This window comes from Dromiciops gliroides, chromosome 1 (assembly GCF_019393635.1).
Source record: "Dromiciops gliroides isolate mDroGli1 chromosome 1, mDroGli1.pri, whole genome shotgun sequence".
Lineage (NCBI taxonomy): Eukaryota > Metazoa > Chordata > Mammalia > Microbiotheria > Microbiotheriidae > Dromiciops > Dromiciops gliroides.
Window position 1 is genome coordinate 110,302,503 of NC_057861.1, and position 72,089 is coordinate 110,374,591.

The 72,089-nt window shown below is 41.4% G+C and overlaps 1 protein-coding gene across 1 annotated transcript; it reads left to right on the top strand.

The window, feature by feature from the left end:
- Nucleotides 1-11,247: 11,247 nt before the first annotated feature.
- Nucleotides 11,248-50,491, top strand: FBXO32 (F-box protein 32). The gene is made up of 9 exons (XM_043974107.1): nucleotides 11,248-11,956; nucleotides 23,244-23,356; nucleotides 24,777-24,826; nucleotides 25,326-25,418; nucleotides 40,210-40,303; nucleotides 41,105-41,289; nucleotides 46,388-46,570; nucleotides 47,604-47,747; nucleotides 49,178-50,491. The coding sequence occupies exons 1-9, from the start codon at nucleotides 11,841-11,843 to the stop codon at nucleotides 49,265-49,267; spliced, it is 1,068 nt and encodes a 355-aa protein (XP_043830042.1). The 5' UTR covers nucleotides 11,248-11,840; the 3' UTR covers nucleotides 49,268-50,491.
- The last annotated feature ends 21,598 nt before the right edge of the window (nucleotides 50,492-72,089 follow it).

Below are 72,089 nucleotides of genomic sequence, written 5' to 3' on the forward strand. Positions count from 1 at the left end.
AGAGTTAAAACAATTGCTGCCATAGACCATAATAAGGTAGTTTTTATACATAGAAAGGGCCTTCCTCCACCTCAGTTTCCAAATGAGGAAGCTGAAGCCCAGAAAGGTTAAGTGGTTTGTCCAAAGTCACACAGGAAGATCCTGGCAGAGCTATGATTTGAACCCAGATTTTGTGACACCAAAGCCTGCCCTCTTTCCATAACACACCTATGAATAAAGCAACTTTCACCTCCAAAGGACTCCTTTTATTTTGGCCCAGGCAATTTTTGAATCCTGGGACACAACATGTGAAAATGCTCAAATCTATAATTAGCCCATCCCAAGTGCAGAGGGTAGCCACCAGGTCTGTCTTAAAGACCCGCACACAAAGTTTTAAACCAAACCCATAAGCTTTAGCCACACAAAAAATGTAATAGACTTAAATTTTGAAATCTTTGGTAAAAGGACCAGAGGTGGGCTTTTGTGTTTTCTCTGCTTTTCTCCTTTATGTGAAAGTTTGCAAAGTTGTGTCAGCTGAACGCCTTCCACTCAGCACATGCAAAGTCGGGAGGGAAGAATTTTCTTGCAAACTGAGTGATTCCCTCTAGAAATAAGGAGGATTATAGCAAAATGCCCTTGGCCCTCTCCAGAGAACAGATCAGGCCCCCACGTCAGGAATGCCAAATGATTCTCATTAAAAGAATGAGCATATTTTCAGTGACATGTGTCTGACCAACTTTAATTTAGTTTGGCGGGACTTGGAGCCAAAGGTCCAAAAATAACACTCAGCTGGCAGGCTCTGCTCACCCACACCTAGCAAACACCCAGGGCCCTAGTTCCAAGATGCCCCGCCCCGGACAGGGGATAAGGTCAGATGCAAATTGCTGTGACATTAAACATACATTCCCTGTAAGTGTTCTGAAGTGACTGGATGCAATCTATTTACTCACTTCAGTTCCTCCTTTCTCAAATGCAGCCTGTTTGAACTGAGAGAGAGAGGATGGATTTGGTCCACTGCCCCTCCCCCCACCCCCCACCCCCACACAAACACTCATGGTAAAGCTATTTTTAACCTACTACTACCACCATTAAATATTTTCATCATAAAACACCCTCTGGGGGAAAAAAAGAAATCAAGTAAAGTAACATAACATTGTCTTTCAATGAAGGATGTCTGTTCTTCAGCCTGGCTATACATATAAACCCCCCCAAAAGTTACTCCAGCAGAATCAAATATAAAATGCTCCTTTTGACATTTAAAGCCCTTCATAACCTAGTCCCTTGCTACCTTTCTAGTCTTTTTTACAACTTACTTCCCTCCATGTGTTCTGTGATTCAGCTACACAGGACTATTTGCTGTTCCTCAAATGCAACATGTCATCTCCATACTCCAAGCCTTTGCACTGGCTGTCCCCCATACTTAGCATGCTCCCTCCTCACCTCTGCCTTCTGGCTTCCTTCAAGGCCCAGCTCAAATCATGCCTACTATAGGCCTTTCCCAGTTCCCATCCCCCTACCCACTACTGCTGGTACTTCTAGATCGTGAAGGGATCAAATGAGATAATCACTGTAAAATGTACCTGACACATAGTAAGCACTATGGAAATGGTCATGGTGCTGGTGGTGGTGGTGGTGGTAGTAGTAGTAGTAGTAGTAGTAGTAGTAGTAGTAGTAGTAGTAGTAGCAGCAGCCGTAGTAGTAGTAGTAGTAGTAGTAGTAGTAGTAGTAGTAGTAGTAGAAGTAGTCGTAGTCGTAGTAGTAGTAGTAGTAGTAGTAGAAGTAGTCACACCTAGCACAGTACCTGACACATAGTAAGCACTATAGAAATGGTGGTGGTCGTGGTGGTCGTGGTAGTAGTAGTAGTAGTAGTGGTGGTGGTGGTGGTAATAGTGGTAGTAGTAGCAGCAGCAGCAGCAGTAGTAGCAGAAGCAATAGTTACTGCTATTACACTTAGTACAGTGCCTGACACAAAGTAAGCTCTATAGAAATGGTGGTGGTAGCAACAGCAGTAACAGTAGCAGTTGCTGTTGTTGTTATTGTTGCTGCTGCTGCTGCTGCTGCTGCTGCTGTTACACTTAGCACAGTGCCTGGCACTTAGTATGCATTATATAAATGTTAACCATGATTATCTACATTGGCATGTACATGATTAATACATTGGCATATAAATGACAGCTTTTAAAATTATTATAGTACTTTGCACAGTACCTAGTTCATAGTAAGCATTATATAAATATTGTTGGTATTATTATTATTATCATCACACTTAGTACAGTGCCTAGCACACAGTAAGTACTCAATAAATGCTTATTATTATTGCTGTTGATGACGATGTTGTTGTTACTATACACAATACATTTTGTATCTATCTGTTGTCTCTTCCATTAAAATATGAGCTCCTGTAGTTCAGGAACTATGTTCTTGCTTTCTTTGTATCTCCAGAACATGGTACAGTGTCCAGCAGGTATGTAAATACCTAATAAATACTTTTTTGGACTGACTGATAGGGCCCTTCATACTTACCAAGTATAGCATGAATAGGGGAAATTAGAGAACTCCCTGATTTACTGGACCGGAACAGGGGCTATGGTTCCTCACTAAAGGGCATAGACCCAGCATTCATCCTGATACATACATTTTTCACCATTCAATCCAGCAAATATTTATGAAGCAGCTACAAAATGCAAGGCAGTCTGGTATAGTGGATAAAAGGCCATCCTTGGCATCAAGAAGACGTGGGCTAAAGTCCCATCTGTGAAACATACTATCTGGGTGACCATAGCAAATCACTCAATTTCCCAGTGCCCCCAAGCACTTTATAAGTTAAATTACGTTATATTATTAGTTATTATATTGTACAATTAAAATTAATATTATATGATATAGAATTAACATTGTATGTTGAACATTATATAATTTGTGTTACATATTATCACATAAGTTAAATTATAAGTTTCAGATAAATTGTACTTCTGTTTTTGTCATATTAGGAATTCCCTAAGTCAGCAAAATTATAGATCTGGACACTCACCCCCTCAAAAAGTGTACAGGATACTGGAGGTACAAAAACAAAACTGGCCTTGCCCTCCAAGACCTTACATTCTACTGGGGGACATCACAGTCTGTGAGTAATCTGAGAAAGACTGCCTCACCCAGATTTCCAGTGGGGTGATTAAATTTGTGCCATGTCTGCCTTTTTACATTTAGACTTGAAGTCCCCTGGGAAGGGTAATGTCCATTTCCACCGTTGATATTCGATAAATAACAAATAGCAACATGCAAACCGCCCAAGGTCAGGCATCAGAAAATATGGCAATGAGAGTGAAGACTCAAAGCAACTTCTAATATGCAGCTGTTGTTTGAACATTTAGATCACATAAGACCCTAAGCAGAATACTGGACAATTTTATTTTACCCTTGGGATTTTACTGAGGGTTTGGTCTAGTAGATAATGTTTAGAGTAGGGGCAGGAAGACCTTGATGCAAATCTGGTCTTTGACATTCACTAGCTCCAAGCCCAATGGCAATTAACAACCTCTCCAGGCTCAGGCTAACTCTCTCATGGGTTCTAATCTGCCTTGTGAAGTCTATTTTGGCTTCCTGCCTCTGTATCTTTACCCTGAAACATATTTCACTGGTCTATTGCCTTCAGAGTGATCCACAAATACTTTGTGTCTCACCTCAGACACTTACTAGCTGCGTGACCCTGAGCAAGTCACTTAGCCCCAGTTGCCTTAAACATCCAGGGCCATCTCCAGTCATCCTGATGTATATCTTGCCACTGGACCCAGATGGCTCTGGAAGAAAGAGTGAGGCTGGTGACCTTGTACAGCCCTTCCTCACTTAAGTACAATTCCTTGCAACTCATGACATCTATCCTCTTCAATAATGAAGGAAAAACAACAACATATAAGATCAGCCCCTAATGGCGGCCCTCTCCTCCCAAGAGAAACTCTGCAAAACTGCTCATTTTTGACCTAAGAGTCATTGTCCATAAACAATGTTAATCCTTTTGAAGGCATAGACATTCCTAGGTCTCCTGATAGAAGGGGAAAGAGAACAACCATTTCTTAGACATCTATTATGGGGCAGCTAGGTGGTGCAGTGGATAAAGCAAGGGCTCTGGATTCAGGAGGACCTGAGTTCAAATTGCCCCGCAAAAAGGAAAAAAAAACCATCTATTATGTGCCAATATTATTATTTCTGTGGGGGGCTGTAGGGTTAAGTGACATGCCCAGGGTCACACAGCTAGTAAGTGTCAAGTGTCTGAAGCTAGATTTGAACTCAGATCCTCCTGAATTCAGGGCCAGTGCTTTATCCACTGCAATAACTAGCTGCCCACTATGTACCAATATTATCTCATTTGATCTTCACAATAACCCAGGGAAGTAGATACTATTTTGATCCCCACTTTACAGCTGAGGAAACTGAGGCAAACAAAGGTTAAGTGACTTACCCAGGGTAATATATCTAGTAAATTAATCTGAGGCCAGATTTGAACTCAGGTCTTCCTGACTCTAAGCCCAGAGCTCTATTTACTGTGTCACCTGGCTGTTACAGATAGTAGGAGCTTGAGGCAACCCTATAAAAACTTAGGAAAGAAAAGTGCTTAAAGATGAGTTAGATTTGAATAATCAAAAGTGAATTATGAAGTGGTGTTTTAAGGAAGAAGTCACAGATTTAGAGCTGGAAAGAATCTACCTCAGAAGCTACCTAGCCCAACCCCCTTATTTTACAAATAAGGGAACTCAGACCCAGAAAAGGAAAGTGACTTGTCTAAGGTGAGATGGATAGTCAATGACAGGCAGGATTTGAACTAAGGTCCTTTGACTCTGAATCCCACACTCTTTCCACTGTACCAGGCTGCCTTAAAGGTGAGGTAAAGGAAGCATGAACAGGGATTCACCTCATTCTCGAAAAAACACAGCTCCCACTTATCCTTTCTCAAAGATTAAAAACTTATCTCCCACAAAGGCTAACCTAGCAGGGTCTCATTTGTTATCTTGTCTAGAGCATTTAGAACTTTTTTATCTTTGCAAATTGCTTTCACGAGCTATTTTTACTCTCCCTACACAATTATATTATTTATGGTGGGAAAGCTGAGTCAGAAAACTGTGGCTATTTGCAAACAGTCTTCATCCAAAAGGCTGCCTTAAGAGAATCAAAATTGCCTGGAATAAGGAGGTGAGGGGGCAGCTGTACCTTGCCCAGCTCAGGACACATCTGGAGGACTGGGTTCAGCCTTAGTCATCAGAGTTTAGGGACATTGAAAGCAGGGAAGGGAAAGCAGGAGGGAGGGTCCCAAAATTTCAGCTATAGGAAGACCACTTGAAGAAATTAGGCATATTTAGCTTAGAGGAATGCCTTGGGGGAAGGGGTAGACATGTATTGATCCCAGTCTTCCTTCTTGAAAGGTTGTCATGCCAAGTGATGCCACTGCTGGGTCTGTATTCCGAAGAGATCATAGAGGAGGGAAAAGGACTCACATGTACAAAGATATTTATGGTAGCTCTCTTTGTTATGGCAGAGAATTGGAGATTGAGGGAGTGCCCATCAATTGGGGAATGGCTAAATGGGTTGTGGTATACGAATGTAATGGAATACTATTGTGCTGTGAGAAACGATGAGCCCGAGGATTTCAGAGAAACCTGGAAGGACTTACATGAACTGATGCTGACTGAGAGGAGCAGAACCAGGAGAGCATTGTGCACAGTAACAGCAACATTGTGTGATGATAAACTGTGATAGACTTGGCTCTTCTCAGCAGTGCAACGATCCAGGACAGTTTCAGGGAACTCATGGTAGAGGATGTTCCCAACACCCAGAAAAGGGGAACTGTAGATTCTGAATGCAGATTGGGCCATACTGTTTCTACTTTGAGGATGGTTTTTTCCCCTTCTTTTTTTGAGGTTTTTCCCTTGTGCTTTGATTCTTCTTTCACAATGTGACTAGTTCAGAGATAGGTTTGGTGTGATTGTACATATATAAACTATATCAGATTTCTTTTCATCTTGGGGAGGACAAAGGGAAGGGAGGGGAGGGTGGAAGAAAAATTTGGAACTAAAAATCCTATGAAAACAAATGTTGAAAACTATCCTTACATGTAACTGAAAAATAATAAAATACTTTTATTTTTAAAAAAAAAGAAAGAAAGAAAGGTTGTCATTTACAAGAGGAATTAAGGGCAACTAGGTGTCACAGTGGATAAAGCACCGGCCCTGGATTCAGGAGGGCCTGAGTCCAGATCGACCTCAGACACTAGACACTTAATAGCTGTATGACCTTGGGCAAGTCACTTAACCCTCATTGCCCCGCCAAAATAAACAAATAAATAAGGGCATTAGACATAGTTTAATTCTATTCAAAGACCTAGAATAAGAAGCAATGTGTGGAAAAGGAAAATCTAATCTTTATGGGAGGAAAAACTCCCTAATGGTTACAAGTACCCCAAAACGGATTGGGCTGCCTCTGAGAGGTGATGGGTTATCCCTTTCATTGGAGGACTTCATGTAAAGGCTAGACTGTTGTATTAGTTGTGGTGCAGTGTTTGCTGCCTCAAGCAGTCAGCAAAACCCCCAGTGCTGCAGGACCCAGGTTAAAATATAATTGGGGGGCAGCTAGTGGCACAGTGGATAAAGCACTGGCCTTAGATTCAGGAGGACCTGAGTTCAAATCCAGCCTCAGACATTTCACACTTACTAGCTGTGTGACCCTGGGCAAGTCACTTAACCCTCATTGTCCTGCAATCAATCAATCAATCACTCAATCAATAGATTTTTAAATGTAATTGGGAAATGTGTGCCAAAAAGAAATTAAAATACAATGAGACATAGATGATTTTGTTTGGTGGTTTTCTCAGGTGGCTCACAGGCATCTGTTTCTATTTGGGTTTGACAACAGTGATACAGAGGAAATTCTTGTTCAGGTATAGGTTGGACAAGAATAGGTCTAGCCACATCATTCTCCTGCTCTAGAATCTTAAATGGCTCCCTTTTTGCCTGTTGGTTAAAATTGGCTTCAGTTAGCTTTTCTAGACTGTCTGCATAACTCCCTTTTACATATATTCTGCTCCAGAGAAACTAGCCCTGAAATTAGAGTTTCATCTTCTGCATCCCAGGTCTTTGTACTGGCTCTCTCCCCTCTGCCTAGAATATACTCCATTCACAATCTTTGAACTCCAGAATCCATAGCTTTCCTTCAAGACTCAGCTCTGATGCTACTGCCTACCAGAAGCCTTTCCAGATCACATTGCTTGCAAGTGCCTTTTCTTCTCAGATTGTCTTGTATTTCCTTATCTGTTTACTTGTTTGTATGCCCTAATAGAATACAAACTCCAGGATGATGGGGCTGTTTTTCATTTCTGTCTTTGAATCCCTAACACCCAGCACAATGCCAAGGACATTCTTTCCTTGTTTTTGTCTATACTTATTTATTATTTTGTTGGCATAGGGAATGCCTGGTATGGAGACTCCCTCTACCAGAGCAGATCAGCACCCTGATTGGAACTAATATTCTTTCTTTTTTTTTTTGCTGGGCAATGGGGGTTAAGTGACTTGCCCAGGGTCACACAGCTAGTAAGTCAAGTGTCTGAGGCCGGATTTGAACTCAGGTACTCCTGAATCCAAGGCCGGTGCTTTATCCACTGCGCCACCTAGCTGCCCCAGAACTAATATTCTTAAAGAGTTACACAGTGCAAAGGATGTTGGTTTCAAAGTCAAATGATTGAGTCCTGCCTCTGTCACTCAATCTCACTAAATTTCAGTTTCTTTGTGGGTAGAAAAAGAGTGTTGGACTAGCTGGCTCCTTCCTGTTCTAAATATCCAATACTAGGGGATTACCTGGGCCACCGAGAAACTAAGTGCCTGGTCACACAGGTGACCCTAGGAATAATTTCATTTGGGGCAAGGATACTGTGGTGAGTCAGGGAGCAGTCACTCCAACTACCTATGTAGTAGTATTAGGGGAAGGGGCACTCAGGCCTTCTCCTGGGTGACTTTACTGTAGAAGATGCAGGAAGGATGTTTGAGCTCTGGAAGAGTGAGTAATTGCCCCTCCAATAATAGAGCCCTGGAACAAATTGCCTGTTGCCCCATGCTAGTGAAAACTATGGTGAGAAGCACTCAGATCCATGGCTTTTGTATTCCCAGGTGCATCGTACAAATAATATCATATTAGTAAATGCTGGTTGAGGGGCAGCTAGGTGGTAGAATGGATATAGCACCAACCCTGGATTCAGGAGGACCTGAGTTCAATTTGACTTCAGACACTTGACACTTACTAGCTGTGTCACCCTGGGCAAGTCACTGAACCCTCATTGCCCCACATAGATGATAGATAGATAGATAGATAGATAGATAGATAGATAGATAGATAGATAGATAGATAGATAGATAGATAGATAGATAGATAGATAGATAGATAGATGGATGGATGGATGGATGGATGGATGGATGGATGGATGGATGGATGGATGGATGGATGGATGGATGGATGGATGGATGATAGATAAATGATAGATAGATAAATGCTTGTTGAATTGAATTAACCTCAAGTTCCTCTGCCTTGATGTTTCCTTTTAGGAGCACAGGTTAGCAACTGGCAATCCAGAGAAATGGTCAGTTACCTCTCAAGCAGAGGTTTTCCAAGTTGAGCAACAGCTGCCCAGAAGAATGTTCCTTTGTCAGCATGCTTTTGAGAGAACACCACCAGCATCAGCTTGTTGCTAATTTGAACCACCACCACCAAAAGAGTCATGCCCTGGCTGGCTGAGAAAGCTGGACCTTGTGAGTTGCTCCAGACAGGCTGAGGTGAACATGGAAGATCTGTTCAGCAGTGACACAAAGTTGCATTTACTTCTGGAAGAGTATGAGTGCCAGGTATGACTTAAGTATTGTATGTTTTCTATATTTGTTCTTGAGGGTTCTGAGTCCTTTGGGTGTTAAGCAGCTTCTGTGGTAGAGGAAATAAAAATCCTGTCCCATGCACAGAAAGAAAAAAAAATTAGGGGCAGCTAGGTGGTACAGTGGATAAAGCACCAGCCCTGGATTCAGGAGGACCTGAGTTCAAATCCAGCCTCAGATACTTAACACTTACTAGCTGTGTGACCCTGGGCAAGTCACTTAACCCTCATTGCCCCATGAAAAAAAAGAAAGAAAGAAAGAAAAATTAGAGTGAAAAGTGAAACCCACAAGTGCCCTGGAAAGGGGGGTGGGGTTCCATACACCTGAAATAGATAACAAGTCTCTGGCTGTGTTGCTTCCTCAAGAGACATAGTTTCACAAATTAGCAAATCGAATAAGTCCCCACCACCACCACTTAAAGGGGCTTGAAGACGTGTAGCTCTTGTGGGGAGCTACTGTGGCAGCCCCAATTTCTCCTTCTTCTCCTCTTCCTCTTCTTCTTCCTCCTCCTCCTCTTTTGTTTCATTTTTCCAGTACTGTTTCCCATCTACCAGAGAGGCAGGGGAAGTAAGAGGTAGGGGAGAGACAAAATAATCAGGTGTCCTCTGAGGTCCCTTCCAACTCTGGGAAGCTCTGTATAAAAAGGATGGATGAAGATCAAGATAATCCTCTGATTAAATTGAGGACTTCTCCAATCAACCTAAGACTATAGAATACCTATACCTATAAATTATGAGAGGATACCTATTAATTAGGGAATGGTTTAATATAATTACAATTTAATCGTATTGTTCTGTAAGAAATGATGAGGGTGGGGCAGCTAGGTGGCGCAGTGGATAGAGCACCGGCCCTGGATTCAGGAGGACCTGAGTTCAAATCCGACTTCAGACACTTAACAAGTACTAGCTGTGTGACCCTGGGCAAGTCACTTAACCCCAATTGCCTCACCAAAAAAAGAAAAAAGAAAAAAGAAATGATGAGGGTGGAGGCAGCTAGGTGGCAGTGGATAGAGCAACACCCTGGAGTCAGGAGTATCTGAGTTCAAATCTGATCTCAGATACTTAACACTTACTAGCTGTGTGACCCTGGGCAAGTCACTTAACCCCAACTGCCTCACTAAAAAAGAAAGAAAGAAAGAAATGATGAGGGGGTGGTTTCAGAAAAACCTGGAAGGACTTATATGAATCCATGCAAAGTGGACTGAGCAAAACCAAAAGAACACTATACATAGTAACAGCAATACTGTAACAGTTATCAACTGTGAAAGACTTAGCTACTCTGATCAATATATAGATCCAAGATAATTCCAAAGAAGTCATAATGAAAAATGCCATCCACCCTCCAGAGAGAGAACTGATGAACTCTGAGTACAGATTGAAGCATATTGGGTTTTTTCTTTTTTTCTGGTCTTTTTTTGTAACATGGTTAATATATAAATATGTTTTGCATGACTTCACATGTTTAATGAATATCATATTGCTAGCCTTCTCAATGCGTGGGGGAAGGAGAGAGAGAGAGAGAGAGAGAGAGAGAGAGAGAGAGAGAGAGAGAGAGAGAGAGAGAGAGAAAGTGGGAACTCAAAATTTTTTTAAAAGACTATAGGGCATTAGTTTCTTTTTGTGTGTGTGAGGCAATTGGGGTTAAGTGACTTGCCCAGGGTCACACAGCTACTAAGTGTTAAGTGTCTGAGATTGGATTTGAACTCAGGTCCTCCTAAATCCAGGGCCCGTGCTCGATCCACTGCACCACGTAGCTGCCCCAGAGCATTACTTTCTTTTTTTTTTTAAGTGAGGCAATTGGGGTTAAGTGACTTGCCCAGGGTCACACAGCTAGTAAGTGTTAAGTGTCTGAAGCCGGATCTGAACTCAGGTACTCATGACTCCAGGGCTGGTGCTCTATCCACTGTGCCACCTAGCCGCCCCAGAGCATTACTTTCTAATCAAATTGAAGAATTCTTCCTAGTTAAAGGAAAACACTGAGAGCAGAGAGACTCTAGAGTGGGGAAACTTGATGTTGAATGCAGGCCATGAGTAGGGGTGGCTGAACTGGAGTGCGTCAGTCACTAGGCACTCCCTGTGTCCTAACTGTTCACTTCAACGATGTCCCCCCTCTGCTTTCCCCCTCCAAAATAAATCAATCAATCAATCTGGGCAATTGGGAAAATTTCTTTAATTTAATCTTTTGATTGGGAAAAGAAGGGAGGAAAGGGGAGAGGGAGGAGGAGGGGGGAAGAAGGAGAGGAGGAAGGGGGAGAGGGAAGGAGAGGGAGAAAGGGGGAGGGGTGGGGAGCAAGCTTCTTAGTGACCGTAGGCTCAGCTGCCTCTGTCTTAGCAGCTGCTCCTTAAAGGGCCGAAGAAGAGGAGGAGAAGGAACCTGGGGGTGGAAAAGGGGAGAGAGGAGAAGAGATCTTCCTTAGTGGTTTAAAGTTTCCACTGGTGCGTGGTTGTGCAACTGCGAAGGGTGCTCTAGCAGTGGCAGCCACCAAAACAAGCCTAGCCCATAAACAAAGCCACGTGTCCTCCCAGGCCGGGAGGCAGGGCTAAAGGCAGGCAGCTCTTCCGGCAACAAAGAGCAGCCGCCAGCGGGCCCAGGATAAATACTGCGGCCCTGGCGTCGGAGCCAGACTCCCTGGAAGGAGCAGCAGGCACCAAAGCGCCCTACGTCCTTCTTCGCCCCTTGCCGTCCCCGGTCTTCCGAAAGCCCACCAGACCGAGAGCAGACAGCTTTCCCTGGACCCCACCCCCGGGACACACGGCATCTTCCTCCTTCTGCGACCCCCTTCATCCCCAATCCAGTCCGACCCAGCGCATCCCCTAGCTCCCAGGTCTGCAGTAGCCTCCGGGAGCCCCCCGGCCCGAGGAGTCTACGAGCGCCGAGCCGCCGGGCAAGTCCAGGTGCATCTCGTCGCGTCTAGTAGCGTCTAGTCCCGTCCCGTCCTCCCAGCAGCCGCTCACTGGCGCGATGCCATTCCTCGGGCAGGACTGGCGGTCCCCGGGACAGAACTGGGTGAAGACAGCGGATGGCTGGAAGCGGTTCCTGGATGAGAAAAGTAGTGGCTTCGTGAGCGACATCAACAGGTATGGGGAATTCCTCTTCTCCAGCCCCCTACCTTCTTCCTCGTATCCTAACCCATCTTGTCCTTTCCCGTTCCTCCCCGGCCAACCCCATGTTATCCAGACAGTGCTCAGAACCTTGCTGTGCAAGCTCCCTTGTCTTCCTTGGGATGTCCACCCTCTGGGATCCTGGTCCCAGATTGGGGCTGGGGGGAGGAAGGTGCGACCTGATGCGAGAAAGCTTGGGGTGGAAGTGGGACGACGAGGATGCCAGGGCGCGACAAGTGTTTGCAAAGAACTTGTAAGGTTGGAGGGGGAGAAGGGGGCTTGAGAGTCATCTGTGCCCCGTGGAAGACGCGAGATTGGAACCCTAAAAACGGCATTTCTGCTTTCTGAGGCTTGGCTCTCAGGGTCTGCGGAGCTGCCTTAGATGAAGCGCAGGTTTTGTCTGTTTGCAAGGCGCAGAGAGCAGCCTCGGGAGGCTCGGCTGTGCTCTGCGTTCTAATGTTCTCCGGGCTCAGTCCCCAGAGAGGCTGTGACACCGCAGGCAGGTACCCGGGGCTGGCCTTGGCGGAGCGCGGCCATCCTGTCTCTTCTTCAGCCCTTTCTGCTCTTTGGTGCACGGGCGGGGGTGGGGTGGGGGGTAGAGAAGCTAGAGGGAGCCAGGAAGCAGCCTCCGGCCTCGAGGATGGGATCTGGGAGAGCCAGCTGGTCCCACGGGAAGGGGTGCTCTTAATGGCTTAGCTTGTAAAGCAGGGAAGGAGGGGGCAGCATTTGCACCTGCTTCTTCAGTTACCGCCTTGTATTTGTTTAATGTCTCTATTGTGATTTTTAAAAAATTATTCAAAGTGAGCCCGTCTGAAGGGGGAGGGGGGGAAGCCCACTAACCTTCTGTGAACCTTCTCATTCTAAGTCCACACCTCATTTGTTCTGGGGAGAAAAATCAGCCATCTGTCATCTGCTGAAGAGACTGACCTTGTTATACTAATAACCAGAAATCATATTCAAATAGCTCATTTTCCTCACCACATGTGGAGTGTAGGTAGTGAGGGCCCCCATCTTACAGATGAGGAAACTGGCCCACAGCGCAGTGAAGTGATTTTTCTCAGGGTCACACTGAGTGCAGCTAGACTGCAGCTAGTGAGTGCAGAAACTAGGACTGAATCCCAGATATTCAGAGTCCAGGGGCTCCTCTGCTGTTTTAGTTAATAAAAAGGATCATAAGATCATCTATTTCCAATTGGAAAGGATTTTAGAGACCGTGTAGTTTTATCCTATCTCTTTGGAGAAGGGAGTGGGAGACTGGAGCTATGATTTCACCAGGTGGGAAATTCCCAGTGTGCATACTCCCAACATTAATGAATATCTGCCACTCAGTTATTTTATAGTCTTGGAGAGTTCCTGGGTCACTAAAAGGTAAAGTGACTTGTCCACAATCACACAGCCAGCATACATCACTGGGCAGGTCTTCCTGACTTCAAGGCTGGTTCACTCTCCAACTAAACTATGCCATGCTGAGGAAACTTAAGTCCCAGAGAAAGAATGACTTGCCTTAGGTCATGCAGGTAGTAATAGCAGAGGTACAGGGGTTCAGTGTGGTCTGGAATACCTTGGGCACCCTGAGCCTCAGTAGAATTTTCTTACAAACCATCCCGCTGAACTGAAGGAAAAGAGGGTTGGGTCTGTTGCCTATGAAGAAGTGTGGACATAAACATGGTAATGCCACAATGTGGTCCCAAGTTTAATTATGGTTATAGTATATGGTCTCCAAGGAACTCTGCAGCTCTTAAATTCTTTCACCTACCTTTCTGGGTGATTGTGAGGATAAAATGAGATTCTCGCAAATACTCCACAAACCTTAAAGGGCTCTGTCAATGCTAGCTATTATTGTTATTTCCTTTTGCCTTTCTGTTCAGTTAAACCCTGCATCTTCGGTCCCTAGCATCGGTGGAGATGGGGAGTTCTGTCCCTGAGCCAGGTTTCTAATTATTCAAGCCTTTGAAATGGTTGTTTTGGATGAGTGCTTGGCACCCAATCCTAAGAAAACTATCAGGAAAATGTGGTTATTTTGAAGGCTTAACCTCCAGAGCCCCCCATCTGTTTGTTGTTTGTAACAGATCAACCTCTCTTTGTCTTGCAATAAAGGACAAGTTATTTAATCTCAGGGGTTAGTGAGAGAGATCGAGAGGCACAAGCTATATTGATTTTTTTTTTTAATTTTGTGAAAATACATGGGGGCAATCATGAAGGAGGGCTGCTTGGGAACACTATAAAAGAAATCTCTTGTTTATGAAAGATCCAATAACAATTTAATTACAAGGAAAACTATCCTAGCCAATGTCCTCTTTCTCTGATGCCAAAGTCCATTGTATAGGAACTCAAGTTACAAAATGTGTTCGGTCTCAGTTTTGGTTTTTTGTTGTTTTGTTTTGTTTTTTTTTCTAATTGAACGCTTCCCTCCAGCCCAGGGAACTTTCTCTTCGACCATTATTTTAGCACTTGCTCGATTTCTGAACAGGATGTAAATCAGCTATTTCTAAAGCAGTAAAACGTTCTTCAAGTGGTACCCATGGGGTTCCTCATCTCTCTAACTAGAGCCCTCTGCATATACCTCCCCTTCAATGGGGAGAAGGGTATTAGGTTCACCTGTACTTGCTTTAGTGTGCTAGGTTTCTAGCCTCCGATTGAATTGCCCCCGAGTGAAACCTCTCCGGTTTTCCTCCACCTCCACCCCCTGGGGTTCTGGTGAATACTCTTACTGTGCCCCATCTGGAAGATAAGTTGGTATCAGTCTCCCTTAGAAAACAGTGGGTGCCTCTCTCCTATTGGTGTGGAAGAGCCTGAAGGGAGTTTCAGTTTACCAGAAAAGCTCAGATTCAGGCCAGGATCAAATGGCTGCCTCTTCTTTGGTCTCCTTAAGCCCACTTTGTTCCTCCCCATCCCTTTCTCCCATCTTCCCCATCCCTAACTGGCACCTTTCACGTTTGGCCTGTCTGAGCCTGAGTAGGGCAGCAGAAGGTGATCCTTCCACCCTGCTGATGACCCCTGAGTGAGTCAGAGCCCCGGGATCCTTTTGGTAGCCCTAAAGCAGTTGGCTGTTAGCACTTTGCTATTTGTTTTTACTTCTTTCTTTTTTCTTATCTGTAAACAACTCCAGTCCTCCCTGCTCAGAATGCAGAGACTACCAGCCTCTTAGAGGCATATTTGGCCGTCAGGGGCCAGGCTTTGGAATCTCAAATGTCCCCACTGTTTTCAGGGCCCTACTGACTGAGTTATCTGTGATGTCAGGTTTGGGCTGGGTGCCTAGGCAGGTGATGGCTGCCTCCAGCTCCTGGAGAGAGGAAACAGAAGGCAATCCCTTTAAAAAAAAAAAAAAAGACCTATAAGTAGGGTGACACAAAAGCTTCGCATACTTCCTTACTTCCACTTAAATTTTCGATGAGCAGCTGAAGTAAGAGGCCATGCACGGTTGATGTGGTAACAATTCAGATTTTCTGGACTCTGGTCAAACATTCTGACAGTGTTCCAAGGGCCCAGTCTCACTCCAACAGCCAAATGCCAGTCAGTCAACTTACAAGCAGTTTGGTGTGATGGAAAGAACACTGAATTTGGAGTCTGAGGACTTGGCTCCTGGTACAGCCCTTTAAAGACTGAGTCTGTCTCCTTATCACTTAAAATGGGACCTAAATGGTTGTGCTGACTCTTAGGGTGGTCATGAGGATTAGATGAGTCAGTGGATGGGGAGAGCCCCCGTACCTAGAGTAAGAAGTGGTAGCTCTGACCCTTTTCTAGACATATGACATGATTTGAGCATTGGGAAGGAACCAACCATCTCAATATACAGATGAGGAAATTGAGTCCCAGAGACAGGCATGAAGTCACATGCCCTAGGTGTCCCACAAGTAGAAAAGGGCAAAGCTCATTTTCAAACCTAACTCCCCTGACTCCACTTAGAGTGTTTTTTCCACATTACTACACTGTTTCACATCACTAAACAAATCTGTGCCTCAGTTTCCTCATCTGTGATATAGGGATGACAATATTGGCATGACCTACCTCATAGAATCGTTGAGAGAAACCCATTTTATAAATTTTGTTACTATAATGAAGTCATGCCAGGTATGTGCCCAACACTGTGTTGGGTCTTGGTGAGACATATATAAGAAAAATAAGTAACCTGGTTCCTTGCCTAGACTGCCCATGCCAGGGATACTGTGAATAATCAAGTGACCTTCTCTCTCTTTCCATTTCTTCAATTGAATAAATATGAATTGAATTGATGTAATTGGATTTTGGTGTGATCTTTGCCTCATTTTCTGGCATTGAAGAGTCAACTGGGCCACATGGTGGTATTTGGATAAATTTGTTGGTAGGGTTTTAGACTATTTCATGGAGTTGGGCCTCATAGTTTATGGCCTAACCTAGACAATTACTTATCTAAGTACATTTTATTTATTTTGTTTGCTTGTTTATTTATTTTGGGCAGGGCAATGAGGGTTAAGTGACTTTCCCAGGGTCACACCTCTAAGTACATTTTAAAATCACACCAGAGGTTTCTAAAATGGCAGAGCAAATAAACAAAGGAGAAATGGGACGTTCTTAGGGTTTTTTCCCCTTTACTAATCCCCCTTTTACCTCTGCCACCATAATAGATTCATCTTGATGTCTTTCCACACTTTTTTCCAAAGTTCCCTTTAAGTATCCCATCATGTTAAAAAAAAAAGCCAGTTGCTCTTATTCTGGGCCACTGCCCTCAAAGGTTGGGATTAACTGGTGCCAACTGCTAGGAGTAAAACAGCCACTGTGTCTGCCATGCCTTCATTTACAGTGCATGGAGGGAAAAGCCTTCGACATTGGTTCTGCTGATTTCAGATTTTGGAAAAATAAATAAAATACTGTGGTTCTTAAAGTAGGGTAGCTTTTCTTGGGGGGGAGGGAAATCCTTTTGTAATTTTCCATTGGCTTTCAATTTGCCTGAAACGGACATAATTGAACTCTTAAAATAGCATTGAGCTGAATATATTATTGCTTAAAATATAAGCAGGCAAGACAAATAAACCTCATCACTTTTCCCATCCTGTCCCTACCCCCTGGAGTCCGAAAGCTAATACTGAGTGAAAATTGCAGGGTTGGTTCAATCTTCTCTATGCCCTGCAAAGGAAGATCATAATCGATTGTATTCTTAAACTTGCTTTGATAATGAGTCACTCTGTCTTACAGCAGGTTATTGTATTTTCTGTGAGGGAGAGGACTCAGATTCCTTTGGGGGCTGTTTTAAATTAGGAAAGAATAAAATGAAATATAAATATTTAAAATTTCCAAAGAATAGTAACAAGCTATGTCCTAAGCTTATGAAAATGCTTTGTTAGGCTTTGCCTGGGTGTTTCTGTGATGGAGAAGATGACAGCTTAGTTTTATGGTGCTCTTCATGGGGGTGGAATGTGCACTGTGGGTTTGTTATCAAATAATAGGACTTAGTGTAGTATCCTTGCATACATGGCGTTCTTACTTGGTTTTCAAAAGCAACCCATGGTCCATGCCCAGGACAGTATGGATAGCCAAGTGACCTCCTATCTCTTTCCATTTTCTTATGGGGTGCCCCAGGTTACTGCCTAGGACTAAGAGTTCTAATGCACCCCCATCCTCCACCGCTGCCTCCCTCACTCTCCTAGTCTCTCCTCCCTTATTTTCTATTTATTTATTCACTTGTTTATTGATCTGAATGGAGGGTTTTGCTGAAGTCAGGAAGACCTGGGTTCAAATCCTGTTTGAGACACTATTGATCTAAGCCACATACCAGTCACTAAAACTCTCCAAGCCTCAGTTTTCTCATCTGTCAAGTGGGGATAAAAGCACCTAACTTACTCAGGTGTTTGTAGGAATCAAGTGAGATAATGCTATATAAAGCACTAGATTAATGTGCTATTATGGAAATTCACTCTCCACTGGTTGTCTGTAACTCTAGTGCTATAGAGCTTATAGTCCTATGAAGTTGCCTCAGGTACTGAAAGGTTAAGGAATTTTGCTTGGTCACACAGCTAGTATATATATATATGAGAGAGAGAGGACTTGAACCCCAGCTCTTCTCGACTTCAAGTCTAGTCCTCTAGCCACTGTGCCATATTGGCTGGCTATCAAAAACAATAGAGGCAAGATGGTACAGTGGAAAGAACACTGAATTTGGAATCAGAAGCCCTGGGATCGAATCCCAGTTCTTTCATTACCTGTGTGACTTTGGGCAAGTCATTTCCATGTCTCTAGGCTCACCTCAGTTTCCTCAATAAAAAGAGAGGGATTGGACTAGATAATCTCCAACGTCCCTTTCCACTCTAAATCTGTGAGATATTTAGCTCCATCTCTGAGCTTACTCTTGTTCCTGTGAGAATGAATTCAACAGGAGTGCAGGAAACAAAATTCATACCCTGTTCGCTTGACTGATAGGCCTATAAGAGAGCAGCTGTCCACCTGGAACCTAAAAATAACTTCTCCATCCTGCATGAAAGGGAAAGGGCTGTAAAGATTAGGAGGCTTGACAGTATATTTGAGTGGCCTCACAAAAAGATGATAGTCAAACCTACCTCTGCTTGTACAAAAAAAAATTGTATCAGCTGATCAGTAGCAAAATGCTTATTATGTTAACTGATATGGTTGAAAACCATGGAAAGGACTGGGTACAAGAATCATTTGTTTTGAAATATATATATTTGTATTTCTTCCTCTGTATTATATATATGGTATATAGAGGCCAAGGCAGGGGTGTGCTGAAGCCAGCTTGTATTGAGAGAGCCAATTGTTAAATTATCAATGTGATCACGTACACCTCAGAAATCAGTAATTATGACAAATCAGGGCTTAATTTATTGATTTTTAGACTCAAGAAAGTGGTGGAAAATGTTAATTCATACTGAACTTTTTTAAAAGTGTCACATATACACTCCCCTGCCCCCAAGAGCTGGCTGTTAAACATTTACCAGCACACCCCTGATATAAAGGGTCTTTCACAGGACAGGTATACCACATATAACTCAGTGAATGAACTGACAAGTTATCTGTGAATCATATCATATTTTAAATTATTCCACTAAAGTCACAGACTCACATAATTTTGGAAATGTAAAGGGCTTTACTGGATGTCTGGTGTTACTCATATTAACCAAAGAAAAGAAATCTATGTTCAATGTGTCCAGCCAGTGGTCATCCACATTTAACTTGCAGACCTCCAATGGAGGAGGACCCCTTACCTCCCAAGGGACACCTCCCCCCTTCCTCTTTTGGCTGGGCAATGAGGGTTAAGTGGCTTGCCCAGGGTTACACAGCTAGTAAGTGTCAAGTGTCTGAGACCAAATTTGAACTCGGATCCTCCTGAATCCAGGGGCTGGTGCTTTGTCCACTGTGCCACCTAGGTGCCTCCCCACTTCCACTTTTGAATAGCTATGATCGTTAGCATTTAACTGAGCTGGCCTCAAAGGCAGGAAGACTTGAGTTTGAGCCTACCTTGGATACATACTGGTACTGTGACCCTGGACAAATCCCTTGACTTCTCAATCCCCCAGGCATATCTCTGAGACTCTAAGGTGCAGAGAAGATGCCAACCTGCATTGATGGAGAAAGTTTCCTTACCCAGGAGTTCCCTAGACCCATAAAATCACAGGTCCAGTCCTTATCCTGTTCCTACATCAAGGCTAATTTTCAAGCCTTTAGTTTTTGGGGGGTTTTTTAGTTCTGCATTCTCAGAACAGAAGGAAAAATGTGAATTCCTTTTCTTCAAGACTTCACTTTAAATACTTGATGATGGCTAATTGTGTGGCCCCTGAGGCTATTTTTCTCTGTACTGAACATTCCCAGGTTCTTAGAGGGATCCTCCGATGGGACAAGTGGGAGCCTTCCATCCAGGCTGACCTCTTCTCCAGCTTATCTATGCCTTCCTTATATTGTCACACCCAGAGCTAAACTCAGTACCTGAAATGTGCTCTGACCAGGGCAGAGTACAAGTAGAACTAGTCTCCTTATTTCTAGAATTTAGGGTTCTCTGAATTGGAGCCATATTACATTGTTAACTCTAATTGAGCTGAAGGGTCACTGGAATCCTCAGATCTTTTTCATTGTCTCACTTTGCCTCTTCTATCTTGCACTTCAAAAAAGTGTCTTTTTTGAACCACATCCTATTTCAATGACCCAAGAGCCCAAGTTCTATCAGGACCTAAAGTTAGACGGTCTCTGAAAACATGACTGATGATGGCTTGTTTTGGCCATCCAAAACCAGCCTCATTAATAAATTCAGGGAGGCTCCTTGCCAGAAGACCAGCCAGCCACCAGGTGAAAATTTGGGGGAGAGCAGGTGGAGAGGGGCTGGAGCTATAACAAATCTTGAATATTTTTTAAAACTCTATATAGTACTTTAAGGTTTGCAAAGATTTTTTTCTCCAAACAACCCTATGAGATAAGCAGCATGAATATAATTGTCCCTCTTGTATAGATGAAGAGAGTGAAGCTCTGTGAGTATGTGACTTACTCATACTCATCTGTCTAGTAATAGAGTGAAGACACAATCTACTGCATTACTTTCCCCCTCTCAAGACTTGAGGCCAAATGATGGAGGGAGTAACTACACAGACAAATCCACGAATCCTTTTAAATATTGGAAGTATTTTCATTTGGGGAACTTGAACATCAAGGAACTCTATGTAGAAACCTTTTGTAACATGACCAGTCACAATTTCTTTTTTGCAAGTTTGAATTTCCATATATCCTTGTTATTTTGTTGTGGAGCATATTGACAGCAGTAAATCATTGTGCCTTCATCTGCCTTTAGGGAAGCAATGTTGGAGAGTGGAATGAGTGCTGGACTTGCACTCAGGAAAACCTGGGTTCAAATCCTGCTGCTACCAGCTCTAGAAACTTCCCTGAGCCTCAGTTTCTTCATCTATAAAATGGGGATTATAATACCTACAGGGAACAATTTATATAAATGAACACTATAAAAACAATTTTGAAAAATGTAAGAACTCTGAAACATCCAAAGACCAACCATGATTCCAGAGGATGTGATGGACCCAGAATGCAGAATAAGGATAGACTGAATTTCAGGAATTTGATTTGCTTGACCATGCATATCTGTTACAAGGGTTTTGGTTTTTGTGTTGTTTTTTAAATGGTAGGGCAGAGGAAGGTTCAAGGAAGAAAACAGATTTCTGTTAAATACATTTAAACTTTTAAAAAGTAACCGTTCTTATAGTACCTACATCGTAGCACTATGTGGATCAAATGAGATAACGTGCACAAAATGCAGCAAAGCTTGAAGCGTTGTGTAAATGCCATCTACTACTATTTTGTCTCATTTGTTAGAGCTGCCCTGTGACTGACTTACTGTATGGTAAATCTGTCGTCTCTGGAAATAGAACATTAATATCTAGTCACCAGATGATGGCTAAAACGACTGAAAGAAATCCTCACACGGGCTGAGCTAAACCTGTTGTCACTGAATGATATGTACGATAGTGTAGAATGTTCTTTCTCTTCCCAGTCCTTGTTGGAATTATCTTGTCAACATGCATCAAGGTCCCAGATCCTGAACTGGCACCTGCTCCTCATGGTTAATAATGGAATGCCCCTTCCCCTTTGGAGACCTTGCTCCCTTACTGCATTCTATAGCTTTGTTACTCAAAGGTTATGAACAATTCCAGATTTTGCAAATTAAGTCATACTTTGATGAATGCCAGGAGAGCTATTTAAGGAACCCCGTGATGAAGCCATTTTTACATTGTCTTGAGAGGGGGAATAACATTGTGGATACAGGGCTAATCTTGGTTAGGTTCAGGTTTTGCCTCTGACGTGTAGCTATGTAACCATAGGTATATCACTTAACCTCTCAGTACTGTTGGCAGCTCCCTAAAACTATGGATTATAAATGAGTTGTAGATCTCCACAGGTGAATGGAGTTCCTCATATAGATGAAATCACAGGTCCAGGGTGTCCCTCCTTCCTCCCCTTTCCCCCACCTCCTTTCAAATGTTAGAGGAACAAAGAGTAGAGGATGCTATGCTGGCCTTTAACTTAGTAAGATCTGGGTTCAAATCTTGATTCCAAAACTTATTAGCCAAGTAACTCTGGGCAAGAAATATACCCTAAGGGGGCATCTAGGTGGTGCAGTGGATAAAGCACTGGCCCTGGATTCAGGAGGACCTGAGTTCAAATCTGGCCTCAGACACTTGACACTTACTAGATGTGTGACCCTGGGCAAGTCACTTAACCCTCATTACCCTGCAAAAATGAAAAGAAAAGAAATATACCCTAAGATTTGTTTTGACCAAGATGGAGGCTGCATGGTTGAAGGGAGAAGAGATCCTTCACCATTATGAGCAAATCATCCCTCAGATTCAGTGAAGAGTGCAGGGTTTAGTGTTAACAGGAGTTCAAATCCAAATCCAAATTCTATCACTTGCAACCTGCGTGACTTTAAGCAAGTCAATTTATCTTGCCAAGCTTTGATTTCTTCATCTGGAAAAGATCATTGGGTTGGATGATCTCTAAGATCCCTTCCAGCTCTAAATCCATAATCCTATGATCTTTTTTTGAATCAAGTAACAATGTCACAGTCTGCCATTTTTTCATTAAAGGAGCATTTGCTGAGTACAGAACAAAGGGGAACTGTGGGCTAGGGAAATTTTTAAAAAATAATTTATAACCAATCTTGATCCCAGAGAAGAGATGAGGAAGTCCACCCCTCCTTCTTTTGGGGGGAGGTACAATGAGGGTTATGTGACTTGCCCAGGATCAAACAGTAAGTGTCAAATATCTGAGACTGGATTTGAACTTAGGTCCTCCTGAATCCAAGGCTAGTGCTTTATCCACTGCACTACCTAGATGCCCACCGCCTCCTTCCATTGGAAATGGAAGCACTATGAGGTATAAACTTTTTGCATCCATTGTCAGATGTGGCAACCACTGCTGGTCTTACTTCACAATGTTTCTTTATTCACAAGGTCAGAGATGAAGAAATCCTAAAAGGCTTCTGATTTAAAAACAAAATGCATCATTGCATTTTATTTTAATTCAAGTCAAAACTTTGAATAAAGAGGGAGAAACTCAACTCTGCATTCTGCATAGATATAAATATTCTAAAAAGAGATTAGTCTATGAATGTATGGAATTTGAGGGTAGAGGGAGGAGGGACAATTTGCCTTTTTTTCTTCTGTTCCATGCGTATGCTTTATACCAGAGCCAGTCATTTCTAAGAACAGCTTACCTTGAAAAAAGATAATTGTTTACACTGTCCCTGAAATCATACTTTCTCTTCTTCCATTATTCATAGTTACTGCCCAAAAGACGTGCACAACAAGGAGAACCTTTTCAACAGTCTGAACTATGATGTTGCGGCCAAGAAAAGAAAGAAGGACCAGATGAACAGCAAAACCAAAATTCAGTGTAAGGCATTATCTTTGGGCTTGGGGAACGGGTTTGAACAATTAGGAAAAGGTTTTGAGAACTCGTAGCAAAGAGACCATAGTGGCCCTCATCATATTCATTAATTATTGGTTTACTAACATTCATTATCCCCACAATTTGTTTTAATTTACTTATCTTTATACATTTCTTGGGGCAGCTTGGTGGCACAGTGGATAAAGTGCCAGGCCTGGAGTCAAGAAGACTCATCTTCCAGAGTTCAAATCTGGCCTCCCACATTTACTAGTTGTGTGATCCTGGGTCAGTCATTTAACCCTCTTAGCCTCTGTTCCTCATCTGTAAAATGAACTGGGGAAAGAAATGGCAAAAATACTCCATTATCTTTACCAAGAAAACCCCCACCTGGGATCATGAAGAGTCAACTGAAATTATAGAGCAATAACAACATACATTTTTTTTCCTTCTCCCTCCCCTAAAAAATAAAATGTTAAGTTCCTTGAGGGCAGGGACTATTTTGTTATTTGCCTTTGTATACGGGTCACCAAACACAGGGCTCAGAACACAGCTGGCACTTAATGTTTGCTTATTGAAATGAATTTAGTTGCACCTTTCTTCATGTTTATTTGGGTGCTCTTCAGAGGTTATTTGTGTCTTTGCATTCAGGCTTAACTTAAGTGAGGAAACTGTTTGAAAAGGAGCTGTGGGCCCATTTTTGTTACTCATTTCTTTCAGTCTTCCTATACTCCCTGTGTTGTCTTTGTCTTTTCTTTTCTTTTTCTCTTTTTGTCCTCTGTGTCATTTGTAGTTGGCAGGACTCAAATCGTTTTTCCTAGGGCACATTCAATAAAGAGCACTCCAATGTTTTTGTTTTGAGTTGTGGTTTGAAAGTTTTGAAAAAATTATATTCTGTTCTTTCTTCTTACTTGTGAAATTGCTATTTACATTCCTAAATGCTATATGTGAATACGAGAAAGAGTTTTGAGTCTCTGATCCTCCTAAACACAAAATATAAGATCTCTGGTTTAATCTGTACTGTGAGGTTTTGTACTTCATAATCTCATCTGTTTTATATCTTCTTTCTTGTGGCCCTTGGAAAAGCTTCACATTTTGGCATTTAATACAAACACCCTACCTAGTGTAAGAGGTGTTTCGTTTTGTTTTTAATTCAATAACAATTCTGCCCTTTGGTATACTAAAGCTGGCTATCAGCCATACTTGGTGCCTGGGACCCAAGTAAATTGAAGTTCTTAGCTGTATATTTATACACTGTAGAGATTAAACATTTACATAGTAGGGGACTGAGTCAGGAGAGTAAATGCCACTGCTTAGAACCCTGGCTTTTCTTTCAAAACTTTTATTAAACCTGGGAACAGATGCAAGAGAAACACACCTAACATGTTGGGCAATTCTATCGAGTACTAACAATGCATCCCTTTTTCAGATTTCCATCAGGAAAAATGGATCTACGTTCACAAAGGAAGCACTAAGGAAGTAAGTGCCCCTCAATAGATCTGATTAGTCCCGCTTGATTAACTTAACAGAATTGGACTATTGGCTTTTTCCTTCTAAGAGCCGAGTCAGAATTAGTACCACCCAACAGCAGAATGGTCTCCCTTTACTGGGTCTTCAGGAAGAAGTTGGATGGCCACTTGTTGGGTGGGTTTCAGTAGGGATCCTTTTTAGGCTATAAGCTAGACTAGAAAGCTGACTGAGTTCCCTTCTAACTCACATTCTGTGAATGTGATAGAGAAGGAGGCAAAGCTACAGCTCTGTAAGGTTCCATTCTGAGAAGTGAGTATGTCTTTCATGTGACAATTTAGCTGATATGTGAAGACAGCTAGCTGTCATGCCTCTGTCGGCTGTTTGCTAGTGACCTCCTCCAGCCACAGAAGGCTAGTTGAAGATCAATCAGAAATTGGTTCTGATTGGTTCTGAGGACTAAGCTCTGCCTAACCAAAAAATGACTCTGTTCTTCCTCTCTCACTCTCAGCGTCATGGATATTGTACCTTGGGGGAAGCTTTCAACCGGCTAGACTTCTCAACCGCTATTCTGGATTCCAGAAGGTTTAACTACGTTGTACGGGTAGGCATCCAGGTCAAAAGGTTTTGCCCTATTGACCTGTTGAGTTGTTGTTGTCGTGCGTTTTTCAGTCATGTCTTATCCTTCGAAATCCCACTAGAGTGGTTTGCCATTTCCTTTTCCAGCTTATTTTGCAGATAAGAAAACTGAGGCAAACAGGGTTAAGTGACTTGCCCAGGGTCACACTGCTAATAAGTGTCTGAGGCCAGATTTGAACTTAGGAAGATGAGCCTTCCTGACTCCAGGCCCAGCATTCTATCTACTGTGACACCTAGCTACCCCAATCTGTTGTGTTAGAATGTTCTAAGTGGCTGTGAATGTGTGTTGGCAAGTAAACCAAGAGCTTAAATGCTTTTATGTCTCTCTGATAGAACATTGCCTAGGTCTGGCTCAGAAGGCTGGCTCAAACCAAAACTTACCTAAGCTACTCTTTTTTCGTGAGTGGTTTAAAAATATTTTTTTCACTCTTTTTCATACCAAATCTGTCACCTGGTTAAATGGAAAACACAGATCAGGCAGCCCAGAATTCACAGCAGCAGGTCCCATTTCAAAGATAGCACTTGGGAAAAAGGGAGAGGCAAAGGTTCCTTTAATACAAATAAATCAACCACCCCAAAGATGGTCTTACAGCAAGGTGTAGTAAATAGAGTGCTAGAATTGGAGTCAGACACCTGGGTTTAAATCCCTCTTTAGAAACTAAGTGACCCTTTTCATGTCACTTAATTCCTCTCACCTCATTTCCTAATCTGTCAAATGGAGATAACTAGAGCACCTTCTTTATTGTGAGGTTTCTCCCTGAGATACCCTTAAAGTGCTGTGTATTATTTCCAAAGAGTTATGCAATAATATCAAATAATTTCCAGTCTTTTTCAATTTAATTCCCCTAAGACCTCTACTTGAATGTAGTCAGTGAGTTAGGTGACATAATGGTGAGGTCACCAGATTTGATGTCAAGAACATAGGGGCTGGGGGGCAGCTAGGTGGTGCAGTGGATAGAGCATCAGCCCTGGAGTCAGGAGTACCTGAGTTCAAATCTGGCCTCAGACACATAACACTTACTAGCTGTGTGACCCTGGGCAAGTCACTTAACACAGGGGCTGGAAACACACGGCATAGTGTAGTGTGAAGACTAGGGTCTAGTTACATTTCTTCCACTAACTTTGTGACCTTAGACAAGTCACTTAACATCCCTGATACCCAGTTTCCTCAATTAGAAAATAAGAAGGCTGACCTAGAGACCCTACGGTCTCTTCCAAGTGCAGTGTTCTGTGAGGCTAACCTAAGAGAAGATTCAAGGGTAACCAAGTTGGTAAAGTACCATCGTCAGTCATAAAACCTCATGCATCCCCGATAACTTTCTCTGCCCTCCCTTAGTCCTTCAGTTTGCACTCTCAGCTGTCCTAGCTGTCCTTGGCTGGAGCAGAAGAATTATATCAGAGTCCAAATCATATGAGTGTTTCTTCACCCCCACCCCATGTGATACTATATCCAGTACCAGGTTTAACCTAAAGCTGAAACTACCTGTTTTCATTGGTTGCTTTCCATTTCCAAACTCCCATGTGCAATAATACTGAATACTAAGAAGTCACTTTGACTAGATTGGAGTGAATGATGGGTAGAAGAAAGCAAAAACATCTCACTGAGCAGTCTCCAGGCTAGGTTGTTTTCTGTTGGTGGCATTTTCTGTTTTTGTTTGGGTCTTTTTTTCCCCTAAGCTCCCTTTTGCATTTTTGTCAGTGGTTCAACCTGGGAAGCTGCAGCTGTTTGGGTTTTAGGTTCTGAAGTGGGAGGATTTTTTGGCCAGCTCATCATGTTTCCCAGGGCAAGCTCATTGAGTCAAATGATTCCAAACAACCAGCCAAAGAGATGACATTCAAGAGAGTTCAGCCTTGGATTACTCACCTGTTGTCTAAACAGATGCAAGCCAGGCCTCCTGCACAAATCTGATCAAACCTGGCTTTTCACTTTAGGTACAGGCTCTTTACTAAGGCCCCAGAACTGTTTGACTCACTAAGACATCATTCCCTCAACACAAGTGATCAACATAAGACGTGCTCTTGAGCAAACAGTTCTCTCTGTCTGAGTCATTAAAGTTGTTTTCTCAGTGCAGGTGACTAACACAAGACACCTTAAGCCCAGATAGTTGAAAAACTGGAGCATGAATGTCATTAGACCAGACAACAGAGCACTGAGGGAGGTGTGGCCTTGTGTTCAGGGAAGTCTGGAATCTAACCTAGAGGATTGGTCCAATGTCCTCCGTGGCTTAGGGAATAAGAGTACCTTCCTTCTGGTTATCATATGAAAACACCCAACCACAAAAAGTCCTTCCCTATAATATGGGAAGTGTAACTGTCCAGAAAATTAGCATCTCACCAACATCACACTTCATATCTTCCTCCCTTCCATACATACTTTTTTTTTTCCTAGTGAGGCAATTGGGGTTGTGACTTGCCCAGGGTCACACAGCTAGTAAGTGTTATGTGTCTGAGGCCGGATTTGAACTTGGGTACTCCTGACTCCAGAGCCGGTTCTCTATCCACTGCGCCACCTAGCTGCCCCTGGACTATTTTTTTTAAATGAGTTCCAATTCTGCCAAAGAGGCTGATAGTTGTGTGACTCTGAGCAAGTCAACCTCTCAGAGCCTCAACTTCCTTATCTGTAGTATTTTACTACCTCCCTCTAAGGGAGGGTTACTTTTTTTAAACATTTAAGGGCTATAGAACTTTGACCCTTTCGTTATTCCTAGAGTATCATTATCATTTTTCTGGGTCAAGGATTCTGAACTGCACTGAATCACTTAAAATGCAATGGAGAGGGCAGCTAGATGGCGAAGTGGATAGAGCACCCGCCCTGGAGTCAGGAGTACCTGAGTTAAAATCCGGCCTCAGACACTTAATACTTAACTAGCTGTGTGACCCTGGGCAAGTCACTTAACCCCAATCGCCTCACTAAAAAAAAAAAAAAATGCAATGGAGAGACTGATGGGAGGGGCACACAGACTGAAGTCACATAGGAAAAAAATCCGCATCAGGAGCACAATCAAGGATTGTCACCAGAGAAATGTACGGCTGGGAAAAAATGATCAAGCCAGTTGGTCATGTGGTGAAAACAAAGAAAACACAACTATTTAGAGGGCATAGGTTCAGATCCCTCATCTGACACTTTGTGCCTGTATGACCTTGGGCAAGAAACTTCACTTAATGGGCCTCGGTGAGCTTATCTATAAAATGAGGAGGTTGGAACAGATAGCCTGAGGTCTCCTGCCACTCTAGGATACATGATCCTCTGGTAACTGGTGGACATCTTACATGCTATTAAGAGTACTTGGGGCGGCTAGGTGGCACAGTGGATAAGCACCCGCCCTGGAGTCAGGAGTACCTGAGTTCAAATCCAGCCTCGGACATTTGGCACTTACTAGCTGTGTGACCCTGGGAAAGTCACTTAACCCTCATTGCCCCACCCAAAAAAAAAAGGACTTGAGTTGAGAAAGTTACCAGTATATGAGATGGATCCTTGTTATGATTAGGCCCAGACAAGTGTCCAGCTAGATGGGCAGGCATGGATGGGTTGAAAGCTTTATCACTGGAAGGATCAACTACATCAGAGATCACAGATCTATGAGTACTAGAGATTTACCACACTGCCATGTCAGTCAGTCTAATGCCTGGTCCTCTAATCCATCAGATTTTAGTCCTCTAAGCTTTTCTACTACAGTTAATTCTTAGTGACATAACAGTTTAGTTTAGAACTATTATAAAAGTCTAGCCAACTTTTTTTAAAGTTCATTTAAAAGAGAAAAAAGTCCATGCCTCTGAAAAACGTACATTTTAAAAAATCAGATTCCATTCCCAAAACCTATTTAGTTAAGCATGGCAGATAAGAAATTCTACAAAGGTGCCACAGGAAAAAAGCACATGAAAAAGAAAGTATTAGTCACAGAATATACTTGATACGTACATGGAGGGCGTTTGGGCATAGGGGACAGCCAGAGAAAATCCCCAGTGTCTGGGGATGGAGTATCTAATTCTAGGAACAGGCAGGAGGCCACTCTCATGGGACTGAAGTGTATGTGGAGGGGAGCAAGGTATTAGAAGACGGGTTGGGTGGAAAGACTTTAAAAGCCAGACAGTAAATAAGTGATCCACTGGAGTTTATGGAATAGCTGGGTGACAAAATCACACCTGCACTTTAGGAAGAGCAGTTTGAGAGCTGAGTAGGAGATAGATTGAAGTGGGAAGAGAACCGTCACTCTTGTTACCAGAAAGGATTTTTAGACAGCAGAACTTGTCTGTACTCAGAATCAGTAGTTAAGTGCTCCTCCTGGAGGCATCCTGGTATGATAGGAGGAGCTCTGAATTTGAAGCCAAAAGCCCTGGGTTCCACAGCCGGCTGTACTGCCTATTAGGTGTGTGACCTTTTACAAGTCACCGTTTTAACATCTCTGAACTTGAGCTCCTACCTGTAAAATGAAAACACTGATAACATGCCCTATCCACCTAACAGGGTTGCTATGAAAAATAAATAAGCTAATGGTTGCAAAAGTGTTTTTGGAAAGTGTTCTTTAGAGTTATGAGCAATTAAATCATAGCATTCTGCTCTAGTTGAGAATTCTGGTAACTAACTGCCCCATGAATAATAATCATTCACATTTATGTGGAGTCTTAAATTAAGCGAGTGTTGGGGGAGAGGTAAAATTGTAAAATGCTTCTTTCTCCTAACTCTGAGTTAAGCAGTACAAATTATTTTACAGATGAGGAAGATTAGACTATGAAAACTTAAGTGGTGTTCATGCTCACATAGCCAGTAAGTATTTGAGGTGGGATTTGAATCCAGGTCTTTTGACTCTTTATTCTGCCCCTGCTATGTAGAAGGACTGGAAGGGGATACAAAGATGGGGAACAGAGACAGGAGGCAGAATTGGGGAAGGAACTAAGACATGGGTGTTAAGAGGTAGCTGACAATAACTACAAGGCCATAGGGTTTCAGTGGCTGGTATGCAGTAAGGATAAATAGGAATTCCTGTTAAGAAGGAGGGGACTCAAATAAATAAATAAATAAATAAATAAATAAAAAGAAGGAAGGAACTCCAGTGGGCTATGGTGGTAAGAGAAGTCTTCACAGAGCTAGGGCCTGAGCTAGGTCTTAGATGAAAAGTGTATATATAAGATTCAACCAAAGGAGGAGAAAATGGAAGAGCCTCCTAAGCAAGGGAAACCACATGTGCAAACATGCAAAGGCAAAACGCTATAGGGCGCATTGAGGAATCATCACCAAGCTGGTGTCTGACTAAAGCTCAGGCTCACTTAAATCCAATTCACTTGCAAGTCAAGAGACCACTTCCTGATGTCATTGGTCCTCTTTGAGAATGGAGGACAGACAACACCAATCTGTGTCTTAGGGGACTAGTGTGGTAGAAGATTGGACCTTATCAAGGGGCTTGAATGCCAAGCCAATCAATTGGACTTTATCCTGCAGATATTGAGGAGTTGTGGGATTTTTTTTTTTTTTTGAGCAAGGGAGCAGTAAGATGAAAATAATAGTGTAGGAAGAAACAGATCTGGTAAAGTTCTATCTGCAGGCTTGACTGTTGGCTCCTCAATGATATTGAAGTCCAGAACTATTCTCTTTGTTCCTGGTTCCCATCACTTACCTGTTAAGTAAAGCGAAATATTTGGTTCAATTTCATTTTAGAGCTCTGTTATTTCTTCATTGTGGGCCCTTCCTCCACCGAAACAGATCCCAGCCCCTTCATGCTTTAATGGGTGGTTTCAGGAGTTATTGTGGCCAAGGGGGAAAAAAAAAAGATTGCCTAGTGGCCAACCCTGTGATGATGAGCCTCTCTGAGTTTAGCTGGGCTGGTCCTTGGACACCAGACTCAGAGCCCTTTGCCAGGCCTGAACTTGAAGCCCTTCCAACTTGAAAGAAATTGCCAAAGCTTATGTTTCTCTGGCACAGTCTTTGAGCACCCAGGGTCACCTCCATGCCCAGGGAGGCATTTAGAGGAGGGTGTCCTAGGAGGAACAGGGGGGATAATGCAAGGATCCTGAAACATACACACCCAACTGCAGATTTTAGAAGCCTTGGGGTCTGGGTCTTTTGACCCAAATCACCGCCCTGCCCCACCCATTGTTCCCTGTGGAATGGGATTGAAGCTACTGTTTTACAGCTGTATCCACAACCATCCAAGTTCTTGGAAGCTCTTGCACCAGCTTAGTCCCATCCAAAGGTACTGATGGATCAACTCAGACAAGCAAGGAAGCTTGTCAATACCTTCCCACCAGTACCCTGAAGCTGAGCCTTCTGTGTGAGAGCTGTAACCACTGCATATTCTTGGGTTCTTTTTTTCTTCTAAATTGCCACCCTTGTATTCTTCTTTTTTTTTCAATTCTTCCAACAAGTTGCCGCATTCCTCCTCCTAAGAATGCATTTCTCAAAACAAGAAATGTTTTAGCTTAAATTGACCAGTGGTTTGGCAAATGAATTGCTGAAATATGGTCCTGTGATCCAAAATTTAAACCTGATGCCTTCAATTAAAGCCACTCACAGGCCAAGTTTTTGGTAGATGGTGGCCCACTTGTGCATTTTGCCACCCTGAGGCAGGTACTTACCCTAGAATGACCTCAAATGAGTTGGACACTTCTACCAGTGCAGTGCCCTTCCCTCTTCACTTTAGGATGGTCTTATAGATTTTCAGTCCTTTTCAGTTCAGTTCAGCTCACATAATATTTTAAGTGCCTCTTGTTATTTTGTATCTTTAGGTAGCATATGCCACACTACTAGATTATAAGATTCAGGAGGGCAGGAACTTTGTCTCATCTAAACCCAGTAACTAGCACAGTGTTCTACACTGTTCTACAGTGCTTAATAACTGTCTCATGAATGGAATTGAAATCAAGTGAATAGAATTAAGGAGGGCCTTGAAAACCAGCTGGAGGAGATGAGATTTTCAGCATTTGACCCAAGGCAACCATTTCAGGCTGTTAAGTGGAAGGATGGAAATTTGTTTTCATCTGTAGTAGCATGCAGGATGAATCAAAGCAGCCAGGGTTAACTTTCGCGATGTTGAAAGTACAATTAATTCTTCTAGACTTGAATGTTCTTTAAAAAAAAGAAAGAAAGAAAGTCAAAGGGATATTTTACTTGCAAATAATATTTACCCAATCTTGACATGCCCTAAGATTATTAATGTGGTTGAAAGTGATTCTCATCCAACCTGTCAGTGTTCGGGCTCAAAGTCAACCCAGAACTTTCCACGGTTTTAGTTTGTGTCATCCATTGAGTAAATAAGGGTTTTTAAAGAACAGAATCTGATGGAGGGAGAACAGAGCAAAATAAAAATGGGGGGGGGTATTCTTGAAAAGACAAAGACTTCTTAAGGGTGTTTAACGCTGGTATTAACAGAAGAGGCAGAAGGGTGAGAAATGTTGTACAACAAAGTGAGGCTTCTTAAGGTTGGGATGATGTCAAGCCCTTGATATAATCAACCAAGTGCATGATAAAAGCTAGAAAAATCTCATTGTCAGGTGAGGGAATTTGGGAATGAATCTATTCCTGTTTCTAACAATACATGCTTGGGAAACTATCTAGGGATGAATAGCACTGGACTTGGACTTTTGTATATAGCCTAGGGTTCAAGTGACTGCCACTTACTAGGATGTGACCTTGGGTAAATCACTTCCCCTCTGAGCCTCATTTCATCATCTTGTAAAATGAAGGGGTTGAACTAGTTGATCTTTAAATTGCTTTCAAGCTCTATCAGTCTAGCTAGTTGGTGCAGTAGATAGAGCAATGACCTGGAGATGAGAGGACCTGAGTTCATATCAGACATTTATGAGCTCTGTGACCCTGGAAAAATTATTTAACTTCTCCAGTCTCACTTTCCTCAACTGTAAAAGGGGATAATAGCACCTGCCTCCCAGAGTTGCTGTGAGGATCAAATGAGATATTTGTAAAATACTTAGCAAGGTGCCTGGCCCATAGTAGGAATTTTTCAATGTTTGTGTCCCCCTTCTTAAGATCCTGTGAGCTTTTCTGTGGCTATTTAAAACACACACACACACACACACACACACACTTGCTGCTCTAGTCTCTCTAGATTTGGGTCTGCTTCTCCTACCTGAATTTGTCATAGCTTTCAATGACAAATAACTAGGTCCAAATATAGCCATGTAAGAGCATCAGTTGACTTCATGAATTGGTGGAATAATGTTACAAGGGGCTGTTAGCAAACTCTCTTCCATGAGGAGGCAACTTGGTCTCATAGAAAGTACTTTCCTGGGAATAAGAAAGCCTGGGTTTGATCCACTTCACATTTGCTGTGTGACCTTGTACAGGTTTCTTAATGTCCTTGCGCCTCTTTCTTCATTTGTAAAATGAAAGGGTTGGACCATACTTCTAACACATCCTTCCAGATCTAATATTCAAACACAAGAAAAGACAAATAACGACATTCCTTTTAGCGTATGTGCTTAACAGTGGATGCACCAATTCATTTCTAAAGGGACAAGATCTCACTCTTACCCATTAATCTTGGAAGTTATTTCAGACCCCGGTGGTCTCTTTGCTCAGATTTGTGACAGATCGCCAATGGCAGAGCAGTAGCAACACCAAGGCTCAAGGGCAGGATGTGGTTTTAGTTTGTGGTAACTATCATTCCTTCATCCTGTTTCTCAGAAGCATTCACAGGAAAAAAAATTAGTCACTGTTGATTATGATGAATATACAATAGGGACAGGTGGCAATAGCACCATAGAATTCAGGAGCTGTGACCATATGTCCTCCTCTTCCTTCCTCACCTTCCCTCCTTCCTTCCTTCCCCCTTTCCTCCCTCCTTCTATCTTCACTTTCCACTCATTCCTCTTTTCCTTCCTCTCCTGCCTTCTCTCCTTCCTTCTCACTTTCCTCCTTTCTCCCCCTTCATTTCTCTTTCTCATTCTCCATTTCCCTTCTTCCTCCTCTCCTTTTCTTCCTCCCAAATCTTTCCCTTCTTTCTACTTTCAGTTTCCTCTCCCTTTCCTTCCTTCCTCCCTGTTCCATTCCTGTTGTCTTTCCTCCCTTCCCAACTCATTCCCCTCTACTCTTTTTTCTACATTCTCTCTCATTTTTCTTTTTATTTCCCTTCCTTTCCCTTCTCCCTCCTTCCTCCTCCTGCCATGAGTATCATTAAACTCAATCGTTACTAAAATTTGTTTAGTAGAAAATGTTGATTTGTTTTATTTGGTTTTGCCTTCAGAATAATTGCTCAACCCTTACTGATAAATTCTCCTAGCTCCTTATATGACAAGTTCTTTTCTGTTCTCCTTTACCCTCCCACAAGGAGGGGGAGGAAGGAGACATAGTCTCAACTATTAAATCAGCTTGGTAAGCAAATGTATACCAAATTAACATTTACCCTGTGTGCTCATCAAGCACATACACAGCCAGAGTTAGACAGAAACTAAAAATGAAAGTTTTGTTTCTTTTCAGCTGGTCCTCAATAAAATATTCTTACTAGACTAAAGATGTACAGGAAGGTAGAGCTAAATTGCTTCATTAAAGTTCTCTTCTGGAGCAGCTACGGTGGCACAGTGGATAAAGCACTGACCATGGATTCAGAAGGACCTGAGTTCAAATCTGGCCTCAGACACTTGATACTTACTAGCTGGGCAAGTCACTTAACCCTCATTGCCCTGTTCCCCCCCCCCCAAAAAAAAGTTCTCTTCTGATACCTCATTTTGGTATGGAAATGATCCTGAGCTCTTGAAGGAAGTGCCAGAGAAACAAACACAGGCAGGATCTTCCCACCTGAGAAAGATCCAGTTTCCCCTATGCTGCCCTGGCAAGGAGCAGCCCAGTTCAGTTCAAAGAGGCTCATCTCAAGAGGGTTAGCCACCAAGTGAAGGTGTGGTGGGGTTGTTTGTTTTGGTTGTTGTTGCTCCAGTGGTGGGGAAAGTAATAGTAATAACCAAAATTTATTTAGTGCTTTTAAGTTTTCAAAGTTTACATATGTGATCTCATCTGAGGCATTACAGGCATTATTAATAGCCTTTTACAGAAGAGGAAACTGAGGTTCAAAGAGGTCAGTTGGCTTGCTCACAGACGCACATGTTATTATCAGAGGCAGGATTAGAAGTTAGATGTACCCAATTCCAAGTCTAGCATTCTATTCATTCTATACACCCTATCACCAACACTGAAGAAATTATAGTGCTCTGGAAGAATTGAAATATGTTCATCCAAAACAGTCAGAAATGTTGGTTTATTTTCTCCCTCATTCACCATTTTTTAAAGGTACCCAAAATAGTCAGTTCATCCTTTCCTTCCTTACCACTTTCCTTCCTCCTTTCCTTCATTCAGCATTTAAGAAAAACTTATGTGTGCACAGGCCTGTAGCACCAATGGGCAGACCAAGCCCCTGCAACTGTTGCCCTGTTATGCCATGGAATCCAATAACGCCAACGGCTGCTATTCACAACATACTGTTGATATAAGCTTTCAGACTTTGTTTTTCCTGAAAGCGTCAATACATAATTAGCCTGACTATTTTCAGAATGTAAATCGATCCTGGATAATGAAAGGGAAAAGATGTGACCCGGATCTCATCCTATCAAATTCCATGTTGATGAGACTGTGGGTTGTCATATCCTTAGGACATGTCATGGCAAGATACGTGGCAGACAGTTTCCACATCTTTAAAATGAGGAAAGGGTTTGAAACCAGTTCAAGTATCAAGCTAAGTCAATACTAATGGGTCACAGGATTTATCACTGGAAAGGAACCTTAGAGATTACCTGTTATTTCCAATGCTTCAAATTCAGTTTCCCCCACCACCCTTTTTACTGATGAGGAAACTAGGACACATGGAGGTTCAATAACTTGCCAAAGGTCGCACAGATCGTAAGCAGCAGAGAGCCAGGGCACAAACCCAGTTCTTTTTCTAATAGCAATAACCATATTTATGTAGCACGTTGCAAAGCATTTCACATTTATTATCTCATTTGGTCCTCACAACAATCCTGTAAGGGAGATGATACTGTTATCCCCATTTTACAGATAAGGGAAACTGAGGTAAAAGTCAAATGACTTGTCTGGGGTCACACAGAAAGTATGAGACATAAAACCCAGTCTTCTTGAATTCAAGTCAGCTCTCTTGTGTTCCATCTCTCTCTCTCTCTCTCTCTCTCTCTCTCTCTCTCTCTCTCTCTCTCTCTCTCTCTTCCCCCCCCTCCTAGTTCTAAAGAACCTCTAAATCTATGTGCTTGACAGTGATGGCATAGGAAAATAGCAACTATACATGACCCAAATCATATTCATGTTAGTTTCCTTCCACTCACTTCATTCCTTAGAAACTTCATGATTTCACTAGCATGGGCACTACCTCTAGAAATGCATGTCATAAACCATCCACAGCTTAATTAAAATTCTTCCTGAGTTGCTGTGTCTCCCCCTCAACCCCCAATGCAAAAAAAAATCATCTGAGAACCAACCTTCTGGTAATGAGTCTGTGCTGGGGTTCTCAGATGACAATAACACAGCTCATCATCAGGTGGGTGCTGGAAGCCTTACAGCCTGGCAGGACTTGCCAGAACTTGAACTCCCTCGGCATTGCCTTTGAGAACCCAGGGTCACCTCCATGTCATGATGAAACACTGGGGTAGGACCTTAGTGGAGGTTTTCTCAATGGTCCTCTTCAAAAGCAGAAAAGCTCTGCTTGAGCCTGATCAGAAGAAGGCAGGATAGGCCATGCTAGGACATAGGGTCATAGCAAATGACAAAAGTGATTAAATTTTGCTAGAGCTTAAACATCCTATTTAAAGATACTAGCAGAGAAATACTCCTAAATATGCGCACTTTAGAGAGGGGGAAAATTCTTCCAGGCTTTTAAAACCGCAGTCATGATTATCAGCAAAGTGATTTGTAAATAGCGCCACCTAAAGGCAAGAGAAGCCACTTCAGTGCATTAATTGGTTCTGTGAATAGGTGAAACATTGCTACAGGGGCTATTTAATGCTTATAAGAGCAGTGTTCAAAATGACACAGCAAGCTAACGGATAACTCTAGTACTACTGGGACAAATCGTGTGATTTGCACTTTAAACCATCAAAGTTTATCTAGGATTCTGTGTGTGCTCAAATGTATACATATTTTCGTCTCTGTGTTAATATTCCTATTTTGTAGCTCAGGAAGCTGAAGTACTGAAAAGAAAATGACCGCGTAGGAATGATTAGGATTAAAATACGGAGCTGGTGAATCCCCAAACCCTAAAGGCACCTTAAAGGTCATCTAGTTTAACCCCCTGCCAGATGCATGAATCCCCTCTTCTGCATTCCTGACAAGTCATCCTGCCTCTGTTTAAATACCCTTGGTGACAGGGATATCACTTTCATTATTAGGAAGCTTTGATAATTAAGGTCATTCCTTACATTGAATTCCTCCTGTAATTTCTACCCAACAATATTTATTAAGCAACTACTATGTGCAGTGTATCACAATTGGTAAGAGATAAAAGGATACAAAGACACATAAAACATGGAGTGAAGAAACTTGATAGAGTGAGAAGGGCAGTGAATTTAGAGTGAGGAAACCCAGGTTTTGCAGCTTTATAAAGAGTAGCTACTTAAGAAATATTGAATGGGTGAGTGACTGAGTAAGTGAATGAATGAATGAACTATCATACTACCTGTGTGGTCTCAGGTAAATCACTTAAGCTGTCTGGGCCTCAGTGTATTACTCTATAAAACGAGGAAGTTCAGCTAGATGATCTTTTCTTTTTCTTTTTTTTTTTCTTTTTTTGGCTGGGCAATGGGGGTTAAGTGACTTGCCCAGGGTCACACAGCTAGTGTCAAGTGTCTGAGGCTGGCTTTGAACTCAGGTCCTCCTGAATCCAGGGCCAGTGCTTTATCCACTGCACCACCTAGCTGCCCCCTAGATGATCTTTTCTAAAGACCTTTCTGGCCCTAGATCCTAAGGCCCTGCCTCAAGCATGCCTCTTATATTTTGATTTGTCAGTCAGTTGCTTTGGCCACCAAATACTTTTTCATTCTATTCTTCCTCCTTTCAAGATAAGCTCTCAGACCAAAGGCCTGATGGCATCACTCCTTCCTCGATTGCACACTCCCCACCCCCTACACCCCCACCCACCTGCACCTTGTGATTTGGAGTACTTTTAGACAAGGTTTAAAATAGCCCTAATACTCTTAAGTGATCCAAGGTTAAAATGGACCTTGGATTTGGGATGGGCTTCTCAGTCAGAATCCTCCTTGGTGTTGGGGTTTTTTTCCCCTTAATGATGAGTCACAGTACAAGGCAGCCTGCCCTTCTGAGCAATGATCTAGGTTTTTGTTTTCTTTCATCTTACTCTTTGAGGGTCATATGAGGTGCAGGATATTAATAGAACATCAGCCTTCTGGTGCAGGGTGTTGGCCTAGCCAATAAATAGAAGGGTTGATCAGTCACTTTTAACCACTCCAGCTCCCCAATTAACAGTCACATGCCTGGGGAAGAGTGTTAAGCAAAATAGACAAGTAACAGAAATACGTTTCTATGCTGTGAGCTCACAGCCCACGGCCATGAACAAAACCAATGTTTATAATGCATTCTTTGTTGCTTATGCAAAACCCATAACTTGAGTGGTGATCTAGACCAAAGGTTCTTAACCTTAAGCCCATGAACTTTCTTTCTAAACATAGACATATTTTTATGACTTAATTTCAATAAAATTGTTTTCTTTGTAATTCTGTATGTTTTCCTTTATGCACTTAAACACCTTATTCTGAGAAGGGGTCCGTAAGTTTCTCAAAACTGCTAAAGGGGTCCAGAAAACCAAAAAAGTTATGAGCTCTTGCTTGAATCAGATACTTCAAAAATTAGGAGATAGCATGGGCTGGTTAAACAGCAGTTGACAAGGAGACCTGAGTATGAGGGCTGCTTTTGCCAATAATCTGTTGCATGACCTTGGGCAATTTGTTTAAATTCTTTCAGCTCTTCCTTCCCTTATCTTAAAAAAAAATTAAAGGGATTGAACTAAATGATCTGTAAAGTCCATTCCAGTTCTCAAGATTATGTAAAAATTGCTTTCCTAACCCTCTCTCCTCCATTCCCAGTGACATCAGGTACCTCAGACTCCGGGAAAGGAAAATTTTCATTAGGACCTTTTATTCTTCTTACCCCAAATGTAATTATTTTCAGACTCCATTGGAAAAGCGTACCTACTTTGGTAAACTCTAAAAAGAGTCAATGAAGGTTCAAACTATATAATGAAAGCATAACCCACTTTGTTATTTGGGGCTTGGTTACCCAGAAACCTTGATTCTCTCCTATCATCTTTCTCTGTTCATATTATAAGCATTTCAATGTTCATTGCCAGTTCTTTACAAGATATGGGCTGGGACAAAGAGAAAAAGGAAAATTGGAGTCCTTTAGCTACTTGGGAGGTGATTATGCGGAAGTAAAGCATTATTAGCAGCAGGTCACAACAAACTTGTCTCTTTTCAAAAGGCATGAACTTAATGGGGTGCAACAAAAGGAGGACCCGTGGGATGGGGTGGTCCCAACTTTAGCCAGAATTCTTTATATTTTCAAAGAAAAGCATCTAATTCTTCAGCTCGCTTCCTCTGCTATGGATTTTTAATTACTCCCATTTATCTTTTGTTTTGAGCATCTCCTTCTCATTGTGGCTGGCCCTGCCTGCCATTTATCTCTTTAGCCATTGATGTGGACCTGTACTGTGTCACATGACTCAAAGCACAGATGGGGGGGGGGGGGTTGAAACACACTTCTGTATTCTAAGCCTGGCAACTTCTATTTTTATCCACAGCTGTTGGAACTGATAGCAAAATCACAACTCACTTCCCTGAGTGGCATCGCCCAAAAGAACTTCATGAACATTCTGGAAAAAGTTGTGCTGAAAGGTAAACCTATTTTAATACATGTGTACACACACACACACACACACACACACGTACATGTATACATTTATGCGTGTGTTGTCTGTGCACACACGTGTGTATACATACATGTGCCTGTTTTAAAAGGCATGAGGAGGGTGCCAACAAAGCATTCAGATCCTTTAATTTTTTAAAGGTGGACGGAAAAAAATAATACCACTCTAAAAACCTCAAAGCATTGCTATTATATGGAACTTCTCAGGACCCAATTCACTGAATTTCCTAATGCATTTATCATGCTCCTTTCCATAAAGAACCATCCTGTTCCCCTTAGAACACCATATTCCAGTCTGTTCTCATTGCCAGCGTATATCACCAACTTAGTGTGTGAACATCCTCTTCTCCGACCTTTAACGTAAACTCCATGTGGGCAGGAACTGTTCCCCTTTTATTTTTATCTCCCCAGCACTTAACAAAATATCTGAGACATAATGCACTTAACAGATCCTAGTTGGTTATTAATTGGCTGATTCAAAGCAGAACTTTCTGGAAAAATAACAACTCTAGTGTCATACAAAATATAGAAAAGAGGAAGAAGAAAACACTCAATAGACAACTTAAATGAAACAAACATTTCCATATAATATAGTAGAATAGTATTAGAGAATAATCCCTCCCCTCCCTGAGGTGGCAAACAATCTGATATGGGCATACATGTATGATCATGCAAAGCATCACCATCTTTGTCACTTTGTATAAGCAAACTTAATCATAAAAAAAAAATGTAAGAATGTGAAAAATAATTTTGTCTTTTTTCCTCCCAAGTCCTCGAAGACCAACAAAATATCAGATTGATAAGAGAGTTGCTGCAGACCCTCTACACATCCTTGTGTACCCTGGTCCAAAGGGTAGGCAAGTCCGTTCTGGTCGGGAACATTAACATGTGGGTGTACCGAATGGAGACCATTCTACATTGGCAGCAGCAGCTGAACAACATCCAAATCACCAGGGTGAGCAGGCAGGGATAGGGCCACTGTGAATTCCACATACGGTTGCCTGAGCACAGCTGGGGCTAAGGGTGGGGGGCCACACTAGGGCTTCAGAAGCCTCTAGTTATGGCAGGATCTCCATTGTTTTGACTTGATGTGTTAACAGGGCCCTCAACAAGAAAAAGACGACAGCCAAAACATTCCCTAATAGGGGAGGATGGGGAGGAAGAGCCAGGAAGGGAGGAGTGGATGATCTGAGGGAAAGGGCAAGAGAAGCATGATGAGAAAAGTGAAATTTCTCCTAAGTTTGTAATCACTGAAATCCTTAAAGGTTTTGGGGAGGTCTCCTCTTTTCCCTGTCCCTTTTTTAATGGACTTCTTATTCTTAGCTTCAAAGTACTGTCCGTCAATACAATTGATCTGGGACTTATTCCTGAAGCAGGATTTGGGGCTGGTACTGACCTGCAAATTACAGTTCTATGTATTCCACCATAAAGACAAAATAACCTTTTGATATAGGGTTTGGACACAAATGTAGATCAGCAAGGGCACGGGGGAACTCAGTCCACATCTGTAGGTTCATTTTTTTTTATTTTGTTTTGGTTTTTGGTTTTTGGTGAGGCATTTGGGGTTAAGTGACTTGCCAAGGGTCACACAGCTAGTAAGTGTCAAATGTCTGAGGTTTGGATTTGAACTCAGGTCTTCCTGACTCCAGGGCTGGTGCTCTATCCACTGCGCCACCTAGCTGCCCCTCATTTTTTAAATTTAAGATAAAACTTTGGGTGTGGAACACTACATGTAATGTCAGATTTGGTTGGCGTGCTGGTCAGTTTTTACTAAAAACCTTTTTTGCTCTTTTAATTTGTTAGAAAATATGAATTTCTGGTAGGGGGGACAAGGAGAAAATCTATTGAAATATATTAAGCAAAAAAAGAGAAATATATTAAGGAGAAATGTGTTGAGAAATATGTGCAGTCAACTAAAGATATCACTCAAACCTAAGAAGTTACCCACTGCCAACATGGTGAATAGCTAGCAAGTGTTGTCAGAAAAACACATGTAAAAGAAATTGGTGAATTCATTGTGATATAGTGGGTGATCAGCCTTGGACTCAGGAAGACCTGGGTCAAGTCCTGTCTGCCTTTAACTGTATGACTTTAGTCACTTAAATCTCAACTCTCAATGCCCCAGGACACTCTCTAAGACTATACATTACTACAAGTTGTTGATTTTCATATGTAAAGAATTTCCACCCTAGAGATCCCTGCAGTGATGAAAACACAAGTCTGGACACAAACAAACAAAGCATTTATATTAGGATCTTCCTTGTTTGATTTTTAGCACGTTAATCATTGGAAGGAGATTACTTATAGTGGTTTCCTGAACCAAAGAAAGTAGTCTTGTCTATTTCATATTGGCCAGAGGTGGTGTGAAGAGACTTCCTGTGCCTCTACAAAGGATTGTTATAGAAATAACAGTTAATGACTGAAGTAGCTGTGCAGAGAATTCAAAATACCATGTGTGTTCTTCCTGTTATCTTGTCATAGTGTCTCTGAGGCTTAATTTTGGAATCCTTAAGAGAAAGAATAATTCTATCACCTACAAAGTCAAGTGGAAAATAGAAGCTATTCAAGTAATTTTTTTTCAAAAGCATTTGGCTTAATTATCTGAATATTGTGAAGGAAAGGTCTTGGGGTTTGTATTAGTTTGGTATGAATTGCCTTTTTGATTTTTCCATTATTCCCTTCTCATGCAATAGACCTAGCTTTCCCAGTCTGTTTAAAAATGAGGTAAAGAGTATTTCCCTCTCTTCTCAGCATCTTCTGGAGCTTGGGGGGAGTGGGGGGATGAAAGCTGGGTGGAGTTGTGATGTTGTTCTCAAAAAACAGGTGGGGGGCAGCTAGGTGGCCCAGTGGATAAAGCACCAGTCCTGGATTCAGGAGGACCTGAGTTCAAATCTGGTCTCAGACACTTGACACTAGCTGTATGACCCTGGGCAAGTCATTTAACCCTCATTGCCCTGAAAAAAAAAAAAAACAGCCTAGGTGCATGCTGAGGGAAGCTAGAATTCCCAGTTGATATTATATGACCCGCTATGGTTTACAAAAGTTTGTATCTATGTGATCCTATTTTAGCCTTATAGCAACCTTGTGAGGTTGTTTGTATCATTATTTGCCTTTTACACAAGAGAAAACTGAGGCTCAAAGTGGTCAACCCTTTACCTACTAAATGACCTTTGAGGTCCTTTCTGGCTTTAAATGTCTACAATCAGCATTAATATAATAGTCCTAATTCACTATCAGTAATAACCAAGGAAAGGTTACTCAACCATGAAAGAGCACCTGGTTTGTAGTAAGAGAGCCTTATTTCAAGTCTCAGCTCTGCCATATACAACCTGTGTGACCTTAGGCAAATCCCTTAACCTCCCTGGGCCTCAGTTTCTTTATCTGTAAAACGAGAGTTGAACTGGATGACCTCTAAGATCCTTTTCAGTGTGATCCTAACAATAGCATCATTCTGTTAACTACTTGGAGGCTTGGAAAGCACCTTCCTTCTAACAACCCTCTGAGAAAAGGAGTGGAAAATTATCATACCCATTTCACTGAGGAGAAAAATAAGACTCAAAGGAATTGAGTGACTTGCTTAGCATCATACAACTTGTTTGTCAGAGCTAGGATTCTAACTCATATCAGTTGGGGACCTCAAGTGCTACCATCCATGAGATTTTCACTATGTCCCCAGTGCCTGTGATTTCAGACCTGAACCCAAAGCTCCTATTGCTTACTTTAGCACACTTCCCCGTCACCACAATCCCTCATGTATTTCACCTTACTCCAGTGTGGCTCTAAAGTAAATAGCTTTGAGAGCAAGCTCCAAGTCCCCAAGCTCCTAGAGGATGCTGGAGAGAGAGGGAAGGACTCATCACTTCATTCTGAACCAAACTGGGAAATCGAGATTTATCAAATGAGTGCCCATGTGGAGTAAGAATGCTTGGCCAGTATTCTGTTAGCATTCTTGGGCTCACCTCCCTTTTTGAACTCACTCACCTCTTCCCCAACACACACACACATTTATAGTCCAGATAAATTTTCAAATTGAATCCTATGGAGCCAATATTTATGGCCTGAGATATGTTGGAAGGATAGAGGAAGGGCTAGGGTGATTGAGAGGGTTTGTTCTTGTTTTCTGGAAGAACAAAATCTGAGGCACTGGGGATGTGTGCAGCAAGGCAAAGTTCTGTCCCATTGTTCCACAGGCAGAATTACATGGTAAAGAAGGGTACAGGGCCAAGGAATGGGCCCGCGTGGCTTCTAGCCAGCTGCTGGCTTGGAGAAGGAAAAAATGGTTCTCCTTTCCTGGGTGCCTCTTTATATTCAGCAAAAGAAGATGAGCATGTGAGCTCTTAACCACTGATAAGGAGGCAGGGCACTTCAGGGGGTCAAGGCAAAGATCTAGCCAAAAAGTCAAGTTTGAAAAGCTGAGAGTCCTCAGACTGCCTAACAGGAGCGATTGTCATAACTGGCCAGTGGGTTTTATCCAAAAAAGTAGATACTTTGAAACTCACTGGGAAGTTAAAAAAAAAAATCCCCTGGTGGTTTTATGAGCTCATTCGATCCGCTGCAGATCATAAATGACAAATGGGTTTAGGGCCTTCTGCAGGCCTGCAAAGCCCTTACTGTGGTAAACAACTAAATGTTCTCTACAGACTGAGGGGAAACAGATCATCCAGTCATTCAGTCTACAAACACTGATTAATAATGCTTTTCACCAGGCCGGGTGAGAAGGCCCAAAGCTTAGGGAAGAGCATGTGAATTGAGTTAGGAAACAATGGGGGTGCCGTGGAAAGAACTCTGGTATGAAGTCACAGAACCTCAATTCAAGCCTTGGTTCTGCCAATTCATTCCCGTGTGACCTTGGGAAAGGAATATCATCACCATTATCATCACCACCATTACCATCATCAAGCTAGTATTTATTCAAGTTTGCTGCTTAACATGTTATCGCACTGGATCCTTACAACAACCCTAGGAGATAGGTGCTATTATTATTCTCGTTTCAAAGATGGAAGAAACTAAACTTAGGCGAAGTGACTTTGCTAGGGTCACACAGCCAGCAAGTGTTATGAGGTAGGATTTAAACTTGAGTCTTCCTGATTCCAAGTCTAGCACTCTATCCATTGTTCCACCTACCTGGCTTATTTCTTTAGGGAAAGAGGGAGAAATCTAGCTGGAATTTTTTTTTTTTTGGTCCAGACTTGTGATTTCATTGGTGTGGGAAGATCTCTAGTGCTCCTCTCCTCTCCCCACCCTGGCCCTCCTCCCCTCTGCTGACCCTTATATTCTCAGAAAATTGCCTATAGTACTGAGAGATTAACGAAGTGACTTACCCAGGTTCCTATAGCAACTGGGGGAGGGAGCAGAGGGCCACTTAAACCCTTGTAGTCCTGATTCTGAGACCTGTTCTTTGTCCAGCACACTACACTCCCTCCTCTATATTTGCATATTGCTTTTGAAAAGCCTTGTGAGATAAGGTAGCATACATTTTATTTCTGTTTTGCAGATGATAAAGACTATATCTCAGCACTTGCCCAAGGTCACACAGTTTGTGAATAGTAGGGCAGGGTGTTACACCCAGGTCACCTGATTCCCAAGTCCAAAGAGCTAGTCACATAACCACATAGGTGGTGACAGATTTTTCCAGGTCTGTCTCTTAGGCAATAGATACCATTGTGGATGGAGGGACTCTAAAAATCGGATGGAATACCCCAAATGATGGTGGCCCTTTTAGCTATTCTCAGATACACTGTCCTTATCCCAGTAGGAGCTTTCTGAAATATGTAACACATCTCAAGAACACAAAGGGCAAGTTTTGTGAAACTGAGGAAAACGTCATAGGCACTAATCAATTCAAGGTGGCTGGTACTATTCTCACTTGGTCTCCACAGCTGGGGCCAATTTAAGTGTTTAAAATGAAGAGAATTTTTGATTTACTCTCTATAGAATAAACCAGCTTGAGAGTGGAGGGTGGTTGGTGGTCAAGTGATGGATTTACCTCTTAATTGGTTGGTTGGTTGGTTTTCCCTTCCTTCTCTGTGTAACTGAATTTTTCTTGGTTCTAGCCTGCTTTAAAAGGCCTCACCTTCACAGACCTGCCTTTGTGTTTACAACTGAACATCATGCAGAGGCTAACAGATGGAAGGGACCTTGTCAGCTTGGGCCAGGTGGCCCCAGATCTGCATGTGCTCAGTGAAGACCGGTTACTATGGAAGAAACTCTGCCAATATCATTTCACAGAGCGACAGGTAACTGAACGGGCAGGTTTTCTTTTCCTGTATCTTCACCTCCTGACTTCCACCTCTCTGATCTTTTTCTTTCTCCCCACCAGAATTCCTTAAGTTGATTCTCTAATGCATAATACCCAAAGTTGGTTCCCCAACCCTTTCTGACTCTCAAATCATACAATTTCAAAGTTGGAAGAGGCCGACTAGGCCAACCTGTACTTGAACAGAGGGGTTCCCACTACAACATCCTGAGGATTGGTCACCAAGCTTCCACAGGAACACCTCTACTTGAATAGCTCTAGTCATGGAGAGCTCACTACCACCACAGGCAGCCTATTCCGCATATGGAGAACTCTGTGTAAAAGAATTACTTCTTTTTACTGAGTTGAAATCTGCCTCTCTAGAACCTCCTACCAATTGTTCTTAGTTCTGCTTTCTAGAGCCAAACAATACAAATTTTCTCCAACTTCCCATGACAACCCCTCAAATACAGCTGTCATCCCCACTCACCCAGCACTACCACTGCCATTGCTACTTTTCTTGAGGCTGACCATCTTCAGTTATGTTCAGAGCCTGCCTCTGATTCTTACCAGCATGTGTGACCTTGGGCAAGTCACCTTTCCCAGCCTCAGTGTCCTCATCTGTGAAAAGGCAATAATTAGAATTGTAACACTGATTTCACAGAGCTGTTGTAAGGCTTAGATGAGATAAAGTATGTAAAGCCATTTCAAACTTCCAAGGACTAGAGAAATGCCAATTATTATTATTACTCTTCCATGGAATGATTTCTGGACCCCACCCCATCCCACTTGCCTTCCCTGCACAATCTGGAACTGGTTTTTTAATGCCTTCCTTACCATGAGCCAGCTAAAACTGAACACAGTCCTGCAGGTGCATCCTGAAGGAGGAAATTTTCTGGTTTTGAGGTGTTTTCTGTGGGCAAATTGGTCACAAGGAGAGGGTGCTATGGAAAAGTTGGAGAAAGTATTTCCAGAATCCTCCAAACCATAATCCCAGGCTCCTACTTACTCCTCTGTAACTACTTTAATTTTAGATTCGCAAGCGATTAATTTTATCTGATAAAGGACAACTGGATTGGAAGAAGATGTATTTCAAGCTTGTCCGATGTTACCCAAGGAAAGAGCAATATGGAGACACCTTGCAGCTCTGCAAACATTGCCACATCCTTTCTTGGAAGGTGAGTTGAAAAAATGACCCTGACAGAGGCCTAGGAAGGGTTTGTCCTCTCAGAGACTGTGCAAATAATATTTTTAGTCATATGCTTAACATAAAACTAAGCCTTTTTTACTTCTGCAGTGGCCTGAAATATAATGGTGAGGTAATGAAATCACAGGTGGATGCTTATTAGAACAAAGAATTCCCTGAAGCAGTCACATGTATTTGAATTTGTACTATTTGAAGTTTATGATTATGTGAAATTTGGTCATTGGTTTGAGCCCAGTGGATATAAGCAGTTGAATTCAAATGATGTAGCCACTTCAGGGAATTCCTTATTCACACTTATCTGAAAGTGAGTTTGGTCCCTGTGAGGAAAAAATTCTGAGCCCCTAGGAATGCCCCATAGAGCTCCTTCCCTATTGTATACTAATGAAGGAAACCTTCTTTCCCAATATGAGAGAGATTTTATGCTTCCTAACATGCATATATACTTACCTTCCTTTCTTTCCTTCTTTCCTTCTTTCTTTCTCTTTCTCTTCCCTCCTTTCCTCCTCCATTATTCCCTCCTTCTTTGTTTCCTTTCTCTTCTTTCCTTTTCTTTCTTTCCTTCCTTCCTTTCTTCCTTTTTTTCTTTTTTTTTGGGTCTAGACCTGTGGTTTCCTCATAGGAAGTTCCCAGGTGTGGAATCTCCCTTCCACCAATGCTGTTGTGCAACTCCTCTGTCACAGGGGCCTGAAAAAAAACAAGGGTTCTCACAGACAGAGATAGCCCCAGGCATCTAAGACTCTAGAGCAGGGCTTCTTAAACTTTCCCACTTGCCACCCCATTTCACCTGAGAAATTTTTACATGATCCTGGATATATAGGTATATAGAATAGGTATACATAACCTTCTGCTGTTGCCAGATTTTTGGAGATCTCCACATTCAGTTACATGGCCTGGAATGGGGTCACAACCCATAGTTTAAGAAGCTAGGGTTTAAGGGGCAACTCCTAGCAATGGATAAAGCACCAGCCTTGGATTCAGGAGGACCTGAGTTCAAATCTGGCCTCAGACACTTGATACTTACTAGCTGTGTGAACCCTGGGCAAGTCACTTAGCCCTCATTGCCCCGCAAAAAAAAAGAAGCAGCAGCAACAGCTAGGGTTTAGAGTAAAAGACTTGCCTGAGGTGTACTGAGAGTACAGTGACTTGCCTATGACTACAGACCTGGGATTTAGCCAAGGTAAGACTTGGATCTAGGTCTTCCTGGTTTCCTGAGGCTGACACTCTATTAACTGGTCTTGCTGTTTCCTTTGTAGTTCCTTGCTTTTCCAGGCCCACGTGGCACTCTCCCATGGCATTCTCTAGAAAGGGTTGTTATTGCTACATTAGCCAATGCTTTGCAATGCTAAGAGCAGAAGAGATGCCTCTGAGAACCCAAGCTCAACTTCTATGTTCTTTTTTCAGGGAACCGACCATCCTTGTACAGCCAATAATCCAGAGAGCTGCTCTGTCTCTCTGTCGCCCCAGGACTTTATCAACTTGTTCAAGTTCTGAGCCCTCGAGCAGGACAGCCCTTGAGAATATCCAGTTCTCATGGGATGCTTTGGAATACCCAATATGAACACTTCCATTGTAAATAGTGTACATTTTTATGTTGCTTTGAAATTCCTGAGTTGAGTAAATGACAGGACCCTGGAGGAGAAAGATGAAATTGCTGACTGGCTATTTAGGAACATGGACTTTCTTAATAGAACTAGTGTGAAGGAACAGTCAGACTGTAAATAAACTTTTTAAAAAAAAAATAATTAGCCAGCAAGGCTATAGCAGCACCGATGCTATATTTCAGAAGTCACATTGAATTTGCCTTACATACTCTGAAACCCCTATTTGATTTCCAAAGATTGGGAAAGCAGCAAAGTTGAATTCACAATAGGACAACCTTGACCTGTTTACAAGATGGAGATTTGGGAAGAAACAACATATCCAGATCAAAAAGACAATGTTTTGGTTTTCTGGTTTGGTTTGTGGTTCTTTGTTATTGTTGTTATTAACTGTCATTGTCTTAAAGCAATGGAAAAACCCATGTAACAGATCTGAACGTTTCTTAAGCCTATATTCTATAAAGGGCCATATCCAGCAACGTGAAATACACCACACCATTTTCTACCTCTGACATCATAAAATGCTTTTGTCAGCACACACACACACACACACACACATACACAGAACATTCTCTAGCGCACGCTGTAAATTTTCATTGTCGATTTTTTTAATCACTATAAAAGTGACTAAAAGGAGAAAATATTGACGACAAAGTTTTTCTTATTTTGAGCTTCCTTATCCAGAGAAATGGGGTAATCTCTGGAGTTGCCTCTTGAATGGGAAACCTAAAATACTAGGTTCAAAATGCTTTTTTTTCCCCAAGCCACTCGCTGTGGGGAGAACAGCAGGACAGAAATCCATCTCTGTAGCCCTGCTATAGAAACTGGAGGATTACTAATGCAGAAACTGGGGTTAAAAGAGGTTAAGAGGGCCCAGTAATAACCCATGTCCAGGAAAAGACTTATTATTCCTCTTTGTCTTCAGGGTATTTTTTTATACTTCTTCCATCCCAAGTACCTTAACAAAGCAATTCAGTTGACGAGCTGAATCTGGAGGGGTTATGTGTTCCTGTGGCCTTACCAAGCAAGTCTCAAATATCTGTGAACTGATTAAGATATATTACCAGTTCCCTTGCCTTTGAAAGTATGGTGATCATTAAATCAGACTTCTCTTCTATTTGTCCAACATGAATTTTTTTGTCAACCCGCATTAATCATATCTAAAACAGACTCAATAGAAGTCTATAACTTTCCCAATCAGTAAACATTAAGTGCTCAGTATGTGCCAGATATTATGCTAAGTGCTGGGGCTACAGAGAGAGGCAGAAGACAGGTCCTGCTCTCAAGGAGTTCACAATCTAATGGAGACAACTTGCAATCAACTATGTACAAACAGTGAATATACAGAATAAGTTGGAGATAACATACAGAAGGAAGGCACTGACATTAAGAGGGATCATTAAGAAAAGATGGGGAAGGGTGGAGAAAAATACCATATGGGGCAGCTAGGTGGCCCAGTGGATAAAGCACCGGTCCTGGATTCAGGAGGACCTGAGTTCAAATCTGGCTTCAGACACTTGACACTTACTAGCTGTGTGACCCTTGGCAAGTCACTTAACCCCCATTGCCCCGACCAAAAAAAAAGAAAAATACCATATGTCCCCATACCAAACCCAGAGTTCACATTAAATGTTCTCAGTGCTGGGACTGGTATACAAAAGAGGATTTTTGAAAGGTGCATTTAGGTGGATATACTGTGAAGAAAGGAATCTCAGGACTTGATGAGTTAATTGTTGGTTATGTGTGTATGTGTTTTTACTTTTTATGAGATCTTTTCAACAGCCACTCCGTACTTTTGTCATTTGCCATTAAATTTGCATTTTTGCAAATACAAACACCATCTTGCATAGTTTTGGCAAAAAAAGAAAGCTAGAAATGGCAATTTGGGTTCAGCATTTGTATTACTGGACAATTTGTCCTTAGAAGGCAAAATACTACTTGTCTAGCTGTATGTAAGAGGTATGGTAGTGAGTTGCTCTTTACTCTTTCTCCTTAGTGTAATACCCAAGCCAAGCACCATTGGGTTGTAAAAATGGTGTATGTGTATTTATTTCCTTCTACCATTTAAAATATCCATACCTAAACTTTTATAATACAACGCTGCCTTTAGCTTTCTCAGGCTCCCAGAAGATGGTCTTTTGCAGAGTGTTTCACAAATTGGATGTGTATTTTTAGATTGAGATATATCCTTTCTTTTACTTCTTTCCCCATCTGTACAGTCTCCACTCTGTCAAATCTATGAAAGAGGTGAAATTCCCAAGTTCCCTGTTTTTTGCAAACAACAAAAATACTCTGATGCGTTGCTCCTATTAACAATTGAATAGCTCATCAAATCAAAGAATTGGGAGTAAGTAGGGACCTAATTATTGATCATTAAGCTCACCTTGTTTTGCAGAAGAAGAAACTGAGGCCCAGAGAAAAAGAAGTGATTTGCCCAAAGCCACCTAGGTAGTTAGTGATAGGGCTGAGATTTGAACTCAGATATTCTCATTCCAAATCCAGTACTCATTTCACCAGTCCATGCTGTCTTTAAAGCCATCACTCCTCAAGGATGGTGGTGTGGGCAAACTTGCATGGCACACTGTAAAGGGAGTAAGAAGTTTGGTACATATTTACACCCACCAAGAAATCTCAGAATTGAATCAGTTGCCAAATTTTTGTTAAGGGTCCCTCTCTCTAGTTCATTTGGTCATCCTAGGAAAAAAGCATGTAGGAGTCAGGGGCTGAATTATAAAAGCAAAAAAAGGCAGGGGGGGAAGAAACCCGGCAATGTTCTGATGGGAAATGAGCAGGCAGGGGAATAGTAGGTTGTTGGTAAGAGGGAAGTAGGAACTCAAACGGCATTTTAGAAATCCTGTGCTAGCTGTAGCACATCATGGGAGGAGAAGAGTGAGTACAATATGTCAGTGTTGAAAATTCAACTTGATCAAAAATGTGTTGAGAACTCCATGCCTACTGGCCTGAGCACCACACAAAAATAAGTTGGACACGATCCATATTCTCCAGGAGTCCAGAGTCGGATTTCCACTCCCTTTGAGGAAGAACTTCCTAATGATAGGAGCTATGGGGAGAATGGGCTGCCTCCTGAGATGATGAACCCCTGTCTCTATAGGGATTCACTCAGAGGCTAAGGCTTATCAGAGATGCCATAGGAAATTAATGCTTCAGGTAAAGGTTAAACTAAATGGCCCCTGAGGTCTCTTCCAGCCCTGACATTCTGTGATTCTGTGAATTTAAAGTATTAAAAAATGGGTTTTTTTCATTTTTGCAAATGCATCAAAGAGCAGCTTTGGCTAAATAAAAATGTCTTAGAGGCCTCCTGGCCTAGTTACTAGAAGCTTTCTATCAGGGTTGGGGGCGGGGGAGGGGGGGTGTAAAGAAGGGAATGGTATATACTTCTGCCTCAGTTCCGGCCCTCTTCCCCACCCTGACACCTGCTTGCCCTATACTTAATGACGATGGGAAAGGTGGCCATGCCCTAGACATTGTGAGCCTATTAATTAATCTAACAGTGTGGTCAAATCCAAAGGTGTAAGCAATAATATGTAATACCTACCTCATACAAGGGCATGGTGAGGAAAGCACTTTGTAAGCCTGAAAACATAAAGTAAATGCCAGTTGTCAGTGGCAAATAAGTTTACAAGGTCATTTCTTCAAAACAGCTCTATGAGGAAGCTACTTAAGAGTTCTTGTCCTCACTGTGCGGATGGGAAAACTAAGTTTCAGGAATGAAATGATTTGGAGAAAACCCTCCACTCAAGCGAGAGTAAGAGATGGGGCTCCTATCGTTGTCTGACTGCTAAGTCCATTGCTTCTCCATTATCTGGACTGCCCCAAAGATGAAGGCCTCCCCTTGAGGATGCTGACACCTGATCTTTGGGAGATCTGTCCAGTGAGATATACTGTAGCATGCATGGAAGGAGATTTTAAAACAAGCGGGACTCGGTCTAAACTTTTTATAGGATAGTTTCACAGCATCACTCTGGCTTTGACTGAATGTGGTATTCCAAAAGAACATCCCTGTACCACTTTTACATGGTAGGAAGAAGTGAGCAGGGCCAAGAAGCACAAGGTAATAATCTTTCACCCAAACTAGGAAAGCTCCACTAGGCTTCCTCGAATTGGTTGTTCATGATGCCATTTGCCCAATGAGGATTAGTTTTCTGTTGAGGTGGCTTGGCACTTTGTTTACCCAGTAAAACCATCTGAAAACAAGGCTGGGTTTTGGTTTCATTATGTTTTTTCTGCTTGTGCTCATGAAGTAACCCAGTCATTATTGTATCATTACTACCATTCTCAGCTTTGTAGATTTGGAGGTGGTACACACAGCAAGTTTGCAAATCCTTTAACTGTGTGTTAACTGCGTGTTTGTTTTTTAAACATGGGAGAATTTTGTGTTTAATCTGTCAAGGAAAGAGGGGATGCCGATTTACAATGACAAATCATTTCAAGGTGGATTTTATTCAGTAACATGTCATTTTTAGTGGTTTCGGTGTAATTATGTTTATTATAAAATGTGCACCAGAATTTATATTTTTCTGCCAGGTTTTAGGGAGATGACATCTTTGCTTTGTGCAAATTACCTTTTTTATGTGTGATATATATATGTACATATATATATTTTTTAATATACCACATCATTGCTGTGTATCCTGCCTTCTGCTGTTGATTTCTCTTTTGGAAGATCTGCAACAGGGAACAAATCCCTCCACTCGGGCTTTTTGCCCAGAGAGACTGTCTTTAAATACTCCACGGAACTGCTCAGAATGCATAAGATCACTCACCTTTGAATTCCATTGTCTTTAACAAAAATTATCAGCAACACATTGGTAAACTCTTCACAGCCTATATTTTATTTTCTAAAATAAACCTGCATTTTAAAGGAGAGGGAAAGAGCAATTAGTAACCTCCACCTTATTTCTTGCTACAGACACTTCCCGACATTTGTTACCCTTTCTTAATAAAAAAGACTAAGTAGATCTTCAGCTACAACCTCCGAGATGCTTTTACGTTTTGAACAGGTCTCCCCCCGACCTTGCTCCTGGCACAATTTGCTATAAAATAAAGCAATGCTTATTTTCCCCTTAATTCTTCCAGTTAATTTGCAAAGTTCGTGTTATAAGGCAGGTCACCTTCCCAAGGTCATGATGCCCAAGTGTATTTTTCTTCCCAAACTAACTGTGGCTCTATTATCAGTCTTTCCTTTCCTTCCAAATAGCTACCAGCTCTAAGATCCTGGGAACATCCTTCTGATTTTAAGCCTGATCTCTAGGCTACCTACCATATAATCTTTGTCATTACAGAGAAGTAACCTCTTGGAACTTAATTTGATTTCTCCCATCTCAGGCAGCAAGGTGACCATCTTGGAAGTACTCAGTTGCCTAGGTCCCTGAAAGTGTTCATTCACTTTGAAAACAGGAGTGAAGATTGGCTGTAGAAAGCTTTCCAAACTCAATTTACACCTGAGACTGCCAACTAAAGGATGGTTTGCCCATTGGGGGCTTTTGATCTTCACCTTCCTTGGAATTCTAACCTCCACCACAGTGTCCTGAGTAGCTTAGATGAGATTGTGTTCCGCGGTTCCTGTTTCCACCGTATGGCATGCAAGTCTTCTAAATCGAGGACTCAACTCATTCCCCAAACTTGGGAATCCTTGGACAGATGGCATTATTTCCCCACCACCCTGAGTGCCAATCAGCCTCCTCAAAAGCTAATGTGCCTTGCAGTGCACGTCCTAAAAATAGGCAGCTTTTCTCCTATGTAAAGACAATGTAAAATGAGAAAACTTTTAGACTGAAAATTATAACTCGGAAGTGTGGGGTTAGGCTAACCTTAATACGCCTTAATACTCCTTAATACTGTTAGGTGAGCTGAGTCCTTCTGTGTAAGTTATTTGCACACCTTCCTTGCATGTAGAACTGATTTTTATAGCTGTTTGGTACAAACAGTGGCATATTTTTGTAAAAAAAATTTTGACACTGACCTAAAATAAATGTTGTTTCAACAACAACCTTGGTGTGTTCTTTGTGAACTTCAGGTCAGGTTCTACATCTACCTGGGGTGGGAGCGTGGCCTTTTCTTTGGTTTTGTTTGGGGCTGTGCTCTAGTTGGTGGTGAAGGTTTCTGTTGCTTCTTCCATGAATATGTCACCATTATTTTATTATTCTTATGCAAGTGAATGGTCAGAGGAGGGAGTTAACAGCTTTGTGCAAATCTAGACTAAGAACTACTGTCCTTAATTAGGGCCTGTCTCTGTAGTCTAGGTCAGCCTAAGCCACCTCAGTCCTCAGTCTAGAAAGCAACAGCACCAGTGGGAGGATGGTAAGAAAGCTGAGTTTGGAGAAGGAGGGCTCTGGCAAGAATATTGGCTCTGCTCCCACAGTTCGAGACTGGGCAGATTACTCCAGACATGAGAATCTCAGCTTCATGGATGCATAAGCAGAATACCTTATGTTAAGAGCTGGAAGGACATGAAGAAACTACCAACTTTCTCCATCTGATGCCCAGAGAGGTAAGTGATTTGCCTGTGGTCACACAAGTAGTAAGCAACAGAACCAGTATTTGAACCCAGATCCTCTGATTCTGAATCCAGCACTTTCTACCATGACAGTTTTATCAGATGCAATTTAAGGACGCTTCCAGCGCTAAATCTTATGATTCTCCATCAACCTATGATCTAGAAAAAAGTGATCTTTTTTTTTGTTAAGTCATTTTTTAGTCATGTCTGACTCTTTGTGAGCCCATTTGGGGTTTTCTTGGCAAAGATACTGGAGTGGTTTGCTATTTTCTTCTCCATCTTATTTTACAGACAAGGAAACTAAGGTAAACAGGATTAAGTGACTTGCCAGGGTCACACAACTAGTAAGCATCTGAGGTCAGATTTGAACTCAAGTCTTCTTGACTACAAGCCTGGCAAGCTATTCAAATAGAAATGGATCTCTGCAGGTCCTACAGATTAAGTTAGAAAACCTCAAATTAACATCATCTGTGTTGCATTATATTTTAATTTATCTCATTAAATGTTTCTCAATTACATTTTAATCTGATTGGGTCCATGGGCTATGTTCCACCCAGATAGTGAGTAACAGAATCAGAACTCAAGCATTAGTCCTTTAGATTCTTATTTTGGGGTGGGGGGAGGGAATGAGGGTTAAGTGACTTGCCCAGGATCACACAGCTAGTAAATATCAAGTTCTGAGACCGGATTTGAACTCAGATCCTCCTGAATCCAGGGCCAGTGCTTTATCCACTGCACCACCTTGCTACCCCAATCCTTTAGATTCTAAAATGGGTGTTCTTTCCACTTGATTTTGCAAAAGTCAACTATGCTGCTTCCCCAAAACCTACATTAAAGACTCATGGGAGTAAAGAATATCAAAGGGCAGCAAAGCTCTCTGGAAAGACTATTGGTTCTGGAGTCAGAAGACTTGGGTTCAAGTCCCACCTCTGATGGTTAGTGACTACCTGTATGAGCTTGGGCCTCATGTGTAAAATGGGAGGGATGGACTGGAATGGAGACTCAGGCTCCTTTCTGAGCTCTAGACCACTGATTCTAAGAAGCTAAAAGTACAGAACCAAGGGAGGAAAAGGGCTCTTGCCAGGCTTAATAAGCACGTTTCTTCCTCCCTGGGGCTTCACACCTCACCACTGGAATAGGCTAACATATCTGGATTTGGACAGGGCCTTAGAGGTCTTCGGATCCAACCCTATGATTTGACGGATGAGGAAACGAAACCACAAAGAGATGACTTGCCTGTGGTCACACAAACAGTAAGAGGCAAAGCCAGGATTCCATCCTGGCTCCCGTGACTCCACATTCAAGGCTCTTTCCACAACCTAAGGCCAAATTAGGCCACAGCCTGTGGGTGGCATCATCTGAAGAGAGTCCAAAGCCTAGGCAGCCCAAAAGTCTCTCACCCACTAGAAGATCGTTTGCTGTAGGAAGTTATATCCCTGAAAACCCAGTTTGCCACTTGAATGGGCATCTGAAAACTCCTATAATAGCTGGGCATTTCCTATCAAATGGCTATTTGGCAAGTATTGCCTCAACTGGACAATCAAGGAAGTAGAGTCAGAATAGTGGAATGTGGAGAGCACTGGGAAACTGGGGGAGGAGCTAGGAGACTAGTGAAAGCAAACTACATGCAAGTTTAGAAATTGATTGGTGTCGGGGCAGCTAGGGGATGCAGTGGATAAAGCACCAGCCCTGGGGTCAGGAGGACCTGAGTTCAAATGCGGCCTCAGACACTTGACCTGTACTTAGCTGTGTGACCCTAGGCAAGTCACTTAACCCTCATTGCCCCACCAAAAAAAAAATTAATTGGTGTCAAGAAACAACTGGAAAGTGGAAAGAGATAAATTAAATTATCTCTAAGATCCATTTCAGGTCTATATCCTATGCTTCCAAGATTCCATCAAATTCAATTAAATGTATTAATAATAATGTCAAATATTCAATCAAATATAGTGATAACATTGAATTTGTTAATATACTCAATAAACTGTATTAATAATTGTCACTGCATAATTGGGTCTGAAAATGTTCCTCTTTCAAAGAATTACTCACCCACATGATCCAATCCAAGTTTAAGTAAAAGTATTTTATTATTTGGCATACAGAAGTATGAGAAGTCTAAACTTTAACTCCCGCAGAGGAACAGGTTGATGGCATGTCCTTCAATCAGTCAGCATATAGAGGTATGGTTGGGAGAAGAAGTCTAAACTTCAACTCCCTGAACAAAGGAGAAGATGCCAATTTTATAGAGGAGAGAAGGGAGTGGGGGGAGAGACTTAAGACTGAAAAGTTACAGTAGTATGGAAAATGCTGATGTTAGCTATTTGGATACATGAATAATAAAAATTCCACATTTCTAACTTGCGATTATTGTCACCACCTGGTCCTAATCACATAGCAAACACGACTGGCTCCCAACTAAGCTCATGCTGTAATCCAAGGTGCCCAGCTTTCTGGGTGTCCCTGAAATGTCTGCTTTATGATCTGTTTGACTAACCACTACCTGGTTAATTAACTACTTTGCTTTTCCAAGGAAAGAGTAATCTCTAACTGATCCCAGCAAGCTGATCAACCATATTTCTCCATGGTCAGAGTGTCCCCCTTAGGGCCAGAGCATCCCTAACTGGACCCAGGCCTACCAGGCTGCTACTATAATAATCAAATTCAATCCAATCAAATGTATTAATAATAACAATAATAATAATAATAGCAGCTAGCTAGGTAGCATAGTGTATGATAGAGCAATGGACCTGGAGTCGGGAAGAGCTGAGTTCAAATCTGGCTTCAGACACTTACTAGCTATGCGACCCTGGGCAAGTCATTTAACTTCTCTTTGCCCCCAATTCCTCATCTGTCAAATGGGGATAATAATAAGATCCACCTCCAAGGATCAAATGAGATAATATTGGTAAAGCACTTCACATAGTGCCTGGGACATAATAGATGCTTAATAAATGTTTGTTTCCTTCCTTCCTGATAGTCAGCATTTATATAGTGCTTTAAGATTGGCAAGGCACTTTAGGCACTGGTGATACCAGACAATGAAACAATCCCAACCATCAAGGCGTTTATATTCCACCAGAGGAGACAACAGGCACGTATATGTGTGTGTATACTTACACACATATGTATGTATGTGTATAGATATATAGGTAGACAGAACACATACAAAGCCCATCCAAGGTGATCTTGTTGGAAGGAGGCAGGAGCAAGAGGGAGGAGGAGCTAGAGGGAGGGAGCATGGACTAAGAAAGGCCTCTTGATCTGAGGCTTAAGGGGATTCCAAGAGATAGAAGTGAGAAGGATGGGCATTCCAAACCTCAAGAGAGAAGGAGTATCACCTCTGAGGCTGGAAATGGAGGACAGAGCTGGTTTATGAAAAGCTTCAAGCGACAGACAAGAGAGTTCATTTCTGATCCAAGAGGTAATAGGTAGTTACTGGAGTTCACCGGGAGAAATCGACATAGAATCACTGAATTTAAGAGTCAGAAGGCACCTCGGTGGACATCTTCTGACTCTTACAGGATAGAAATCTCCAAGGAAGAGGAACCTGCCCCCTCTCTGGGATGATCATTTCTCTTTTACACAGCTCTAATTGTTAGAAAATGTCTCCTGGGGGGCAGCTAGATGGCGCAGTGGATAGAGCACCGGCCCTGAAGTCAGGAGTACCCGAGTTCAAATCCGGCCTCAGACACTTAACCCTTACTGGCTGTGTGACCCTGGGCAAATCACTTAACCCCAATTGCCTCACCAAAAAAAAAAAAAAAAAAAGAAAAGAAAATGTCTCCTGACTTCAAGTCTAAATTCGTCTTTTGGTGACTCAGCGGCTCCTGTTTCCACCCTCTGGGGCCAAATGGAACAGGTTTAATTCATTCTCCACATGACAGCCCTTCAAATACTTGTCTCCCCTGAGTTCCTTCATGAATGTCAGATTTGTGCTTTAGGAAAATTACACTGATGGCTATTGATTAAAAGGCTATATCAATAGTCCAGGCAAGAAGGGATTAGGTTCTGCACTGGGGTGGTGGCAGTATCAGAGGAGAGAATGAGGTGAATACGACAGATGTTGAGAAGGCACAAACAACATAACTTGGTATAAAGGGTGAGAAGAAGTCAGCAGTCAGCAATGACGCATAGGTTTCGATCCTGAGGGACTGGGAGGATGGTGGTGCCCTCCACAGTAATAGCAAGGTTTGGAAGAGGGGAGGGTTCGGGGCGGGGGGGGGGGGGGGAAGAATATAATGAGTTCAGTTTTAGATGTGATTTTAAAATGTCTATGGGACATCCAGTTCAGGATATCCAATAGGCAGTTGAAGAGTGTGAGTCTGGAGATTGGCAGAGAAGTTAGGATTGGACAAATAAATCTGAGAATCAACTACATGGAGATGTTGAATCCAGGGTAACTGATGAGATAACTAAGTGAAATGATATAGGGAATGGGGGCAGCTAGGTGGCACAGTGGATAAAGCACTGGCTCTGGATTCAGGAGGACCTGAGTTCAAATCCAGCCTCAGACATTTGACACTTACTAGCTGTGTGACCCTGGGCAAGTCACTTAACCCCCATTGTCCTGCAAAAAAAACCAAAAACAAACAAACAAACAAAAAAAGAAATAATATAGGGAATGAAGAGAAGAGGGCCGAGAACAGAGGCTTGGGAAATACCCACGATCATAATGGGTATGACCCGGATGAGGACACAGCAAAGGAGCCTAAGGAGAAGCCAGACAGATAAAAGGAGAATTTTCAGTGTCATGAAAACATAGAGGGGGAAAAAAGTATTAAGGAGAAAAGGATGATCAACAGTGTCAAAGGCTGCAAAGAGGTCAAGAAGGATGAGGACTGAGAAAAGTTCATTGGATTTAGCAAATCAAGAGGACATCAGTAACTTTGGAGTGGGCGGTTTTGGTTAAAGGATGAGGTCGGAAGCCAGACTGCAGATACTTAGAGGGGAAGAGGTGTGAGCAAAAGCACAACTAATTCTGGAAAGGTTGGCCAGGGAAGCTGTGTCCTCAGGAGGGAGTCAGGTCTCAGTGAGTAAAAGAAGATGGAAGGAAACAGAAATGATGAGGCGGAAGATGGAGGTTCATTTGTTACCGGTGAAGCAGGCATTCTGGAGAACACAGTGCAAGGGGAAGAGACCTCAGAATCCATCAAGTTTAATCAGTCCCTAAGCAGGGATCCCCACCACGATATCTCTGACAAGTGGCCATTGAGCTCCTGCTTGAAGACCTCTAAGAAGGGGAAAGTCATTACCTCCCAGAGCAGTCCATCCTATTTTTGGATAGCTCTAGTCATTAGGAAGCCTTCCCATATGTTGAGCTGAAAATCTGCCTGTCCAGAGCTTCCACTCATTGCTCTTTTTTTTTTTTAGGTGAGGCAATTGGGGTTAAGTGACTTGCCCAGGGTCACACAGCTAGTAAGTGTCAAGTGTCTGAGACCAGATTTTGAACTCAGGTCTTCCTGAATCCAGGGTCGGTGCTTTACCCACTGCACCACCTAGCTGCCCCGCATTCATTGCTCTTAAATCTTGCCCTCTGAAGCCCAAGGGAATGTCTAATCCCCTTGCTATTATTAAGTCTTCTTCCCCTTCTCCTAGTCTTCTCTTCTTCAGGCTAAACATCCCTCAGTCTTTCAACTGATCTGTAACACAGTCTCCAATACATCCTAATACTGGCCACCCTCCTCTGGACATATTCCAACTTAGCAGTAGCCTTCCTTTTTAAATATAAATATATTTAAATATATGTATATGTATTCCACACAGTGGAATTAAAAAAAGATAATTTCACATATCAATATCCTTCCTAAAATGTCAAGCCCAGAACTGAACATAATACTACAGATGTTACCTGACCAGGGCCAAGACCACAGAGAAAGGAGTTTAAATCCAGGCACATATTTTTAAATCCTTTAGATGGGTTAAAGGCAAGGGTTACCTGAAACAATCAGATTCCATAATTGTAGCTGACGTTTATATAGTCCCTCACGGTTATAAGAGTACTTTATATACATCATTGGATAAGCACCAAGTCCTTTACACACTTTTTGTAGGTTCTGCGCCATTCATTCTTCTTATTTCTGAGCTGGGACCTGAGAAGTAGGGTTTGCAGGCTAAAGTCTCCCCACCCCCACCCCCACCACACGTTCAAATGTTTCTAGAAAGAAATGATATCTAGAAAATGATAAGTTTCAAGTCTGGGGTAAGCTATAGACACAGGATCACTAAGATATGAGTTATAGAGTCAAGTAGCCTTTGGCAAACTGATCAGTGACCTCACCTTTTTCCCAGTGCCTTCCAGATGGTCCCTGGGAAATGTAGCGTGCAGAAGTCTTTGGGGGGGGGTTGGGGGAACCCTTCAAGACTAAACATTAACCAAGGGCAAAGGAAAAAAGAAAAGAAAATCCAGAAGTATATTCAATATCCAATGACTACATGAGATCTTTGGCCAAGGATCACATCCTTGAAAATTATATTTGACAGAAGCAGTAAAGTACATAGTTTTAACCATCCTGAGAATTTGTGCCTTCCTCTCTACTACTTCTCTCTTCTTATTCTTTCTGCTTTCCAAAGAGCTCTTGGGTTTTGTTTTGGGTTTTTTTCTAGATCCATAGGATGTCAAAGCTAGAAGCAACCTTAGACAGTGCCATGTATGACTCTTCATTTTAAAGATAGGAAACAAAGTCCCAGAGAGAGGAAGTCACCTGTCCAAGGTCCTGCAGCTAGCCAGTAGCAAAATGTAGTTCTCAACTCCAATCCAATGCTTCTAACACTATACCACACTGCTTCACCTTCTGTTTTATTATTTTTTCTCTCTCTCTGTGGGCTTTGAGGAGAAGAAGCACATTACTTAGTGTAATGGGAAGAGTTCTGCACTGGTCATCAAGAGAACTGGGTTCATATCACATAGTGCCAGCTCCTAGTACACTGCCTTGCAAATAATAGGGATAAGGACTGGACCTATAATTTTATTGGTATAGGGAGCTTCCATGTGAGGAAACTCCCTCTAGCAATGCAAGTTGCCCCCTCCTCTTCAACTTAAAGAGTTATCCTGGGCACTAAGAAACTAAGTAATTTTCCCATGGTCACATAACCAGTATGTGTCAAAGGAGGAAGGTTTTTAAGTTCTCTATCCATTCCACTTAATAAATTCCTAATTAAATTGAACTGAATCCTGGCTTTGCCACCCACTAGCTGTGTGACCTTAAACTACCTGAACCTTAGTCTTCTCATCTATAAAATAGGGAGAATTGCTCTATCTGCCTCATGGGATGGTTGAGATGAAAGTACTTGGTCACCCTTAGAGAGTTAGGGAAATCAAAGTCATGGAAAGAGGTATAAACCCAAAATCAATGACTCCCAAAATTATAATCTAAAATCTTTCTGTTTATGTTTTAAAACACCACTCCTAGACCTAAAACAAGTAGTCTGCTCTTAAGGAGCTCACAGTCTAATGGCACTTGGTAATGGCTTAATAAATACTTGTTGATTAATTTATTGATAACAGGTGGTTAATAAATATTAGTTGAATGACTGAGTAATTGAACTAGGCTTCAACTTTATCATATTTTTCAAGCAAAAAAGGTGTTGGTTTTTTTTTTTTACTTTGGTCTATGATAGCCTCATGGTTGTTGAGATGAGAGCAATGCCAATGAGTAATTGGAAAAGAATATTAGAGTTGTTCTTTTTCATGGCCCTGACATTTGCAGAATGGCAATGGATTGTACATAGAACAAGGCTTTGTTTTCATTCTTCTTGTGCATAAAGACACAGTCCTAATTACATGGAGATTTGCCAATCTTTCTCCATGTGATGTCTTACAGAGTTCAGAGGTACTTAGACACAAATGCATTTTTTGCTTCAAAAAGCCCAAAAAAGGTGAAGGAGAATATTCTCTTTTCTCCTGAAGCACAGAATTTTAGAGTTAGGGTCTTAGATTTCTAAAGGACACACATAAGGAAATTGAGGTTGAGGAAGGTTAAGGCAACTTACCCAACATCACACAGGTAGTAAGCATCAGAGACAGAATTTTTTTTTAAGTGAGGCAATTGGGGTTAAGTGACTTGCCCAGGGTCACACAGCTAGTAAGTGTTAAGTGTCTGAGGTCGGATTTGAACTCAGGTACTCCTGATTCCAGGGCCGCTGCTCTATCCACTGCGCCACCTAGCTGCCCCCAGAGGCAGAATTTTTTTAAAAATCAGTTTACAAGCTTTTTATTGGATGAAAAATTACAAAGAGTAAGTACAATTTTAAAACACTAAATTCAACTTGGATTTTTATGAAAGTTGTTTTATGGTTTAAAAGGTCAAATAGAAGGGAGGAATCTTTTAACTGTTTAGCATGATAAGTTTTAACTAAAGTTCAAAATGTTTAGTACTCTATAAAAATGCAATATAAAGACATCACAATACAAATGAGGAATGTGAAATTCAGAAGTCAATACTATCTAAACTCAAACAAAACAATATCTAAGGGGGCAGCTAGGTGGCACAGTGGATAAATAACCAGCCCTGGATTCAGGAGGACCTTGAATTCAAACCCAGACTCAGACACTTGACACTTACTAGCTGTGTGAACCTGGGCAAGTCACTTAATCCTCATTGTCCCACAAAAAAAAACTAAAAGTGAAAGTTACTTCAAGCCAGTAGGCATAATTCTTCCAAATTGCAATAATTTTTAAGGTGACAGTATTATTTTATTAACCAGGGCTCAGCCTTTATGTTACTTTGTATACAATTCATTTAATAAAAAAGAAAAAGAAAACTTTCAATGCATGAAAAAATACTCCATATTCTCAACTTTAACTTCTGGCCAAAACATTTATTGAAATCTCTGCCAACTCATTAGTTTTGTGGCAATGATTGTGAGTGAACCTTCTGTCATCCAGAAATTTGATCAGTTTGTTATCCATGACTTTATTCAAGTAATTGATTTTTTAAAATGTCTAATAATACAAAACCAAGCACAGACCACCTGAGGATGTCCTTGAAAGGTGACATTGAACCTATTTGGGGGGGGGCGGGGAATGAGGGTTATGTAACTTGCCCAGGGTCACATAGCTAGTGTCAAGTGTCTGAGGCCAGATTTGAACTCAGGTCCTCCTGAGTCCAGGGCCAGTGCTTTATCCACTGTGCCACCTAGCTGCCCCCATTGAACCTTTAAGTGCAGCCCCTGAAGTAGTTAGATCCATCTAATTGTACTGTCATCCAGTCTGCACCATCTTTTCCATAGGCATAGCATGAGATGCTTTATCAAATTGTCAAAATTAAGGTAAACCACAACTACGGTATTCCTCTAATCTACCAGTTTGGTAACCCTTTCAAAAAAAGAAGTAAACTTTGTTTTGCATGCCTTATGTTTGGTACAGCTATCCTGGCTCTTTTGTAATTACTGCTTCCTTTTCTAACCCTTCACTGAGGCAGAGCTGATGGCACACCATAGATAGAGTGCTGTGCCTGGAAACAGGATAGGTCTAAGTTCAGATCTAGCCTTAGACACTTAATAGCTTTGTGACTCTGGGCAAATCATCCGATCCCTATTTGCCTTAGTTTCTCAGTTGTAAATAGCAGCATCTACTTTGTATAATGTTGTGCATCTCAAATTGAGGTAATATTTGCTTTTTCGAAAGCACCTGGCACAATGCGGGGCACAAGGAGGTGCTATACAAATGCTTATTCCCTTCCCCCCCTCCTTAATATTCCAGTAACAGAAGTTAAGATCACAGGCTTGAGTTTACATACTCAGTTTTCTTCCCTTTTGGAAAACTGGAACATTTGCCTTTCCCTACCCCCTCCACCTCTCCTAGAAGTTCTTTAGGACCTTTCAACTGTCATTCAGTGGTCACATGACAGTTCTTTCAGTTACTGCAGTTCATCTGTGCTGGATGACTTGAACTCATCAAGGGCAACTAAGTTCTCTACTACTCTCTTATTATTTATATTTGCTATCAACTCTCTAATATTCATTTTTGTTCTTCCTTTCCCAGTCCAAAGATCATTTTCCTTGGCAAAGAAAATAAAATCAAAATGAGAATTGAACAGTCATACTTTTTTTCTGTTATCATCATCCCATTGACCCCCAAACAGTGGTCTGGTCCTATCTCTTCTTTATCCTCTTTTTCCCCCCAATAAAGCTAAAATAGATAGATTTTTATTTTTGTCTTTAGCTTCATTAGCCAGCCTCAGCTCATTCCCAGCTTTATCACTGTCAACACTATTTTTCAGGATTCTACTTCTGTATTCATCCCTTGTTATCTGCCCTCATTTTGATCTTCCAGGTATATCTTCCTTTGAAACAATCTAAGTGAGGTGATGGGTTCTCTACAACCACCCTAGTTTCTTGAGGCAATTCCTTTCTTTCCTCCATTGGAGCTGTTTCCTTTCATGTCTTCAGAATTTTGTTCTTGAGTTTTCTATTGCTCCTGGGAAGACTTTCTGTGTAGAATTTTAGCCCATGGGATCCTAGCTAGCTTCCTCTGATACCTTTGAAATCAGCTCTCCCAAAATATAGGTTGCATGAGAGACTATGTCTGTTTTGTTGTTCAGTTGTGTCTGACTCTTTACGGGGTTTTCTTGGCAAAGATACTGGAGTCGTTTACCATTTCCTTCTCCAGCTCGTTTTACAGATAAGAAACTGAGGGAAACAGGGTTACATGACTTCCCTAGGTTCACACAGCTAGTAAGTGTCTGACTTCATATTTGAACTCAGGAAGATGAGTTTCTCTGACTCCAGGACTGGGGCTCTATCCACCATGCCACCTACCTGCCCAGTCTGCAGCTTCCCTCTTTTACAAACTCTCAAGAGGAAGCAGTTATTTCTCCACAAGGTTCCCATCATTTCTACCTCAGCAACTAATTCCTCCTTGTTAGTGAAAATCAGATGCAGAATATAATTTCCCTTTTTAAGTTTAGAAGGATGAAATTGTCATTAAAGCAATCTAAAAGTTCTTTTGGCAGAGAGCTCCAAGAGATGTCTAGACAATGGAAGTCTCCTAACAGCACTATATAATATGTGTGTATTAGGCTTGTCATCCATTTCCCAAATGCTTCTCTTTCCACTTTCTATTTAAGTGCTTGTAGTATACTCCAGGACAAAACCATTTCTATTTCTTCCTTGGTTATTCTTCACCTAAATGGTCTCCATCATTATTTCCTCCTCTAACTCCTGGCTTTTCTTATATAAAATGTGATGTGTGAGCTACTCTGTATTTTACCCACATAGGTTATGTGTATCCATATGGGTCTGTCTAGATGAAGCTTGAGGAAGACATGAATAAGTATCACTAGAGTTTCCTTCTCCCACTCCAAGGGAGACTTTGATTCCTGCCAAGAGGACAAGCAAGAGGTGGGGGCAAGAAGCTGGCCACTTTGCTTTAGAATTTATATGTATGGATGTATGTATAGATATATATAATCATATACATAGATATAATTGTAGATATATAATCATATACATAGATATAATCCTTTATTAATATAGGGGAAATGGATTTTAGATTCAAGATGCATTCCTGGTCATTATCCTTTGATGGGGAAGGCACGCCCTGAGCAATATATTTGAAGCTTGACTCCCTTCCCACCAGATGCTAGTTCTACAATGAACACCTATAGGAAATAGCAATAAAGCCTTTTATACAAACTGATAGCAAAACAGAATCAGAAAAAGTATACATATGAGAATATATACAAGACAATAGACAAAGGGAATGAACTCTCCCACTGGGAGTGAAATTGTCTCAGTTAAACCAAAAGAGATAGAATCTCAGATCTCATTCATGAGGAAATTTTCCAGTCTCTACTATAGAAAGCTAGGGATAGGAATATGCTCAAAGTTTCCAGCTCTCTACATTCCTGTTTCTTCCTAGTTCTTTCTCTCCTTTCAAGGACCTGAAGAGAGTCTGGAACCACATGTTTTCTTTCCAAGCTAAAAGCCAGAAGATAAAGAGCTCTATTCTCTCAAGCTCTTACCAGTTCTACCCACAAGCACTGAATAATCAATCTTTACCAATAAGGACAGTCCCATGCAAATAGCTCTTTAGACCAGGAGTTATACTTTTTACATCTTCTTAATATGCAGTGCTACCCTACCTCATCATTTACCTATCCTGTTTGTCTGTTTGTTTGAATTCAACATACCTATCCAGAGCCATGATCCAGTCATGATTCTTATCCCACTAAGTCTCAGTGATATCTTTGTCTCCTTGTGATAGAACTTTTACTTTATCTTGTCTGCTGCTTAAACTTTGTACCATTCCATATATAAATTTGAGGCTAGATCTTGCTCTTAGCTACTTTATCATATTTTGTAACCAAATGAACATAGTAACTAGTATCTAACATAGTGTATATATTTGAGGATTTTTCTCCTTACTCTATCTTTTTGCTGTTGTTTAAAAGCTCTTTTGATTTGATTTGCAAGACATCAGCCAAATATATTCTAAGGTACACTCCATTCCTGGTAAGGAGCCTGTCATTCCTATATTTAATCTATGATTCAGAAATCCATATCCTAAGCATAGATATATATCATCTTAAGTTATCTATTCATTAAACATTAGACCACCCTGAAATCATGAGCTTAAAGTGCTAGGTGCTGGTGAGAGGTCCATCTTGTCCCTGCAAAATTTGATTTAGTTTTATACAGAACCTCCTGGAATATGGAACCAAGTCTATACTTGGACATTTTCTATTATTTTCTTAGAAAATAAGTAAATGTTGACAATTTTAAGATTATAAGCTGATTCATGTCTACCTCAGAGACTAATGAGGAATATCCCCACCTGGTGGTAGAAAAGACACTTTTTATCTAAAAGCACAAGAGAAATTTTTTCCATAATGAAATATTCTGTTAGGCCAAGTCCTCAGAGAATTACATTGTGGGAGCCCTGTTTTCTCCATGTCCTTGTGCATCATGAGTAAACAGCCATGGGTTAACCACAAATTCTATCTTTTTACTAGCATCACAACATCTGGGTAGTTTTTCATTAAACCCAGAAGTTCTTTTAAAGCTTACAATCCCACAAATTCCTTTTAAGACATTCATTTTAATAGGGAACAGCCATGGTTCAAATTGGGATGTTAAAATATAAAACCTGTTCCTTTATTTTACATAATGCAGACATATATCAGATGTTGCTGTTCTACTTACCCATACACATTGATGTTGTCCACAACCTTGTCATACCTCCCTTCAGTGCAGAGGTGAAACTCAAAGACTATGATAAGAGAGTACAAACTGGCAAGTTCCACCAAGTTCAGAGGATCTCAAACAGAGGCAGTGTGGCATAGTCAGTTAAGAGCTGGACTTAAGCTATGTTGGTTCAAATCCCATTTCTGACATTTACTAGCTATATAACCATGAGCAAGTCATTTAGAGCTTCAGTTTCCCTCTCTGTAAAATGAAAATAATAATACCTCTACTACTTTCCTTTTAGGGTTGTTAGAAGAAAGTACTTGCAAGGATTAAAGTATAATATAAATATGGGCTCAGCTACAAACTAGGTCAAAGGACCAATATAGCTGTGTTCCCAGAGGTGAGATTCCAGACCCATCAGTCTTTTTTAAAATAATATTTTATTTTTTCCAGTTACATATGAAGACAAATTTTAACATCCATTTTTAATGAGTTCTGAACTTTCTTGCTCCCTCCCTTAAGACAGAAAGCAATTTGATATAGGTTATATGTGTGCAATCATGTAAAACATATTTCCATATTAGTCATGTTGTGAAAAAAAGAAACAGACCAAAAGGAAAAAAATAATGTGAAAATAGAATGCTTCTGCATTCAGACTCCATCAATTCTTTCTCTGGATGTGAATAGCATTTTTCCATCTTGAATCCTTTGGCATTTTCTTGATTCATCAGTCTTGGAGAAAGTAGCTATATGGTTTGGAACTTACTGGAATCCACTTGATTGTTTTTTCATATAATTAATTCCATGATTTTTAAAATTCTTTTTCTGCTTTCAATTTGATAAATATCGATAAACATGAACATTTAAATATACAAAGAACAAAAAAGGTAACATGAAAACTGAACTTCTTTAGTTTTTGAGGCATATATTAATTTTATAAAATAATAAACATTTTTATTTAAAGGTGTGAGCTCCAAATTCTATCCCTCATTCCCCCCTCCCTGAGACAGTAAAGCAATAAGATACAGGTTATACATGTGCATACATTAAATTTGACAATAATAGTAACAAAACTTCCCTGCTTGTTGGTTGCCTTATGAACATCTTTCTATTCCCTTCTATGTTTTTAAAATATTTCATTCATGTTTTTATTTTTTTACTACACTCACCACTCACTAAAATTACTTGTCACTTCACTATCCCTCCCTTCCCAAAATAGAAACCCTTCCCAATAATGAATAAGTATAATCCAGCAAAAATTAAAAAAGGACACATTGGCCATTCCTGAAAATGCATGTCTCATTATGCCAATCTAGTCCCATTATCTCTCTGCCAAGAGGTCATGGGTCTTCTCAGTTATGATTGGCTATTGTAAGCAGGCAGGGTGATAAATAATGTTGCTGGGCTTGGAACCAGAAAGTCAGGAATTCAAATCTTAACTTCCATATTGCTAGCTGTGTGATCCTGGGTGAGTCCCCACTTCTCCACACCTTAGTTTCTTCATCTTCAGGATAAGGCTTTAATAATAGCAAGATTGTTGTGAGAATCAAATATGATAACATAAGGAGTTTTGTAAACCTTAAAGAGCTATTTAAATGTGAGCCTTTATTATTTTTGTTATTATCATCAGAGTTCTTAAGTGTTTCAAAGTTATTTGCTTTGAGATTATTGTAGTCACTATATAAATTGTTCTCTTAGTCCTGTTCATTTCACTCTCCATTAATTAATATAGATCTCCTCAGGTTTTCCATTTATCATTTCATATGGCATAATAATATTCCATTCTATTTCTATACCATAATTTATTCAGCCATTCCCCAACTGATGGGTACTCACAGTTTCTAGTTCTTTACTACAACAAAAAGTGCTGTTATAAATATTTTTTACATATTAGTCCTTTCCCTCTGTCTTTGACCTCTCTGAATACCTAGTAGTGGTATTGCTGAGTCCACAGGTATGCACAATCCAGTAATTTTGGTAGGTGTGTAGATAATTACATATTGTTTTCTAGAATGATTGGAATAATTAAAAGCTCTATCAATAATGCCCCTTAATACCTATTATTCTCCATTTCTGTCACCTGCCAATCTGATACACGTGAGGAAGAACCTCAGGGTTGTTTTAATTTTCATTTCTCTTATTAGTAATGATTTGAAATATTTTTTCATATAATTGTTGATAGTTTGCATTTCTTTTTATTTAAAAATGCCTGTTCATATCTTTTTCCCAATTATCTATTGAGAATGGCTCTTGTACTTACATATGTATTAATTCATTATGTAGCTTGGATATAAGACCTTTATCAGAATAATTTGCTGAAATTACTTTTTCCCACTTCACTGTCTCCCTTTTGATTCTAATTTAATTGATTTCATTTGTGCAAAAGCTTTTCAATTTTATGTAATCAAAATTGTCCATGTTACCTTTTATCATTATCTCTATACCTTCTCTGGTGAAGAGCACTCTCCCTATTCATAGTAGTAAAAGGTATCTCATTGCCTTCTGTGATTTATTTGTTATATGACCTTTCATATTTAGATCACATATACATTTGGAATTTACTATGATAAGTGGTGTGAGATGTTGGTCTAAAGTTAATTTCTGCCAGTCTACTTTCCAGCTTTATCAGTAGTTTGTGTCAGATAAGGGATCCTTTCCCCAGTAATAAAGTGTTCATGGGTTTTACTGTACATTCCTATGTTCAATTGCTCCTAAGTTTTGCATACTTAAATCTGTTCTACTGTTCAACTTTCCAATTTTTAACAAGGACCAAATAGTTTTGAGGATTGTTGTTTTGAGACCTGGTACTTCTAAGTCCCTTGCATTCATACCTTCTTAATGTTTTCCAGGCTGTTAGCATCTTCTCCTCTTTCGGAAATTTTGAGAATCAATTCCTCAATGCCCTTAAAGTTACATTACCTCTCAAATGTACCTCCTCTATGTATACTTAGCCCAGCTCAGCAGCTCTCTCCATCAGAGGCAGTGTGGCACATTAGAAAGAACACAGGGTTTGGAGCCAAATGTTCTATATTCAAATCCTAGCTTTTCCACTTAATAGTTATATGACCTT

Excerpts from the sequence above, each read along its gene's own strand:
- FBXO32 (XM_043974107.1), top strand. The coding sequence starts at position 11,841 with ATGCCATTCCTCGGGCAGGACTGGCGGTCCCCGGGACAGAACTGGGTG. Across the intron at positions 40,304-41,104 it reads GGAAAAAGTTGTGCTGAAAG|TCCTCGAAGACCAACAAAAT; the intron begins GTAAACCTATTT and ends TTTCCTCCCAAG. Across the intron at positions 47,748-49,177 it reads GCCACATCCTTTCTTGGAAG|GGAACCGACCATCCTTGTAC; the intron begins GTGAGTTGAAAA and ends TTCTTTTTTCAG.